Source organism: Carassius auratus, unplaced genomic scaffold (assembly GCF_003368295.1).
Source record: "Carassius auratus strain Wakin unplaced genomic scaffold, ASM336829v1 scaf_tig00032671, whole genome shotgun sequence".
In the NCBI taxonomy this organism is placed as follows: Eukaryota; Metazoa; Chordata; class Actinopteri; order Cypriniformes; family Cyprinidae; genus Carassius; species Carassius auratus.
The window spans coordinates 260,263-332,351 of NW_020526023.1; the positions used below are offsets into that span (position 1 = coordinate 260,263).

The 72,089-nt window shown below is 40.0% G+C and overlaps 2 protein-coding genes and 2 long non-coding RNA genes across 5 annotated transcripts; 1 reads left to right on the forward strand and 3 right to left on the reverse strand.

The window, feature by feature from the left end:
• The first annotated feature begins 6,726 nt into the window (after positions 1–6,726).
• On the forward strand, positions 6,727–26,112 carry LOC113080974 (trichohyalin-like). 2 transcript variants are annotated; one of them, XM_026253046.1, is made up of 7 exons: positions 6,727–6,888; positions 7,391–8,053; positions 9,135–9,230; positions 10,951–11,181; positions 11,266–11,288; positions 11,369–11,490; positions 23,827–26,112. In XM_026253046.1, exons 2-7 carry the CDS (start codon positions 7,658–7,660, stop codon positions 25,545–25,547), a joined length of 2,589 nt encoding a protein of 862 aa, XP_026108831.1. In that variant the 5' UTR covers positions 6,727–6,888; positions 7,391–7,657; the 3' UTR covers positions 25,548–26,112. The 2 variants fall into 2 exon arrangements, with proteins under 2 accessions (XP_026108831.1, XP_026108832.1); XM_026253047.1 differs by having other exon boundaries at positions 23,833–26,112.
• Positions 26,113–27,523: 1,411 nt separating this feature from the next.
• Positions 27,524–29,455, reverse strand: LOC113080985 (uncharacterized). Its single transcript, XR_003282055.1, has 3 exons — positions 29,272–29,455; positions 27,888–27,938; positions 27,524–27,807 (listed from the first exon to the last, which is right to left on the reverse strand). It is a non-coding gene; the product is annotated as an uncharacterized LOC113080985 (long non-coding RNA).
• Positions 29,456–31,650: 2,195 nt separating this feature from the next.
• Positions 31,651–35,336, reverse strand: LOC113080983 (uncharacterized). Its single transcript, XR_003282053.1, has 3 exons — positions 35,293–35,336; positions 31,993–32,151; positions 31,651–31,827 (listed from the first exon to the last, which is right to left on the reverse strand). It is a non-coding gene; the product is annotated as an uncharacterized LOC113080983 (long non-coding RNA).
• A 15,960-nt stretch (positions 35,337–51,296) lies between these two features.
• LOC113080979 (uncharacterized) lies at positions 51,297–57,202 on the reverse strand. Its single transcript, XM_026253053.1, has 9 exons — positions 56,876–57,202; positions 56,203–56,532; positions 55,806–56,105; positions 53,276–53,314; positions 53,109–53,189; positions 52,822–52,850; positions 52,230–52,304; positions 52,041–52,109; positions 51,297–51,883 (listed from the first exon to the last, which is right to left on the reverse strand). Exons 1-9 carry the CDS (start codon positions 56,934–56,936, stop codon positions 51,764–51,766), a joined length of 1,104 nt encoding a protein of 367 aa, XP_026108838.1. The 5' UTR covers positions 56,937–57,202; the 3' UTR covers positions 51,297–51,763.
• Positions 57,203–72,089: the final 14,887 nt, after the last annotated feature.

Consider the following 72,089-nt stretch of genomic DNA (forward strand, 5'->3'; position numbering starts at 1 on the left):
ACCATATGTTGTGACGGTTAGATGAACCGGGGATCCCTCGCTAATCATCCACCCTCCTTATCCCCTTCTGCCACGCGTGCTGCTTCTTGACATGGGTTTAACGACTTATAAAAAATATGTAATACACTTTTATATTAATGGTAAGGTACTTTATAATCAGAATTGATTGGCAAGCAGCTGCAGTTACTTATGTTTAATGCGGTATTGATTGCCATTGGTTTATGTTTTTAATAAAGAGTTAGATACAAAATATGCTGAGGAAGCAACGTAAAAAAGGGCACCAATCCTCTCGTCAGAGGAAGTTGAAGTTTTGCTGGACCTTGCCATGAGGTCAGATATTAAACCCTTATGGTCCACTATATTCTGCACGTTTATGGCCGCGTATCCCTTTCGCGATATGTACGCCTGATCAATCACTGATGGATTGGCGATAGGGATGCGTGAACTACTTAGCGATAAGAACGTTTTGGGGAACCGGGCCCTGTATTGTAAAAAGCGCTATACAAATAAACTTGAATTCAATTGAATTGAATTCCACCAACAACATCATCTGATTTACAGATGATATCACAGTGATTGGACTCGTCTCAGGAGGAGACGATGAATCAGACTACATAGATGATGAATCAGAAACTAGAGGAGCGGTGATGTGTAGATAACTTGTCCCTGCTGAACACATCTAAGACAAAATCCTCAGATCTCAACAGAGAGAACAACCGAGAGTGTTAAATTTCACCCTTGTTTAAACATACTGTGCAGATCAATGTGAAGACTATAAACGGTTTACTCCGATTGCTCAATGTGAATATCACGACTCGGTCACTTGTATTTATTTGTGAAATGATAGCCTACTGAACAGTTATGGTCTAATTTATTGTCTGTGGTTATATGTTTGCTTTTCTAACACCAGTCAGCAGCATTGTTCCTAATTTCTTAGTATGCAGAGAAATACAATGACAATAAAGGCATTCAATCCAATTCAATTCGTAGAGAAAATAAAATCGGTACATACATGAATAAACTTCAGTATACATTATTACATTATCCTGTCCAATAATCACAACACATTGTGTTACTTTCGATAAGATACAAAGTCTCATCTAAAAATCTTTAAAAAAAATGTCTATTTTATCAGGAAAATAATGTAATAAATGTTGTTTTGAATCTCTTCCATGTGGTGACAGCGGGAGAGCGGTGAATGCGATCACCCCTTTCTCTTTTATAGTAAAAAACAAACAAGCAAAAAAAAAAAAAAATAATAATAATAAAAAAAAAACACGCCCGCATACTTCCGAGTCCTTACATGTAATTCTTGATCGCTCTTATAATATCAGGTAAAAAGTAAAAAGTGGCAGAACGGTGAATTATTGAACTTATATACATTTTCATGGTATCATACAGGCAAATGAAGAAAAAAAGGCAGCTAAAAAAAAACAGTTCAATCAAGGTAAAGCTTTAATCATGCAAGGTTAAAGAGTGTATGACTTTGCAAGAATTTGACAAATTTCATAAATATCATCCAGTGTCTATTTCAGTGCGCAGCAGCTTTCCCCACATTGTCTTATGATCTTGTCATATAATTAAATGTCTTCTAATCCAAACTGTTGGATTTCTTATTAGAGTAATGAAATAAACATTTGACTTCTACTCAACCAACAGCAAATATCCTCGAATAATGAAGAACAGATGAAGAGGCGATGAATCAGAATCAGAATCAGAATGAGCTTTTTTGCCAGGTATGTTCACACATACGAGGAATTTGTTTTCGTGACAGAAGCTCCACAGTGCAACAGCGACAGAACAAAAAAACACAATAAAGGGGAAAAATAATAAATAAAAATAAATAAATAAATAGGTGGGTAAGGAATGACAATAAACAATTGCCACAATACCAAGTGTTGGACGAATATTAAAACCAGGAGAAAGAAGAACTGTTGCTTAATGTATGTGAAGGAAATAAAGATGAGCAAATAAATGTATCAGATGTGATGGTTACGGTCTATTTCTCAAACTACCCTTCTATCTGTCATCCTTCTATACAGTAATCAGCTTCTTTCTCGATGAGTTTGTGCTCAGAAAACTGCACAAATATTAGGAGAAAGAGTTTTCTTCTACTCTTCTTATCGCTCTGCATACAGCAGCATTACTGATGTGCTACTAGGCTACTACTCAAATGAAAAAATGCATGCGCGTATGGCAAATTAAATGTATAAATCAACATTTCTCTCCCGATGTAATGCAACTCTCTCAGCCTCCTCATCTACAGGACTCAGTATAAGAGGATATGCCGTGTTTGTCACTAGTGTCTTTTTGATGAAAATATATGCGATGAATGATACATGCACTACAACAACAACAAAAGGAAATTATTTTCTTAGTATTTTTCTCTTGTTGTTTCCAGTCAAAATATCAAAATATACTAAAATCAAGTATCTACATAAGAATAATATGACATTATTGTATTTAGTCATTTAAGTGTATATTTCTTATTTAGCAAATTATCTGAGGCTAGAAAAATAATCTCGTTTCAATTTGCATTAATATCATTTTTATCATTAAGTAAAATGCACTTAAGTTAGATTCCAAAATACTAAGAGTTTTTTTTTTTTTTTTTTTTTTTTTTTTTTTTTGCAGCCTGAATAAATTAATGGGTTTATTTAAACATCGCTTACGCTTAAAAAAAAAAAAAAAAAAAAGAAAAAAAAAAGAGGATGAGACCGAAATAAACCCGGAGGAAACCACAGGTTATGGTCTAGTTCCCTCGCCCCTGCTTTCTCGGCTTTGACAAACCTTCAATTCTGAAACTGAAAAAAAAAAAAAAAAAAAAAAAACGCAGGAGTTAGTTTTCACTTTACCTTTCTGAAACGGCTCTCTTATGTCTCACGTAATCTTAATCTTAGTCATCTTTGCAACAGCAGAGTGACACTAAGCATTAACTTTATCTCGAGCAAGTCATTTCGTGTCCACACAGTAAATCAATCTTCTTGTGCGAGACCGATTTACTCTGAAGAAGAGCATTTCGCTAAACATTTGCATGATAGATATTCATCATGTATTTATTTAATCTGTTAGTGATAGGCTATCTTAGTTTTAAATCTGTTATGAAAACAAAGAAAATTTTATAATTAGATTCAGACACTTTGTAAAACATATATATATCAGAGAAACTCCCTAATAGTAGGCTAGTTCCAAATGGCCGTAGCCTGTGTTTTTCTATTCAAACATCAGCGGTCGAGTAAGTGCATTAATTCAGCTTTATTTATTCAGATCACGATCGCAGATACAGTCGAGACCTCACGACAGAACACAGACCGGCTGAACGACGCTTTCACTGGATCGCTAAACTCCAGCTTGTTAGTGTTTACAGATCATCGTCGGCGGCGCTTCCGAAATGAAGAGTAATCACGTGTGAATGGTTGCTTAAGATAAGTAAGCACCAGGCAGAAAATGTGTCCTTGTAACAGCCAATCTCTGATTCGGGGATTTAAACTCCTGTCATCTGGCAACGCTCTCGTGTGAGCTCTCGCAGCAGAGGCGTATAGAGCAGACCGAGTCCGCAGTTACATGCTCCTTTTTTGATCGCTCGGCGCGTGTTCTTTTGGGAAAGTATGCCTGAACTTGAAATATTCGATATTTTCAAAGAGGAGACTTCTTTGAAAACATTAAAATATTCAGATCCCAGTTTGAACACTAAGTGTAAACGTTATAATAATAAATGCTCGTTTCCACGGAGCGGTACAGCAGCACAGTACAGTATAGTGAGATTCGGTAATGGTAACTGCCGTCAGGGCCGTTTGAAGGAATTTGGGGGCCCAAAACAAAATGGACATAGAGGCCCCCCGACCCCCCGCACGCACGCAAAGCCTACAGGAACCAACGCATTGTCATACAGTTTAAGTTCACCCACACTTTATATAAATAAAAAAGGTTTGCAGTGCAAATACTGCTTGAAAAAATAGTTTGGTGGGAATTCAGTAGTGATTTGCACTGTTTTTGTTTTCTAATAATATGACAGCACACACTTATCAGTTTAAACTCTGGGCTGTGCAGGACATCAGCTATAATTATAGAGCTTGTGGTACCTTGTGCTATATAGAGGAAACATCAGCACTGAGAAGTGATGCATCTGTTGATGTTGAGGATGAAGTTGATGGTGTAGCTGGGAAAATAACAGTCTGCTGTAGTATGCATGAGAGATATTTAACCATTGTTAGAAACATTTTTATACAGTGTTATTTATTAAAAAAAATATATATATAAATAATGTTTTTTTTCTCTCATGAATTGTTGGACATTTTCAAGAGATATTTAGAGATTTTTTTTTTTTAAATAACAAAAAAATAATAATAATAATCAAGAAAAATTCAGACCCTCAGTATGTTACTGAAACTCTTCTAGAGTGACGTTGCTCTTCTGAGCTAACCTGTCATCAGCAGTTTACAAGAAATATTCTCATAATTTTACATGATTATGTAGTTTAACCGTTTTTAATAATAATAATAATAATAATAATAATAATAATAATAAGTCATTCCAAAAGGTTAAATATTTTAATCCTGAGACTGAAATTGACCAGGTGCACATGTGATGGGCTTCAGAGAGGGCTTCAGTAACATGACCTTCAAAAGGGTCTTTCAGCTAATTAAAGTTGTCTGTGGATTTGCCCGATTCGATTTAAAAACAGGATATGATGTCACACCACAGGACATGGTTTTCAGTGACAAAATAGATCAAATAAGTTCCTACGATTTCAGAAATATATGGTTGATTTTTTTTTTCTTCTATAATATTTGTTTTTATGCTTTTCCTCTTTAATTTATAAAAGTTGTCATTTATTGAAGCATACTTGAGAGTCACACCATACAATTTTGGGATTTGGCTTATAAATGTAAAAGAAAATATATAAAAATAAATATACGGCAGCTTTTATAACAACAGGTCCATGTAGGACAAATAAATGTTTAACCATTTACTGCATTTTAAATAATGAATGACACTAATTATATTCGTTTTTATCTTGTGTGACAGTGTTAATGCCATGATAAACTTCCAACCTTTTCCCGCGGTTTCCTTCATTCTGTAGAAGTTCTTCCAGATGAGCGCTATGGCTGTGCTATAATTCTGTATGAACTTCAGAGAAGGATTTTATTTGTTTGCTAAAAGTCTCGAGTCTCTTAAGGCGCGCTTCTTATTTAAACAGGAAACAGGAAGTAGGTGAGAGCCAATGAGCTGCCGTGTTCATTTTCAAATGTTTAAGGAGTGTCAATATCTGACTAATGATCAAAACAAGCATCTGGACTTCCTGTACTGACACAATGGCAAGAATTATGGGGAAAGAAACAGAGAATACAATTTTACAGTCTCCAAAAACACGTCAGCACTAAAATAAATTACAACAAGAGGGAAACTGATAAATGGTCTCAGAATAGCGTTGTTAAACCCTCCCCCTCAATCTTATTGGCTGTTGTTTTTAAAGGAGCAGGAGCACCAGAAATATGAGTCTGCAGTTATTCATTAAATAGTAGCCTAAATACGTACTGAGGTAAAGTTAATCTTGTAAAATAGTCTTTTAAAACATTTATGTGAAAATAGTTTGCACTTAAACTTCGCCTCAGCATCAGACACGAGCGCAGAAAAGGTACAGGTGTTAGTGCATTTTGACAAGAATCAGGACAATTTAATACAAACGAATGTCTCATGACTCGATCAATCAGAGTTATTAAAATAATTCAAAATAATGTGTTCCTTATTTAACCAAAGCAGAAGGTTTTGTTGATGTTGTGAGAGCACACAAACACAAGTAAACTCTTTGCAATTCAGAATGATGTATAGCTTACTCTCACAAGCTCCTTCACACACACACACACACACACACACACACACACACACACACACACACACACACACTTCTTCAGTTAAACTCTCTGAGGATCTTAGCGATCAGTATCAGTTATCATTACTCCTGCAGATCTACATCTTGCTGCTTTCATCTTTCTTCATATTTCATCATTTCATCACATGAGTATGAGACTGTTGATCTCAATATATGATTGTGATTGATAGATAGTTGTTCTCCTCGTGTAAGTTGCTTTCGATAAACGTGTCTGACAAATTATTAAATGTAAACATTAATATATTGTGTTATTTTTAAATGAAGCGTTTTATTGTACTAAATTTGATATTTAATCTTGTAATAGCTGTTATTTCAGCTCTAAAGCAGCTGTACAGAAGATGTAGTGTCATTGTTGAACTCTGTAATTGAATACATTGTTGTTTCTTTTTCAGAATCAGTGGCTTCACTGACATCTAGAGGAGAAACAGACTCAAAACAATATTACAAAACATGATCGTGAACATAAGAGTATCAAGTAAACACACTAGATGGAACATCATTTTATATTCAGACTTACGCATTATAAATCCACTCTTTGTCAAATTTAAGAAGATTTAGAACTTACAAAAAAAAAAAAAAAAACACCCTTTAGAGTCTGGCTATAAATCAAAATCTACCAAGAGGTATGCCAATTTATTATTATTATTATTTATTTATTTATTTATTTTCCCAAGAAATTTGAGCAAATATTGCGTTAAGTAAATGTTGTTTTACCAAATCTGGTTTTAAATCTGCTTTTTAACCCGCCCATCTCGGATGATTGACAGCAGCCTGAACCAATCAACGTCTCCTGCGAAAGTGAAAGTAAAAACGGAGAGTTTAGAAAACAACAGCAAACAACGTCCAGATATCACACAGGGAAAAGTCACATTTATGATCATAGCAGCTGTTTTCTTACAGATGTGGATCTGAGAAGAAATGAATGAGTTCAGTACTTTTCTGAACTGTTACAACATGTATAATATTCGAGTTAAAAATGGCTCACTATTTGGCAGGTATTGCATTAAAATCAGCCTTTTTATTCATGCATTTATAACTGCTTATCAATGATTTATAATGCATTTGTGAGTTATTAGTCATTTATGAGCACCTTTATAAACCCTCTATAAAGGGAACCTTTATGTTAAGAATTACCAATAATGGAAACAAAAATATATGAAACCTTCTATGAAACAGACTGCCACAAAATGGAGATTCAATCTTTTTTTGCGTCTGTTTCTTATAGGGAATTGTTTGTCTTTCCATGAATGGGATATTATTATTATAATGTCATAAACGTCAAAATGAATGTAGTTTAACTCCCTCTTAAGACTGTTTCTCTGCTTTTGACTTGGTGTTTTTGTTCATTAGACGTGTGTATCTTATATGTGTGTTCTGTTCAACTCGTGATAATATCTGAACACGTTTGTTTCAGTGTCTATATTTTTAATTTCAAGGTCAAGTGAGCTTTATTGTTAAAAGTTGAACCTGAAGTGATCCTGATGTTGTTCTCCATAGACTCCTCCTCTCACAGCTCTTACCAGGAAGAGGCCGACGTGTCATCTTATCTCCTTTCTGAAAAACTGACTCTCTTCTCTACTGATAAAAGCAATAAGATTAATCCTAGAAGAATCAAGAGAAACTCTTTCAAAAAGGAATTGTGTTTAGTTTATTTCTGAACAGACAGACTGAAGATCTTTGTGATTCCAGTGATTCATTTTTCAAACGCACTTCATCCAGAAAGTGAAAGTAAAGGTTAGATTGTTGCAGCTCAAAGAGAAAACAATGGCTTCACAGTCTGAAGAAGATTATATCTGTCCTGTGTGCTGTGAGATCTTCAAGACTCCTGTGTTTCTGTCATGCAGTCACAGTGTCTGTAAAGAGTGTCTTCATCAGTTCTGGAGAACCAAAGGAACTCAGGAGTGTCCCGTCTGCAGAAGAAGATCTTCAAAAGATGATCCTCCAGTTAATCTAGTGTTAAAAAACCTGTGCGAGTCGTTCCTGAAGGAGAGGAATGAGGTTCGTTCATCAGGATCTGAGGAGATCTGCAGTTTACACAGTGAAAAACTCAAGCTCTTCTGTCAGGAGGACAAACAGCCGGTGTGTGTAGTGTGTGTTAACTCACAGAATCATGACAATCACAAATTCAGACCCATCGATGAAGTGGTTTCATCATATAAGGTAAGAGAAGTGAGTTTAAACTGTTGAAAAGCATTCTGAAGAGTTGATCTGATTGAGCAGTGCTGCAGTGATCAGGACTGCTTGTGTTTAGTCAAAAAGATGGACGACACACTTTCACTCGTCCTCTGAAGAACAGTAAAGCTGCCAGTGTTCGGATAGAGCTTGGACATATTGATCTGATTCGAGTCTGGAGTGGAGTCGCGTCCCATTATTATATTTGAAGTGATATTTTATTATTTAGCTTGTCTCACGTCACATTAGATCACATGGAGAGGGCGGGCTCTATGGCCTATACTGGGGTGATCGAAACATTTTGGCTTCACATTTCAAGACTTGTGCAGCACACTTGGTTTAGTCCAGCTTTCATATTTCTGGGTCCATGAAACTTTTTGGCATACAAACTAAAAACATAAGTTATGTAAAAATATAAATTATTTTTGCAGAACATTATTACCCAGATTGCACAGGTACGTCTCTAAGATGTCTGATAAGAGTGCTTGATCTGGGAAACATCTGACAAACGTCTCAGAAAAGCAGATTTACACACATTCTTAATCATAAACATATAATAGACATTTTCTAAACATCTATTTTACAACAGATAGGAAACGTCTTAGAGACATTGCAGATGAGCAACACTGTAAAAAATACATCTCGCAGATGTAAATGCAGACATTAAACATGTGTCAGGTGCTCTCAGGATAGTAAAGAATCATAAACACATCATAAACAAGTCATAAGTCACAAGATCATAAACTCAAAATGTAACATTATATCTGAAACATTGTAACATTGTGCATGTGTTGAATCTGTTAATGTTTATGTGCATGTTTGTGTTCATGTTCATGTGTATATGAAGTGTGCGTGGCTAAACAGCAATGTGGCTAAAATCACCACCTTATTTTGTACTGTATTAAAACAAATACTTGTTACTAAATTAATACTAAATTAATTTAGTATATGGTCACAAAACAGAAGAAATCAGTATACTTTTGCACTAAATTCATTATACAATATTATCACTGAATAGTCTTCTTTTTTACTGTAATCTGATGTTTTATGTCTTTTTGTTCAATTATAGGAGGAGCTCAATACAGCACTGAAAACATTACAAAGAAAACTGAAACACAATGAAACAATGAAAGGAGAGTTTGAGGAAACAGTTGAAATTATCAAGGTAAGGAGTCCAGAGTCCAGAGTCATTTACATTACAGCTGCAGGATCATTAGATACAGTTATGATATATTTAATAGAATAGACTCCGGGATTGTTTCTTAAAAGACACTAAGAATAATTAAAGTCCAAAACCTGAATTGAATGACCTATCAATCAGTCGGGATAAAGCGGTTCCATAAACAACAATTTAAGTTCACGAATAGGATCCAGTTCAATGAGTCAAGATCATTTGATGTTCAGGCGTATTAAGCAGCCCTTAATGTCAGTCATGGATCAAAGCTATTCACCACGACAAACAGCAAATACAGGTGCATTAGAATGTCGTGGAAAAGCTCATTTCTGTAATTCAACTCAAATTGTGAAACTTGTGTATTAAATAATTTCAATGCACACAAACATTCACTGCCAAAGAAGCTGGCTGTCACAGAGTGCTGTATCCAAGCATGTTAACAGAGAGTTGAGTGGAAGGGAAAAGTGTGGAAGAAAAAGATGCACAACCAACCAAGAGAACCTTATGAGGATTGTCAAGTAAAATTGATTCAAGAATTTGAGAGAACTTCACAAGGAATGGACTGAGGCTGGGGTCAAGACATCAAGAGCCACCACACACAGACGTGTCAAGAGATTTACTGAACCACAGACAACGTCAGAGGAGTCTTACCTGGGCTAAGGAGAAGAAGAACTGGACTGTTACCCAGTGGTCCAAAGTCCTCTTTTCAGATGAGAGCAAGTTTTGTATTTCATTTGGAAACCAAGGTCCTAGAGTCTGGAGGAAGGGTCTTAAACTACTTCAGTCTGTGTGCACTGGATTTATTTAATATTTGAGCTGAATTACTGAAATAGATGAACTTTTCCACACATTCTAGTTTATTGAGATGCACCTGTACAGCAGTTCTGTTTAATGCATTTGAGACGTTGTGTTTTCCTCACTGTATAACTGACACGTCACAGGTATATTTTTCATCTATAAATGTTAGAAAGTCATGCAGAGATATATATTTTGCTGTCAAGAGTGGACGAGGCTTACGTGAGTGAACGAGCGCTGCTGTGTGCTAAACTGTTGGAACGCAACAGAATAACAGTGTAATAATGCTGAATAAAATATGCATTCTGATAAAATATTTCTTATTTGACATTAAATGTGACACATGTAGAGTCTTAATCCTACATATAAATGTTTTTTTAATGATAGCAGTAACTGTGAATCAAATCTACTATCTCAAATGAGTTAATATTCCCAACTGAATACACATGTAGCACCATGTTAAAATATTTGCAAATATCTTAAAATAAAGTCATTAAATATTTGGCACTATAAACTGAATACAGTCGGTTTGTTTATTTTTTATTTAAGTTGAATTTTCTGTTTATATTAAATTTGGAGCGATTAAAAAAATACAAAAAATTAATAAATAAATATATATATATATATATATATATATGTGTGTGTGTGTGTGTTTGTGAGAGAGAGAGAGAACGCTGTACTATCAGTGTGTTTCTATTGGTCAGTGTTAGAGGAGCTCAGCTTAGCCTGCCTCTGCTTATTTGGTGAACTTGTTTTATGAAACAGTTCCCAGTTGATTATTTGTGTAAATGATGAGCAGAGACCTGCTTCTGGATCTGTTATATGTCAGTGTCTGAGTCTCTCTCAGATCTGAAAGATGTGATTGTGTTGGTGTGTGTTGATGGAGATGATTGAAGTGAATGTGGTTTGATTTCAGTCTCAAGCTGAGCACACAGAGCGTCAGATTAAACAGCAGTTTGAGAAGCTTCATCAGTTTCTCAGAGATGAAGAAGAAGCTACAATCACTGCACTGAGAGAGGAAGAGGAGCAGAAGAAGCAGATGATGAAGGAGAAGCTGGAGGAGATCAACAGACACATCTCAGCTCTTTCACACTCAATCAGAGACACGGAGGAGATGATGAACACTAGTGACGTCTGCTTTCTGAAGGTCTGATTTCAGATCATTGATTGATGATTGATTGATTTATGATTGAGTGAGTTGTTGATGATCAATGGTGTGTTTGTTCTGCAGAAGTTTCCAGTCTCGATGGAAAGGTGAGTGATCTGCTGCTGTCTCTGCTCTCTCTGCTTCTGATCCAGAGTCACTTCAGTTCTGATCCTGAATGTTCTTCCAGAGTCCAGATCTCATCACAGTCGGATCCACAGACTCCTCCTGGAGCTCTGATTCATGTGCCACGATACTTGGGAAACCTGTCCTTCAGAGTCTGGAAGAAGATGCAGGACATCGTCCAGAACAGTGAGTCTGACTGCAGATGAGCTGAGCTCACACACACAAATAAAAAAGAAAAATACTTTTATTTCTTACGGATTTTTCTATATTTAAAAAACAAACAAACAACAAAAAAAGAAAAAACAATAACTTTACAAAAACACAGTGAACTGACATGTAATGCTGAGGTCGGCAACCTTTTGTGCCTGAAGAGAGGGTCACATGCATGACGATTAAATGTCCGGTGTGTTTTATATTTAAGATGAAGTGAATACGTGACATTTTTAATTTTCTGATTATCTACTCTGCCAATACCCCCCCCCCCCCCCCACATCATACTAATTGTATAATAATATATATATTTTTATCTGAACATTTAAGAATGATTATGTACTGTATATATACAGCATGCATATCAAAACAAAAATGTTAAATGGATACTGTATCTATACAGTATATAATCTTTTTTAAATGTTCAGATACAAATATATATTTAATTATTATACTCTTAGTTTTCTGAAGAATGTTTTCATGAATTGACAGAGATCGGAGATCATGCTGCACACACACAGAAACATTCAGGAGCTCAGAAGCTTGTTGTGAGGAGTGGGACGGGGCCGAGGGCCGTGGAGTGATTGGAGATGAGCGACACCTGCTCGACCCACCAGGCCTGGTCCTCTCTCGTCTGTCACTGTCGTCGCTCCAGTTTTATATCCTTCCATCTCCTCCGTGGGACTCGAGACCGGTGGGTCGAGCAGGTGTCGCTCATCTCCAATCACTCCACCGGCCTCGCCCCGTTCCCACGGCCCTCGGCCCCACCCCACTCGTCACACTTGTCTGTCCACAACTTTTTCAATACTGAATCACTAGATTATATTTCTCAGCAACGAGGAATTAAATGCTGTTTTTGAAGTTACTCAACCCAGCTTCATTGTTTGTAGAGAGACACACGGGTAATTCACACACGCTAGCGATAGCCGTATTGATACTGATGCGAGTGTCAAAAGTATCGATATATGGAAGCAGATTAGTCTCAAATATAATTCATGCAAAAAACACGATTCACACATGCGTAGACAATTTCACATGCATGAAACCTAATTCACGTACACATAAAAAAAATTAATGTCCGTGAAAAAAAAAATATTCACAAAAAGCAATTCACAAGCGCAAAATAAAATTATATATTTATAAAATACATTTCACAAATGCAAAAAACAAATTGTAGATATACAACTGTGCACAAAAACCTTTGAATGTTTAAAATTTACGAGTGTCTGAATATACGAATAGTCATTTACTACTAATCCACTCGGATTTGTGTGTGTGTGTGTGTTTTTGAGACTTTCCTGGCAGAGCTCTCTTCCCACTTGGGTCTGTCGTACTCTTTAGCCAATCAGATGCGAGCTTACCATTCAACCAATCATATCATAAGCCACTGAGTGCATTCAAGGAGCACGATTCTGCGCACCTTTTGCACAATATGGATTAATTAGAACTGAAATTTAGCCTTTACATCAGTAATCCAGCATGGCGAATGAAGAACGGGAAGCACGGGTAAGAGTTTAGTTTATTTCATAAAAGTCTGAGTTTACACATTTTATCCTTTACACATTCAATCAAGACAGTTTTTCTAGTTAGAAAACTAGTTAGAAAAAAATACAGTTGTAACAGGACAGTTACAGTAATTATAAATTAAACTGCAATCAGGATAGTAAAAAGAAAGACCTGTAAAGACAAAAGTAACATTTTGAGAGTTGTGAAATTATAATTCTAAATAATCTTGTTTTATAAATTGATGTCTGTTAGGTCAGTGTGTACTTTCTTACAGTAATACATTTTAAAACATGTAGCCTAGTCATTGTTAACCACTACATTGAAGCAATGTAGTTCGGTCAAGATAAACAACATCAGATATTTAGAAACATTGTTTAATTTGTAAATATATTGTCTGTACATTGAAATACATCTTTCTCTTCTTATAATTTAGGAATATCTAAAGCAGTATATTCTTCAGCGACTTCATGATCGTTTAGTTCAGGGATTCCCAAAGTGTGGTGCGCGCACCAGGGGGTGCGTGAGAGGAAAAATGTAATGGTGGCCTGTTTTTTTTTTTTTTTATGGGATTTTTCCATACAATAAAAAAACATGAACAGTAAACATTTCCTTTGTAATCGCTTTTATTTTAAATGTTCTTCTTTTATGTACTGCAGGCTAATATGCGTGCCAACTCGTTTCATTCATTCCATAATATATATTACAAATATGCTTAACTGGCTGAAATCAGAGAAACTGTCAAGTCGGATATCTTATGATAAAGTTGTTAGTCTGGAGGAGAGGGGCCAAGAGAGAGTGAGGATTTGGAGGCAACAGAGGCGAAGAGAATAGAGAAAGAAAATGAGCAAATAAAAAATATTGAGGAAATCTCTCTCTCACTGCAGGCTGAGTGACTTTTGCGCTGCACTCGAAAAGTTCCAGATGCATCCTCTTTCATTTTATTTTATGTTTGAAACTATGCTCTTTGCAACTTAATTATGTTGCTGATCGTGTGTAGGTTATTTATTGTCGCACTTGAAAAGTTTCAGATTGATCCTCGTTTTTATTTATTTTATATATTTCGGAGCTTATTCTCTTTAATGATGTGGATCATTTGTAACTTCATTGCAATTTAATTCAATGTACTGTCGTTCTAATAAATCGCCAATAAATAACCTACACACGATCCACAACATAAAATCTCTGTTGCCTCAAAATCCTCACTCTCTCTTGGCCCCTCTCCTTCTGACTAACAACTTTATCATAAGATGTCCGACTTGACAGTTTCTCTGATTTCAGCCAGTTAAGCATATTTGTAATATATATTATGGAATGAATGAAACGAGTTGGCACGCATATTAGCCTGCAGTACATAAAAGAAGAACAGTGCGTTGAAGACAGCATCTGTTTTCTACGTTTCCATCGAAAACTAATAAATTATAGTTTTTTTTTTTTATTTAAAATAAAAGCGATTACAAAGGAAATGTTTACTGTTCAGGTTTTTTTATTGTATGGAAAAATCCCATAAAAAAAAAAAAAAAAAAAAAAAAAAACAGACCGCCATTACATTTTTCCTCTCACGCACCCCCTGGTGCGCGCACCACACTTTGGGAATCCCTGAACTAAACGATCATGAAGTCGCTGAAGAATATACTGCTTTAGATATTCCTAAATTATAAGAAGAGAAAGATGTATTTCAATGTACAGACAATATATTTACAAATTAAACAATGTTTCTAAATATCTGATGTTGTTTATCTTGACCGAACTACATTGCTTCAATGTAGTGGTTAACAATGACTAGGCTACATGTTTTAAAATGTATTACTGTAAGAAAGTACACACTGACCTAACAGACATCAATTTATAAAACAAGATTATTTAGAATTATAATTTCACAACTCTCAAAATGTTACTTTTGTCTTTACAGGTCTTTCTTTTTACTATCCTGATTGCAGTTTAATTTATAATTACTGTAACTGTCCTGTTACAACTGTATTTTTTTCTAACTAGTTTTCTAACTAGAAAAACTGTCTTGATTGAATGTGTAAAGGATAAAATGTGTAAACTCAGACTTTTATGAAATAAACTAAACTCTTACCCATGCTTCCCGTTCTTCATTCGCCATGCTGGATTACTGATGTAAAGGCTAAATTTCAGTTCTAATTAATCCATATTGTGCAAAAGGTGCGCAGAATCGTGCTCCTTGAATGCACTCAGTGGCTTATGATATGATTGGTTGAATGGTAAGCTCGCATCTGATTGGCTAAAGAGTAAGACAGACCCAAGTGGGAAGAGAGCTCTGCCAGGAAAGTCTCAAAAACACACACACACAAATCCGAGTGGATTAGTAGTAAATGACTATTCGTATATTCAGACACTCGTAAATTTTAGACATTCAAAGGTTTTTGAGCACAGTTGTATATCTACAAATTGTTTTTTGCATTTGTGAAACGTATTTTATAAATATATAATTTTATTTTGAGCATGTGAATTGCTTTTTGTGAATATATATTTTTTTCACGCACGTGAATTTATTTTGTGTGTACGTGAATTAGGTTTCATGCATGTGAAATTGTCTACGCATGTGTGAATCATGTTTTTTGCGTGAATTATATTTGAGACTAATCTGCTTCCATATCGATAATCAAATAAAAAAATATCAATACTAAGGTGTTTTTTTACCAGTGATTTTTATAATTTATATAATTTATTTTCAGACAGTTTCTAATTACATTCACATTGGTTGTCATAGTAACGACACTAATGTATGGAGATTCTGAAGGCAGTATTTGTAAATTGATTGTTAAGATATATATTTTGCACCATTCTCATCTGTAATGCCATTGTGTAGCCACTAGATGCCTGTATAGCCCACGCAAAATATATATAAACACAGGGCTCTCAAGTTTTGAAGACAGGCAAGAGTGACCCCCCCCCCCACCCCCAGCCGACAGGGGGTCAAAGGGAATGGGGGTGTTCCATTAATAATGAGGGGTAGACAGAGATTATGACTGGTGTTGTTTATTGTAAGCGTTTGTTGCCTTTCTGGACTCCTTTATCATTTGTGGTGTTGGCTCCCATTTGAAACAGTTTGGCTCAAGCCCAGCCATTTTCAGGGTCGTGATTGAGGACTGAGCTGTTTGTGTTGAGGTTTTGCTCAAACCAACCCTCTCTTCATCAGCATTCGAATGTGGAAGGACTAAAACCAAGGCTGCAATCTTTGATTGCCTCCAAAATTGGTTCAAGCCTTCACCTTTAAAAAAAGGAACCAAGGGCCTCTATTTCTCAAATGCTTTCCCTTCATCATAATTACTAATGAGCAAGTCATGTTGTGTGCTAAATATTTCTTACCTTGCTCTCTGTTGTGGATATTCTTCCCCAAAACTCCTCAATATCACAGGCTGTTGGTTCTGGGGCAAGGCTATGTCCATGAGTTGGTACTCCATAAACGTCTTGTTCCTGTGAACCCTTTGAACCCTATAAAAACCCTTTATTACCCCAAACTACATAAAAAAGCTTGATCAGTCACATAAAAGTAATCAGACTGCACCTACTTTATTTCTCATTGACGTGTGAACTTCCCCTTTAAACAGTGTCTTTGGCTACTGTTCTGCGGTGTGAAGCGACCCCAATAACAGGATACTCAGCCCCTGGCATCCACATTGTGAAAGTGAAGTGACATGTGGCCAACAACGGTGTCCCATACTCTGAATTTGTTGTCTGCATTAAACCCATCCAAGTGCACAAAGAGCAGTGAGCAGTGAACACGCACACACACGCACATACACACACACACACACACACACACACACACACACAGTAGCAGTTGGGTTTCAGATCTTGTTCAAGGGTCTCAGCTCAGTCGTGGTGTTGAGGGTGGAGTGAGTAGTTTTCAGACACAGCTTTCGAGTCAGAGAGATTTTGTAACCACAATCAAAACTGTACTGTTATTAATGAATTTGCATGTCATTCTTCAAAACATAAATAAAATAAAATAAATAAAACAAATAAATCCTCTAGAAAAATGTATTGATAGATATAATTTTATCTCTCGGTTGTCAGACAGCGGGATGAATGAAATGATAGACAACGGCTGTGCTATGATTTCAGTTATATATTAGCATGTAAAATAGAGTTAGAAGTGACAGAAGATATATTTTAACTGAAAGCACTGCTCCTCACAGCCGCTTGTGAGTCTCAAAAAATAATGTTTGTTCAAAAAAATTTAACGGTTTGTTCAAGAAGTGGCTAGATTTGAAGCTAGGTGCTTTTTAAAAAAAAAAAAAAAAACTGATTGGAACAGCAGAAACATAGCGTTTCCTTGGTTACCGCTGTAAACAAAGCAGCACTGTGCTTATAAACACTACTTTATACTTATTTTTCTGTTTTATTATGTTTGTTTGATAATTCGGGAGCTGCTGGGACAGTGGTGAAGATCTACCAGTCGATGGTGATCTATGAGCTGCTGACAGTATTTCTCACTAGGGCTGGACGATTAGCCAAAATTAATATCACAATATATGTCTATAGTTTCAGTCAATATCGATATGAACACTATTAAAAAAAAACTTGTAAAAACTGCCAAGAACGCCCACAACAGATGTCTGTACCTACAAACTTATGAAAAATGAATTTGCCAAGTCCATGACAACCTCATATAATATTTAAGAAAAAAAAAAAAAAAGAAAACAGCAAAAATAAATTAATGTTCACCTTTTATTTGTATTTAGCCTTCATACAAACAAGAAATGTGAAATCACTGTCAAATAATTGTATCATACTCACATAATTAATATTAATATCTTTAACTTCAAAGTTTTTGAACCATAAGATTTTTCAGGTTTTTTTAAGAATTATCTTCTGTTCATCCAGCGTGCATTTATTTGATCCAAAACACATCAAAATCAGTAACATTTTTAAAATATTTTTACTGTTTAAAATAAATAATTTATTCCTGTGATTTTAAAGCTATAGTTTCAGCATCATTATTCATCATCATTATCAGCATTTATCTGATATATAAATCTTTTGTAACATTATATTTTTTTTATCATCAATTTTGATCAATTTAAAGCATCATTGCTAAATAAAATGATTAATTTCTATAATTTCCTTAATTTTCTTAAAATAAATTATACTGACTCCAAGTTTTTGAATGGAATAGTGTATAATGTTAGACAATCTTTTTGTTTCAGATAAACGCTGATCTTTGGATCTTTCTATTCATTTATATCAAATAAATGCAGGCTTGGTGAGCATAATAATAATAAAAAACCCATTAAAATCGTACTGTTGAAAAACTGTTGACTGGTGGTGTGCAGCTCTATTTCTCACTGTACGTGAACACGACGTGTTTTCCTCTGTTTTCTCTGGTATCTCTGCGTTAAATGCTGAAGATGTGAACTCTCTCTTTTTAATGCTGATTGGCCATTAATGAATGATTTGTTAATTTACAATGTGAAATTAACTTTATACCAAAGTTTATTATGAATTTCATTACACTAAAAATATTCAGGGAAAATGGAGAAAAACATATAGACAGGAATGAATGCCTTTGTCCACTGACTGGTCAACCAAAGAGCAAACCTTCAGTTGTTTGAGTAACATAATAAAAGTCCTCTGCTGGTAGTGATTTAATGTTATTCTGTTGTCAAGTCAAGTCATCTTTTATTTATATAGCGCCTTTAACACTACAGATTGTGTCAAAGCAACTGAAGAGCATTATTTAGGAAACAGTGTGTCAATGATGCAGAAGGACAATAATACACACTCATTTCAGTTAAAGAAAGTTCATAGTTGAACTCAGTGATGTCATCATCCAGCTAGTGTCTGTGTGATCAGGTCGAGGATATCTCTGGATATTGAGTGGAACTGAGGACAATAATGTACAATTACAGTTTAGGCTTCATTGATTGAAAACAAGAAGTATTTCAATAAGTTTCTTCCAGAATCTGCAAATTTCTCAAGGACCTTTAGCAGTAAAAGATTGAAAAAGTTTTCAGATGTATTTTGACATTAATAAAAAGAGTAGCTTAAAACACATGTAAAAAAAAAAAAAAAATGATTTTGTCTGCTTCATCTGGATATAGAATCATTATTAGTGTAGATGGAAATAGGGGTCCACGCGCACCCCCCGGCTTTTTTTATGCCACCTGATTTTTTAAAATCCTTAAAGTGTCTATTTTCATAATCTGCCAGGTGCCAAGCTGAAATAATGTCCCAAAGGGTTCTTTTTTTAACCCTTTGCTGCACCCGACCGGAACCCGAAAAATCAAAAAGTGATATAGAAAGTGGCATAACATTAAAAGTAAACAACATACAGAGACAAATGAACACAATTTCCCATACAATTCTGACCCCAGGAATTTAATAGAATGGTTATATTTGACATTTGACATTTGACAAAAATAGCAAAAAATTGCCAAAGATGTGTACAGGATCAATTATTTTTCGTTTTCTCAAGCGCATAGGGTGATTTTTTTTTCCACAACATATTATTTTTTTATCATTCAAGTGTCTATTTTAAGATTAAATTGGGTACCAAGCTGAAATAATGTCCAAAATGCTTTATTTTTAACCCTTTGCACCAAACCCGAAAAATCTAAATATGATATAAAGTGGCATAACTTTTGATGTAAACAACTCACAGAGACAAATGGACACATTTTTCAATACAATTCTGACCCCAGAAATTGTTATTTGTCATGTTTTATAACATCTTGACCATCTGTGGTCAAAAAGAGAAAAATAAGTTCATTTGACAGTGTTTTTATTATACTTAGCAGCCTGAAATAGGGTTTATTTGAAACTTTTACTTCATCTATCCTGAACCTGAAGATATTTAAAATAGTTTTACTTTTGAAGTTAACATAACAAAGCAAATTATCTTAAATAAATTAAAAAATAAATAAATAAAAAATTAAAAAACTACAGAAAAAATCCAAAAAGTAGACTGTGCATAAACTGCAAGTTTTTAATTTTGGGGCTTTGCAGTTGGTGGTCGTCGGTTGGTACCTGCAGATCACCATCTCCCACTGCTCTCTCTTTTGGAAAAATTTCAGTAAGTATTTGAAACTATAATTAAGATATACCTTTGTAGTCATAACTTAGTGATTTTTCAACAGTTTTTACTATTATCACATGCTTTCGGAAATCGAATCTGTATTCTTGACTAGCAGTGTTGTTAGCTTAGTCGGGTGGGGGATATGAGATATGAGACTCTGTGAAGACATCAGTTCACCAGACCACATGAGTGATATTTGTGAACAGATTCCATTGAATTTAGAGGACTTGTCTTTGGATACAATTGGCTATCACCAATACTGCTATAAAAGCTTTACAGGGAAAATAAATTGTTTACAAGTGTCAAAGGCTTCTACATCTGGTGAATCATTATCATTGAAAAGTCTCCCTGTAACCGTCTTGCCAATTTCTCACTGCGGTATTCAGGATTAGGAAAACCTTGATTTTCCAATGTCTTCATGTACACGTTGCAGATGGATCTTAGCTGAACAACCTCTTTGCATTCAATCACATTCCTAAGAATGTAATCCTTTACCACAAAATATGACTTGTTATGTGCTGCTATCTTCTGGCCTGCAGGCTGTCAGTGTTGTCTGCTGCCTTTTCTACTCTCTCCCTTCCACGCTCATGGGTTTGGTACTCTGTGTTGAAGTTGTTTCTGCATGATGGATGATGGATGATACTTAGCTTCCATTACAAATAGGTCCTTGCCCTGCACCTTGCGATAAAGAGCCTCTTTCTTTAATTCCTGTGCCCTAGGTTCAATAACTTTCCAGCCTGGTTCCTTGTGTTTCCAACTCTGAAACTTTGTAAACTCTTCAGTCTTGGCCTTGAACTTGGTTTTTGCTTTGTCACAGAAAATGCACTGATTGGGAAACAAAAAGGAAAACCTTCTTGGAGCTCCTTCAGATTGAACTGACAGTGATTTGACATGGCGCAGAGTCCCTTTTCAATGATAATGATTCACCAGATGTAGAAGCCTTTGACACTTGTAAACAATATACACTCACCTAAAGGATTATTAGGAACACCTGTTCAATTTATCATTAATGCAATTATCTAATCAACCAATCACAAGGCAGTTGCTTCAATGCATTTAGGGGTGTGGTCCTGGTCAAGACAATCTCCTGAACTCCAAACTGAATGTCAGAATGGGAAAGAAAGGTGATTTAAGCAGTTTTGAGCGTGGCATGGTTGTTGGTGTTAGACGGGCCGGTCTGAGTATTTCACAATCTGCTCAGTTACTGGGATTTTCACGCACAACCATTTCTAGGGTTTACAGAGAATGGTGTGAAAAGGGAAAAACATCCAGTATGTGTCAGTCCTGTGGGAGAAAATGCCTTGTTAATGCTAGAGGTTAGAGGAGAATGGGCCGACTGATTCAAGCTGATAGAAGAGCAACTTTGACTGAAATAACCACTCGTTACAACCGAGGTATGCAGCAAAGCATTTGTGAAGCCACAACACACACAACCTTGAGGTGGATGGGCTACAACAGCAGAAGACCCCATCGGGTACCACTCATGTCCACTACAAATAGGAAAAAGAGGCTACCAATTTGCACGAGCTCACCAAAATTGGACAGTTGAAGACTGTAAAAATGTCGCCTGGTCTGATGAGTCTCGATTTCTGTTGAGACATTCAGATGTAGAGTCAGAATTTGGTGTAAACAGAATGAGAACATGGATCCATCATGCCTTGTTACCACTGTGCAGGCTGATGGTGGTGGTGTAATGGTGTGGGGGATGTTTTTTTGGCACACTTTAGGCCCCTTAGTGCCAGTTGGGCATCGTTTGAATGCCACGGCCCACCTGAGCATTGTTTCTGACCATGTACGTCCCTTTATGACCACCATGTACCCATCCTCTGATGGCTACTTCCAGCAGGATAATGCACCATTTCACAAAGCTCGAATCATTTCAAATTGGTTTCTTGAACATAACAATGAGTTCACTGTCCTAAAATGGCCCACACAGTCACCAGATCTCAACCCAATAGAGCATCTTTGGTATGTGGTGGAACGGGAGCTTTGTGCCCTGGATGTGCATCCCACAAATCTCCATCAACTGCAAGATGCTATCCTATCAATATGGGCCAACATTTCTAAAGAATGCTTTCAGCACCTTATTGAATCAATGCCACATAGAATTAAGGCAGTTCTGAAGGCGAAAGGGGGTCAAACACAGTGTTAGTATCGTGTTCCTAATAATCCTTTAGGATAGTGTATTTTCCCTGTAAAGCTTTTATAGCAGTATTGGTGATAGCCAATTGTATCCAAAGACAAGTCCTCTAATTTCAGTGGAATCTGTTCACAAATATCCCTCATGTGGTATGGTGAACTGACGTCTTCACAGAGTCTCATATCTCATATACTGTGTAGACCTGCATGTGTTGAGTGTTGTAAAATTACCATACTCAGAAAGAGTTGAGACATGTAAAATACGTGTTAGGGAACGAATCCTCTTTGTAGGCACTTCAGCTGTGTTACAATGTTTAATTTCCCCCTTGGTAAGTATGTATGAAGTATTGAGCTTGAAAAAAAAAAAAAAAAAAAAAAAAATACCTTTAGCTAGTAGATACCAACTAAGCTAACAACACTGCTAGTCAAGAATACAGATTAGATTTCCGAAAGCCTTTGATTATAGTAAAAACTGTTGAAAAATCACTAAGTTATGACTACAAAGGTATATCTTAATTATAGTTTCAAATACTTACTGAAATTTTTCCAAAAGAGAGAGCAGTGGGAGATGGTGATCTGCAGGTACCAACCGACGACCACCAACTGCAAAGCCCCAAAAATCTAAAACTTGCAGTTTATGCTCAGTCTACTTTTTGGACCTTTTTGGATTTTTTCTGTAGTTATTTATTTATTAAAATTTAAGTTAATTAGCTTTGTTTTGTTTACTTCAAAAGTAAAACTATTTTAAATATCTTCAGGTTCAGGATAGATGAAGTAAATGTTTCAAATAAACCCTATTTCAGGCTGCTAAGTATAATAAAAACACTGTCAAATGAACTTCTTTTCCTCTTTTTGACCACAGATGGTCAAGATGTTATAAAACATGAAAAATAACAATTTCTGGGGTCAGAATTGTATTGAAAAATGTGTCCATTTGTCTCTGTGAGTTGTTTACATCAAAAGTTATGCCACTTTATATCATATTTAGATTTTTCGGGTTTGGTGCAAAGGGTTAAAAATAAAGCATTTTGGACATTATTTCAGCTTGGTACCCAATTTAATCTTAAAATAGACACTTGAATGATAAAAAAATAATATGTTGTGGAATTAAAAAAAAAAAATCACCCTATGCGCTTGAGAAAACGAAAATAATTGATCCTCTACACATCTTTGGCAATTTTTTGCTATTTTTGTCCAGAAATAAGGTCAATATGTTGTCAAATGTCAAATATAACCATTCTATTAAATTCCTGGGGTCAGAATTGTATGGGAAATTGTGTTCATTTGTCTCTGTATGTTGTTTACTTCTAATGTTATGCCACTTTCTATATCATTTTTTGATTTTTCGGGTTCCGGTCGGGTGCAGCAAAGGGTTAAAAAAGAACCCTTTGGGACATTATTTCAGCTTGGCACCTGGCAGATTATGAAAATAGACACTTTAAGGATTTAAAAAATCAGGTGGCATAAAAAAACCTGGGGGGTGCGCGTGGACCCCTATTTCCATCTAGATTATATTGACTGTATGTTACTGTAACTGTATTATATTATTATAGTAATGTACTACATGTTTACTGCTGAGGTAAAATAAGTGATGGTGTGATCTGTTTTCTTTTGTCATACAGTGTCAGAAAGACGATTAGTGCTGCTGGGAAGAACTGGTGCTGGGAAGAGTGCAGCTGGAAACACAATACTTGGACAGAAAGAGTTTAAATCTGATCTTTGTATGGATTCAGTTACAAGTGAATGTTCAGAGAGACATGCCACAGTTTCAGGCAGATCTGTGTCTGTAGTTGATACTCCTGGATTATTTGACACACAGATGACACATGAGGAGATAATGATGGAGATAGCAAAAAGTGTGTATCTATCCAGTCCTGGACCACATGCCTTCCTCATTGTGTTTCCTGTGAATATGAGATTCACTGAACATGAGCAGCAGATTCCTCAGATCATTGAGATGATGTTTGGTCAGGAGGTTTTAAAATACTCCATCATTCTCTTCACTTATGGAGATCTGCTGAAACAAAAGAACATAGAGGAACACATTAATGAGAACATTAAATTTAGACATCTAGTCCAGCAGTGTGGAGGCAGATATCACGTCTTCAACAATGAAGATGAGAATAACAGAGAGCAAAACATTGATCTGCTGCAGAAGATTGACACAATGATAGAGCAGAATGATGGATACTACAGTAATCAGATGTATGAAGATGCTCACAGATTCAGACAATTAGAAGAAGAGAGGAGAAAGAGAGAGGAAGAGAAGAGAAAACAAGAAGTGGAGAAAAAAATACAAGAAGAGACTGAGAGATTGATGAACGAGCAATTGCAGAGAATGAGAGAAGAGATGGAAGCTAAACAGAGAGAGGAAGAAGAAAGAAAACTACAAGAGGAGAAACAAAGACAAGAGGAGAATGAGAGATTGATGAAGGAGCAATTGCAGAGAATGAGAGAAGAGATGGAAGCTAAACAGAGAGAGGAAGAGGAGATAAAACTACAAGAGGAGAAACAAAGACAAGAGGAGAATGAGAGATTGATGAAGGAGCAATTGCAGAGAATGAGAGAAGAGATGGAAGCTAAACAGAGAGAGGAAGAGGAGATAAAACTACAAGAGGAGAAACAAAGACAAGAGGAGACTGAGAGATTGATGAAAGAGAACGAGCAAAAAATCAGAGAAGAGATGGAAGCTAAACAGAGATCTGAACTAGAAAGAGTTAAAGTAGAAAGACAGAGGGAAGAGGAGGTGAGGAAACAACAAGAGGAGAAACAAAGACGAGAGGACATGGAGAGAGTAAGAAAGGAGATAGAGAAGAGAATCAGAGTAGAGATGGAAGTTAAAAAGAAAGAGGAAGAGCAGAGAAAACAACAAGAGGAGAAACAAAGACAAGAGGAAAGTGAGAGATTGATGAAAGAGAAAGAGCAGATAATCAGAAAAGAGATGGAAGCTAAACAGAGATCTGAACTAGAAAGAGTTAAAGTAGAAAGACAGAGGGAAGAGGAGGTGAGGAAACAACAAGAGGAGAAACAAAGACGAGAGGAGATGGAGAGAGTAAGAAAGGAGATAGAGAAGAAAGTCAGGGCAGATTTAGAGGAACAAATGAAAAAAGAAAATATGTCAAATACAAAAAGAGACCCTGGAATTGCAAAGTTTGTTAAGGAGTATGAGCAAGAGTTAAATCTTTCAGCTTCTGCAGTTAATAAAAGTAGTCATACTGGGTATGGAGCAATCATTGGTGATGTTATTGGTGGTGCTGTTGGATTATTGGCAGGTCCTGCTGGTGCAGCCGCTGGTGCAGCCGCTGGTGCAGCTACAGGTGCAGTAATGAATGCTTTCAGGTAGATGGTTGTGTCCTTAATATAAAACACATATACATTATGGGGAATTAGGGCATGCAGTGAAAATAATCCATATTTGATTTTTTTTTTTTTATAATATTTTAACTATAAGTCTGATTTAGTTGCTTAACATTATATGATTTAACATGAGATATATATTAATCATTCATTCTTAATGATATCCTATCCGTGATATATGTAATAAACTGGATCCAGATCTAAGGATCTTATTTGTACCACCCTATGAACCACCCTATTTGTGTAGCTTCAAGAGAGTAATCATAAAATTGTGTTATTTTCTGTCTATTACTTTCTGGTTTTTGTTCAGTCATTCATTTGTAATAATTTAATAACATTAATTTAAAAATAACATATCATTTATCATATACGAATGAAACTTTTAATAATTGTATTATATTACTCATATGTTAAGGAGAGAAGGTCTCTGTCCTGTGAATAAGATGTTGCAAAGCAGTATTTTTGATGTAATTAAATGCTGGTGATATGAACTCCATACAAAGCCTGAGTGAACATTGTGACACAAATAAGATTACTCAATAAACCCTGATTATTATTACCATCACTTTGTCTGCTGTTTCCTGATTTTCTCCTTCCCTTTGAGATGAAAGATGATACTGTAGTTAATAGGGGTTTCAGGTATTAGACAAAATGCTGTGTATAGGAAGTTTCTTAGCACGCTGCCTCTTACGTCCGATGTTACAAGAGCGCTGTCCCGAGTGAAGGTGCTGAATTAGTTGGCATCGATTGCTCAGGAACTGATTTTCCACTTCCACGCGAAGGTGCAATACAGCGTTAAGAAACACTTGCAATTGAAACATTCCTCAAATTATTACAGTAACATTTATTTTAACATAATTGAAGTTATCAGTAAAATATAGACTACTAATTAAATGATCAAATGGTCAGTAATATGTTCACACGATATGTTGTCATCCTCCTTATCCCGTTGTGCCGCTTCTTGACGTGGGTTCAACGGCTTCTAAAAATTATTTAATACACTTTTATATTATATTATATAGTACTTTACAATCAGAATTGATAGTTACTTCTGTTTAATGCGGTACTGATTGCCACTGAATTAAAAAAAATAAATAAATAAATAAATTTATGCATTTAGCAGACGCTTTTATCCAAAGCGACTTACAGTGCATTCAGGCTATAAACTTTTACATAATATGTATTCCCGGGGAATCGAACCCCCAACCTTGAGCTTGATAGCGCAGTGCTCTACCAATTGAGCTACAGGAACACACCATTGGTTATTGTTTTCATTAAAGCAACCTATGAACAGAGAGAGAGAGATACAGAATATGGTGGGGAAGCAACGTAAATAAAGGGCACCAATCTTTTCATCAGAGGAACTTGAAGTTTTGCTGGACCTTGCCACCAGGTCAGAGATCACACCCCTATGCACTCAAAAAAATTACTCTTTAAACTTACTTAAGTCAATTATGGACAGTGGTTCCACACAACCAAATTGTGTTTTGATAACATTAATGGAATTTTTTGAATCTATGCAAACTCCTTGTGTTGTGACAACACAATTGAATGAGGTAGAATCTATGTGAAATAGTAATGTCCAACCAACTCAATTTATTCACTTTGCTTCAACTTAAACCGGTTAAGTTAACTCAACATGTTTTGGTTTATTACAACCTAGCCAAATTTGTTTCACTCTATCAACATAAGGAGGTTTCTTTCAAATTACTCATTTCAATTATGGACAGTGGTTCCACACAATTAGTTCTAGTTACTTTAACACAATATTTTCTATTTAAAGTTACTCCCTTCAACAAAACATTTTTTGTGTGATTTGTCTTGTAATGAGTCAAAAGACAAGATGTCACAAATGATCAAAGTGTATTTGTTAAACAAGCAATAAATAATTACACACAGTAAAATACAGTTTAAACCACATTACAAAATTACACAAAATAGCAAATAAAATTCAAATTGGCATTCATGGGCAACCAATCAAACCTTATTCCAGGAACAGGAACTGGCTCCAGAAATAACTTCTTCAGTATTCCAAATGTGTACCTGAATTCAGGAGGGTTGCTCAAGTTCAGTCCATATATCAGTCCCAGCAACATGGTTTTGCAGACTGTAAACTGCTATAGGTCCTGAAGAACTGTATCCTTTAAAACTCCAACATCTGCTGGACTGTCTTCAATGACTGCAGCTTCAAATAGATTCCCACGAGTCTTCTGGATCACCTCCTGATTGCTGGCAACCTCTGTATCCTAGAAGTATTTAAAAGCATAGAGAACTCAAATTCTTTAACTTTAACAAATCATTTATTAACCTTGAAAAAAAAACTCACCATATACTCCATACTGCTAGGGTCTTCATTGGATACTTCAATTTCATTAGTCTGAAGATGAAAACAACAAAATTTAGCCTTTGTTTTTTTTTTTCTAAAATTACATGAAAAAAAGTCAGTCATTCATCTTCTTATGGGAAATCCAGGCAAGCAGTCAAGATGGGATTCTAACAAACATTACAGTGGAAAACGGTACACACATCTGGACCCTGTACGGTAAGCAACAGAACTGGAATGTTCCCAGACCCAGAAACATAGTAAGGACATTAGTAAAACAGTCATGTGACACCAGTGGTTCAACCATCATTTTACAAAGTAAACAAAAATACTTTTTTGTGCAAACAAAACCAAAACAGCGACTTTATTCAACAATTCTTCTCCAAATCGCATCTTCCACCATTATCAACAGCACGTAAAGAATTAATGCGCATGGTGCTGCTGACCTAGAACACGCATGCGCTGAGCCTTGATTACACGCAGAGGAAAGCAATGTTCATGCCTCTTGTTACTGTCCATAATGGCGGCATATGTTATTTGGAGAAGAATTGTTGAATAAAGTCACTATTTTTGTTTTCTTTGCACAAAACTTATTCTTGTACCTTTGTAAAAGTGTGGCTGAAGCATTGATGCCACATGGACTGTTTTACTGATGTCCTTACTATGACTCTGGGAACATTTCAGTTGCACTGCAGCCTTTATGGAGGTTCAGAAATCTCTCGCATTTTCATAAAAATATTAGGGATGCACCAATTGACCGGCCATAAATCGGAAACCGGACGGTTTTTGCTTAAAATATGCGATTGGTAATCGGCCGTTCTTTGGAATTTTTTTCGGCCGATTTTTCCGGAAGTGCGCCCGCGTGCTCCGACTACATTACTTCTGTGTGAAAGCGAACACGTCCCGGGATTGATTCCAGCATTGAACCCGGGTCAGGGACCTAGTAACATTCCTGGTGTCACGGAGTGACTTTGTAAGGGCGGAACTAAAAGTGACGGAGATTGGTTCCGCCCGGACCATAATCCTCAAACACCGGTTACTTCCGGGAACTCCGGGAAAGGAAATCAGGGTTTCATTGATCGCAGGTGGATAGATGAGCGGGGCGATCGCGGATTGGGCAGTGTGAAGAGAAGGAGGAGTATAAAGAGGGCCTCAGAAACTGCGGAGGGGGAGTTTTTTTATTCTAGTCGATACGGCGAGTGAGTTGGAGTGTTTGGGCAAGTGCAGCGGAAAGAAGGCAGAGGATATTGTTGGCTGGGCGAAGACGGAGACAAGGGTTTGGCAGAAACAGAAACCGGGCTGAGTATATTGGGATGTCTACCTAACTTAGAAATGCCCTATGAACATGTGTAACAAATTCTGAGTGGTTGAAAACAGGAAGACTCACCGGAAGTATCGCCGAAGGAGGCACTTTCGACAGGTCACGTGGCAGCAGGAGAAGTATCCAGGAGCTGGAAAGAAGAGGGAAAAGAGACCTCGTGTTAGTAACGGTGTGAGTACCCTAAACCATCGTACAGCAGCATAATCATCTAGAGTGAACTATCTGTGAGCCTTGTTGTGAGTTTGTGAGCGGCCCCACCGTGGAGGAGGATTGTGGGTGAGCCGGGACCAGTGAGCGAGAGAAGACGTTGGGGTGTCGTGGCGGCGACGTTTAAATCTGAATATTCGTTGCATCAGTGTCTCCACGATTTCCAGGACGAGTCTTTGGTCAGAAGGGGTTTTGACCCTAAATTCACCAAGAGTGTGTGGAGTGCAGTGGGTGAGTCTTTGTCCTTCGCTGTGAGTGTATACACTTGAAAATTTCAGTGTTGTGCTGTGTTTGTGTCGTCAACAACCACCTTTCAGGCCCGATGAAATCCTGCGAAGGAAGTGAGTACTGAGGCGGGCGAAGAAAACATCTCCAATTATATGCCGTCGACGACATCCTGACCCTTCTTCCCCACGTGACGGTGGCGGGAAACAATTTCAAGTAAGAACAGTGTGGATATAGTGGGAAGTATTAACTGTGAGGAGTAGGCTGCTGTAGGAGGAAATCAGCTGTGCGTGTATTATTACCTGCTGTGGAGTTCCTCAAAGGTTCGCCCCTGTCTAGATCTCTTGCCCTGTCGGTTGGAAGAAAGAAGAGGGAAGTGTTCGACCCACCCAGTGTAGCACACCCCGGGTGAAACAACTTACCTGTGTGTGACACCAGCGGAGGCCGTGTTCGGCCCAACGCAGCAGCAGCTTTCGATCCGCATCTCTATCAGCAGTTGGTTGAAGCCTCAGAAAAGGAACGCCTGACGTCTATTTCCTCAAAGGTCTGTGAGTTACATCACTTCCTGTTTCCCTGTATATTCACCGTAAGCTATTGCCCAAAGCTAAAGCCAGCATATTGTGTTGTATATTCGCCTGTATGCCCAAGTGAAGCCCCAGTTACATTTGATGTACTTACCTTATGCCCAAAGCTAAAGCCAGCATATTGTGTTGTACACTCGCCTGTATGCCCAAGTGAAGCCCCAGTTGTCTTTTTTACAGACTTACCTGTGCCCCGAGTGAAGAGCCAGCGGCCCCTCTGTCCACCGTCCGTGTCCAGTCCTGTTATACTTACCTGTATGTTCTTGTGCAGATCTAGCGGGTCCCTTTGAAGCGTCTACCTGCACGTCGACCCATCACTCAGGATACAGAAACCGCGGAAACCCCGCCCCCCCCCCGTACACTTACCAGTACGGTTTCAGTCGGATCCCGGCAGCCATTGTGCAGCTCCACCAGCATCTGGACGACCGGGAGTCCAACCCGTTGGGCCGCCTCGGAGTTCGCCACGAGTAGCAGCAGGTATCCATCGTGCATTTAAACTCTCAATACTTACCACTTGTATCTGTTACGTCCAGGAAAGGAGAGGGTCCTGGACAGTCGTCCTGCAAGCCAGAACAAAGGGGCACTTGTGAATAAGCTGATTGTCGTCACATAGCCAGAAGGAAAGAGGAGTGAAGGACTCACCTGAGATCTCCCGCGACGGAGTCTAAGAGACTCGAGACTGTTACTCTCCAATTGGAGAGTTGGATTTTAGCCTCCCTTCCTCCCTTCCCCATACCCTTTTTTTTAGTAATTTAATAAAGTTTGTTTTAATATTTACTTACCGTCTCTCGTGTGTCTGGTCATTGGGGTGTTCTTGGGACCTCCTCGAGGTGGAAACTCGGGGCGTGACTCGCGACATCTGTGGTCCGCTTCGACCTGTGACACTGGGTTCAATCCCGGGACAAGCGCTGTGTGAACAAAAGCCAGATCTAATGCCGTGTCTAAGTGATGACGCACGTTATCGTGCGACTCTTTTAGCAGCTGTTTTGAAGGAAGATCAACGTTCACTGAAAAAAAAAAAGTGCAAACTGTATGAAGCAGAGATCAGTTAGTTCCTCACTTTCCACGGTGACACCGGGATCGTTCGCCAGATTCAGTGAAAGTATTACCTGCCCAATGTTTTCGACTCGTACATTACACGTCACGCCCTGATGTCACGTGTCGTTACGGGACCTGTATTTGCCGGAATCGCAGTGTGAAAGGGGCTTTATTGAGCTTTTCCTCAATATTGGACTGTAGACTGTGGACTGTCCTTCCTTCTTGTTTGTTGCTTAAAGATTAAAAAAAAAAATTTCCAGTTTGCTTGTAAAAAAATCGGTATCGGCCATGAAAAATCATGATCGGGGCATCCCTAAAAAATATCATAATTTGTGCTCTGAAGATGAATGATGGTCTTACGGGTTTGAAACGACATGAGGGTGAGTAATGACATGTTTATTTTTGGGTGATCTAGCCATTTAAACACACCTGAACCAGCTAATCAAGGTTCTTGGGAATTTTAAAACAAAAAAGTCTTACCTGAAGTTACCTGAAGTACCTGAAGGCAGGTGTGTTAAAGCTGAACTCCACAGAACACTGGCTTTCTTAGATCAGGTCTGGACACCCCTGCCTTGCATTAAAATAAATCTATCAGTTTATAGTAATACCACATATTTTGTATTTATTGTATTAATAAACCTTATCTTATTATATCTGTCTTTTTTTGTCAATTTCCAGTGGCCAGTGAGAGAATAATGTTTTAATACAAGGTTGTGTTGAGTGCAGTTGTTCTTACCTGTGTAGTGGGCACCAAGAGGGTTTCATTATTTGTCCAAGGACTCTTCTTCAGTATGCAAACATCTTCGTAAGTTTTGCAGTCCGGATCAAGTTTGGCAAAGATTGTTGATTCTGATGGGCCTATGGTAATTCTGTATGTCTCAAATTCTGCACAAATCTGTAAACACATGAAGTGCAATGTGTTACAAAAAAAAAAAAAAAAAATTTGAACAGCAAAAACCAATTCAATGATCAAAATATTCAATGATTTATTTGTGTGAGTGATGAATAGTGTCATGTTTACCATTCCAAAAGGGAGGACCTGATTACATATCTGGAGCATTTGTATAATGTGAACAGCTCAGAGTAGTGTCCGGTTTAAAGTCATTGTATGACCACACCGCCATGTTCATAAACAAAGCTTCAGATACTTCCACTGTGCTAAGCCAGGGGCCTCCAAACTCTGTCGACATCTCATGGTTAGACATTTATTGATTATTTATCTTTTGCAATTAGTTAAAATATACATATTATAACAAATAAAGGTAATTACTTCCACTTTTGAAAGTCATTATGTATTACTAATACAATCAATTTATACAAATATATTTGCCACACAAAATGAGATAAGAGAGAAACTCCTATTCGCCATTTGATTAGTTATATGAGGAAGTAGCTGAATGACGAATCATTCTGTCTCTTAACATCTCTTATTGTAAGCCATATGTATAATATAAAGTAAAGGTAAGTGATAGGACGTTTTATTTTTGGATAAACATTTTATTAATAAATACAATCTCTCTTAAAATACCTTATTGGGTTATGATAATCAAAACAGTTTGGTTTGATCTAGCGCAGAACTAAAACTTTAATGAAATATTTCCCCCACTTATAAAATGATTTTATTATTAGCTAGCTCCACACTGGAGAGCTGCTTTATAACAGGAAATCAAGTTATAATTCTAGCGACACTGACTCTGTATTTTCATGTTTAATATTGAAAAGCTATCGATTGCATAAAGGACTGTTATATAAATAAACGTGACTGGACTTTTCTTTACTGGAGTGCCTGGAGAACCTCAGAGTTCGTGCAAACATCCACATCTCTGTGTTCTTAAGAGCTGCTTTTACATCACGGTCAGTTTTTTGTTGTGTTTATGCAGTTATTGAGAGGAAGGCGTGCAGTATATATTTACATATTCATCCAAGGTTCGGATCGGATCGGTTTGCCTCAAACCGAAGTGGCATCCACTAAATTCCAGGGGTTTCATTACCACGACGTAAAATGGGCGTTTCTGCAGGTCTTGGTAAAACGCCCTCTTTCATAAAAAAAGGTCACCGATCATGCGCAGAATGCGTTTTTTTTTTTTTTTTTTTTGCGCGGGCATTTTTTTATCCTAGGATCAACTCAGATGGATAATGAAGGATAAATAAAATTATACCTACGATGTAGAAAACAGTCATAAAGGTAGATATTACACTGTATTTAATATCTATTATGTTTTATTATCAGCTATTTTCGAAAACAAATAAACAACCAAAAATGTAAAACGTGCAGTAACGTTAGTACTCTACTTATGTTTAACTGTAAGTTTTAATACAAACCAAACATGGTTATTGAAGTTGATGCTAATCACAAAATTTTTAATCGTGTTTGATAAGCCACTCACATTCAGACAGGTACAACAGTGTTCCTGTTCACACATTTTAACCCTCAAACATTTTATTATGCTCTTGATTTATCTATTTCTTTCTCTGTAGTGTGAAAGTCCACTCTTCAGAAAAGTGATGGTTTGGGAGATAATACATCATAAGATCCTGTAAGCCCTGAACCAACCAGTCCTTCAAACATTATCAAACTAAAAATGTTCTTTCTGTGTAAATTCAATTAAGGATAGAATTATGAATAGTGACATGGGTTTTCTTTACAAGCAGTGGGCTTTGGAAAAGTACTGAGATGAATAAAATCTGAGGTTTAACTGCAGACTTGTCTTGTGTGATAGAAATCATGTAAAGTCAGTAAACGTATTGAAGTGAAATAGTTATAACATAACTGAATAGTATATTGTGGACATGAAATGATCAGGACAGGGATCTGAAGTTATAACTGTATTAATGTAATTTGACATGAAACACCTGAGATCAGGACAGGTATCTGAAGATATAACCGTATTAATGTAATTTGACATGAAACACCTGAGATCAGGACAGAGGTCTGAAGTTATAACTGTATTAATGTAATTTGACATGAAACACCTGAGATCAGGACAGGGATCTGAAGTTATAACTGTATTAATGTATTTTGACATGAAACACCTGAGATCAGGACAGGGATCTGAAGCCATAACTGTATTAATGTATTTTGACATGAAACACCTGAGATAAGGACAGGGGTCTGAAGTTATAACTGTATTAATGTAATTTGACATGAAACACCTGAGATCAGGACAGAGATCTGAAGTTATAACTGTATTAATGTAATTTGACATGAAACACCTGAGATCAGGACAGGGATCTGAAGTTATAACTGTATTAATGTAATTTTACATGAAACACCTGAGATCAGGACAGGGATCTGAAGTTATAACTGTATTAATTTACATTATACATGAAACACCTGAGATCAGGACAGGTATCTGTAATGTAATTTTAACTGTATGAATTTAATTTGACACGAAACACCCCTCGATCGCGTAAAGGTTACCTTTAGTTGTAACAGTATGAATATAATATGAAAAACACCCACGATCTCGCAGAAGTAACGCCATTTGAAGCAATTTTAGCGAACGGCTTTCCTTCCATCTGCGCATGGTCGTTGACCTATGCAAATTATCAAATAGGCCACGCCTGCCCGATGACGCAATATTTGTTACGCTGTTCTGAAATCCCTGGAAAAAAGTGCTAGCCAAACTGAAGTGCTATCTTCTTCTTTTGAATTGAATCAGGAGAGTGTATTACAATCTTGCGCTACAGCGCCACACTGGTCAAACTGCATTATTGCAGGCTTTCAAATTAGGCAGATACGAGATCAAACCACTAACGTTACTCAAAAACATTTGCCGACAATTTTATTTTTATCGTCGACGTTGTCGATTATGTTGAGTAATTGTTTCAGCCCTAGTGTATATATATACTAATGTAAATACATTACAGAGAGTCGTGTGCTTTCACATCTCCCAACCGCTCAAAATCATCTATTAACGGTGCAATAAACCGATTACACAATGCTAGACTGCAAAACAAAAGCACCCCAAAACAGAAACTCTAAGAGAAATTAAAAACTTTGACTTAACACAAGAAAAACTTTAGATTGTCTTACCTGACTGGTACCTCTTGCTCCCCTCCGCACCGTCATCAAATGCGTTGGAAATCGTCACTTCCGGTTTTTTTTGAATTATGAAATGAAACCCTTTACGTTAGTTTAACGATTTATAATTAAGTAAAATTTAAAATTAAACAGTTTAAGTTGATTAAACACAATACAATTGTGTCACGCTGCCAGTCTCTGTTTTCCTGGGTGTTCCCTAGTAAGCTCACTTCCCTTTAGGCACTTCACCATAGGCACTTTAATTCCTCTAGTCCGGTTCTGTCTTCACAGTAATTGCACTCCAATTAAATTGCACAGGTGTTGACAATCCTCTGTCATTAGTTTCCCTATATAGAGCTGTCTTTCTCTGTTGTCATTATGGAGTCCTTACCCTATGTGTCTCATGCTCTCGTTCCCCGAGTCTTCCTCTACCTTCTCGTTCTTCTGAGTTCCCCGTTTCATCCGGTTTCCTCTTTTGGTTTTGTTTGTCTCACATGACTGTTTATTTTGTATTTACCTTTTGTTACAATAAAGACTACCTGCAATTGGATCCTACCCTCGTTTTGTGTTTCCCCATAACACGTACCGTGACAGAAGGACTCCATCAAACAAGGATCCAGCGGTATGTCTGCTGCCATGTCTTCATCAGCCAGCAAGCGTAATGGTTTTGAGTGCTCTCGCCAAGTGGTGTTCCGGGGGACTAGGGGAGGTCGCTCCGGAGCAAGCGGTCGAGAGGAGGTCCGGCAGCGATCGCCACTGTGGCCTCCCATCGAACCGGGATTCGGATGGGGGCTGTCATTTCCCCAGTATGTCCCGAGAGGAGAGGGGAGATGCAGATCAGCTGAGCCAGCGCCGTGGTACCAGATGGCCGCCAGTCCTGTGCAGCGGCACCAAATGGCCGCCAACCAAGCGACGCTGCGTGGCATGGCCGACAGCTCAGCGCCACAGCACAGGATGGCCGCCAGCTCAGCGCCACAGCACAGGATGGCCGCCACCCCAGCCCCACAGCACAGGATGGCCGCCAGCCCAGCGCCACAGCCCAAGATGGCCGCCAACCCAGCGCCACAGCCCAAGATGGCCGCCAACCCAGCGCCACAGCCCAAGATGGCCGCCAGCCTAGCGCCACAGCCCAAGATGGCCGCCAGCCTAGCGCCACAGCCCAAGATGGCCGCCAGCCCAGCACCACAGCACAAGATGGCCGACTCAACGCCACCGACTCTCCATCGTAGAGGGCGGAGGAGGAGACAGGCAGCTACTGTTCCTCAGGACCCGGAGGACGTTCCCGAGCGGGCCGCTGCCGTCCAGGAGGACGTTCCCGATGCGGTGCACGCTGCTGTTCCGGAAGCCGAGGCCGTGGCCGTTCCCGATGCGGTGCCCGCTGCTGTTCCGGAGGCCGAGGCGGGGCCCGAGGCCGTTCCCGAGGCGGTGCCCGATGCTGTTCCGGAGGCCGATGCGGTGCCCGATGCTGTTCCGGAGGCGGTGCCCGATGCTGTTCCCGAGGCGGTGCCCGATGCTGTTCCCGAGGCGGTGCCCGAGGCTGTTCCCGAGGCGGTGCCCGTTCCCGAGGAGGTGCCCGAGGCGGTGCCCGATGCTGTTCCCGAGGCGGTGCCCGATGCAGTTCCCGAGGCGGAGCCCGATGCAGTTCCCGAGGCGGAGCCCGATGCAGTTCCCGAGGCGGAGCCCGATGCAGTTCCCGAGGCGGAGCCCGATGCAGTTCCCGAGGCGGAGCCCGATGCAGTTCCCGAGGCGGAGCCCGATGCAGTTCCCGAGGCGGAGCCCGATGCAGTTCCCGAGGCGGTGCCCGATGCAGTTCCCGAGGCGGTGCCCGATGCAGTTCCCGAGGCGGTGCCCGATGCAGTTCCCGAGGCGGTGCCCGATGCAGTTTCCGAGGCGGTGCTCGAGGTCGAGGCGGAGCCCGATGCAGTTTCCGAGGCGGAGCCCGATGCAGTTTCCGAGGCGGAGCCCGATGCAGTTTCCGAGGCGGAGCCCGATGCAGTTTCCGAGGCGGAGCCCGATGCAGTTTCCGAGGCGGAGCCCGATGCAGTTTCCGAGGCGGAGCCCGATGCAGTTTCCGAGGCGGAGCCCGATGCAGTTTCCGAGGCGGAGCCCGATGCAGTTTCCGAGGCGGGCCCGGGGGAGCCCGATGCAGTTTCCGAGGCGGAGCCCGATGCAGTTCCCGAGGCGGTGCTCGAGGCCGAGGCGGAGCCCGATGCAGTTCCCGAGGCGGAGCCCGATGCAGTTCCCGAGGCGGAGCCCGATGCAGTTCCCGAGGCGGAGCCCGATGCAGTTCCCGAGGCGGAGCCCGATGCAGTTCCCGAGGCGGAGCCCGATGCAGTTCCCGAGGCGGAGCCCGATGCAGTTCCCGAGGCGGAGCCCGATGCAGTTCCCGAGGCGGAGCCCGATGCAGTTTCCGAGGCGGAGCCCGATGCAGTTTCCGAGGCGGAGCCCGATGCAGTTTCCGAGGCGGAGCCCGATGCAGTTTCCGAGGCGGGGCCCGATGCAGTTCCGGAGACCGAGGCGGGGCCCGATGCAGTTCCGGAGACCGAGGCGGGGCCCGATGCAGTTCCGGAGACCGCTTCGCCCTGGGGGACTCCGACAGTGACCACGAGGACGTGGTGGTCATCCGCCCCGTCTCGGGAGACTCCGGTCGTAACCACGTGGTGGTCATCCGCTCCGCCCTGGGGACTTCGGCCGCGACCACGTGGAGGTGGTGGCTTTCCGCTCCGCCCTGGGGGACTTCGGCCGCGACCACGTGGAGGTGGTGGCCTTCCGCTCCGCCCTGGGGGGGCTTCTGCTTTGACCACATGGGTGTGATGGCCCTCTGTTCCGCCCGGGTGGGCATCACCTAATGTCCTCCTATTACCTATGTTTTTGTTTTCATTTGTTTTTCTATTTTCCTCCGTTGGACCTGGCCCTCCGTCCCTCCCCTCTTTCCTTCCGCCGGTCCACCACCCTCCTGGACTCCTTGTTTTGTGTTGCACCTTTCCTGACTCTACCTTTCCATTTCTCCTGGTTGCTCCTGTCCCTGTTTTCTGTCCCTCCGTCCCTCCCCCTGTTCCGCCGCCGCTCCACCTCCCTCCTGCCTCTTTTTCTGTTGGGGTTTTCCTGGGTTTAGGTGGAGCATCTGGTAGCTGCTCCGTAGGGGAGGGGGTAATGTCACGCTGCCAGTCTCTGTTTTCCTGGGTGTTCCCTAGTAAGCTCACTTCCCTTTAGGCACTTCACCATAGGCACTTTAATTCCTCTAGTCCGGTTCTGTCTTCACAGTAATTGCACTCCAATTAAATTGCACAGGTGTTGACAATCCTCTGTCATTAGTTTCCCTATATAGAGCTGTCTTTCTCTGTTGTCATTATGGAGTCCTTACCCTATGTGTCTCATGCTCTCGTTCCCCGAGTCTTCCTCTACCTTCTCGTTCTTCTGAGTTCCCCGTTTCATCCGGTTTCCTCTTTTGGTTTTGTTTGTCTCACATGACTGTTTATTTTGTATTTACCTTTTGTTACAATAAAGACTACCTGCAATTGGATCCTACCCTCGTTTTGTGTTTCCCCATAACACGTACCGTGACAAATTGTGTTTTGGCGGAAAACTAAATATATTTGTGTTGTTTTAACAAAACATATATGTGTAAAACGAACAGTGCCACAAATCCATTTTTTTGAGTGTATGTTAAGTGTTCTTTAAGCTAATTGCAGTACATTTTAATATTTATAATGTATCTTCAGTGTAATTTAATTGTACATTATTTAAAATACACTTTTATGCTTCTTGAAGTACAGCTAGAATATATTTTAAGCCCAACTTTTATATTCTTCAAGAACATTTTCAATTGATTTCAGCTCATTAGAAATGCGTTTGTTACAAAGCTATTTTTTTAAATAAGGGAATATTAAAAAGTACAAAAATCATTAAATTAACATGTGCACACTTTCACATGTAGAAAACGTTAATGTACTATGTCTTGTGTACATTACAACAATACATTGCATGACCAGGGACATTATTTCAATTAAATGTATTTTAAATACGTATTTAGTTACTTTAGTGTATTTTGTCATTTGTATTTTGCCGGTGTGGAAAAAATAAAATGTAGTTTGTAACAAAATATTTTGAGGGAGTGTATTTACAGTATTTCTAATACTTAAATACTTAAGAAAAATCACCATATGCTTATCACCATAGTAAATGATTTTGCCATATTTTCGGTCCGATGTTGGCAATGCAATGTTTAGGTTAGATGCACGAAAATCATGTGACACCCTGTAGACCGGGCTCCCTCCAAGAAGAGAATGAGTTTTGAACACAGGAGAAGAAGTGGCGCTGCTCCTCTTAAAAACAGCATTAAGGTAAAGTGTTTTGTGATGTGAAAAAATATACAGTCTACACACACATATTGCACACTGAACGGCATTATAGAGAAATTAATTGTGCCGTATTAAATCAATGCACTGTGTTGTCATTCATAAAAGGACATCATACATTATGAAACGGCGCCAGCACAACTGCCGTAACTCCACTGAACGCTCCATGCTAAGCAAGCTTTCACAATATAACATCCATCTGCAGTTTTTACACGTTTTTAAACGTAATACATATGAGATATATTGATATTCCGTCGGATTTTATATAAAATAACCATCAATCCTATTGTTTTTCATTAATTGTGCACGCAGCGCAATTCTAATTCGCAATATGATGTTTTATAACAAAGTTCGGGAGGAGAAGTCGCAGGTCATTAACCTGATTAACACAAGTGGAGACCAATCAGTAATCAACTCATGACGAGGCATAAATAACAGCAGAACCTACCTCTGTTCATTGACAGTTTTCAGCATCCCTCTTCCACCCCATTTCTCCTCACTTATAGATCCATCTACTCTTACCACAACCGGGGGGAGTACTCTGGGTTCGGCCACATCCCGAGCTCGGAGCCCTCCACCCGGACAGCACGCCAAATACGCATAACCTTACTGTATTAATATACATAGATGTGAACTCGTGAATCTACTATGGAAAAGGCATACGCGGTCAGGGCAGTTAGAGTCTTGAGTGTAAAACAAACCCACACATATTATGATTAATATGATTAATCATATATATTATGATCAAAATGGAATTTTGATTTTGTGATGAAAATTCTTGGTCTGTTATTTTTTCCCCCTGGAGTACTAGCTTATCCCCAACATTTTCTGCAGTAATACGTTAGTTCTCCACTGATCTGAGCTAATGAGCTGATTACCTAGTGAGGTAGGGGTCTCGGGAGAATAATATATACTACCACTCTCAAAACCTATTTTAGGCTTAAAGGCATTAATTTAATGTACATTCAGTAAAGCAATATGGTGTGCATTTTCCTGTAGTAATTATGAAGAAGTAATTGATTTAAAGTGAATAGATTTCATTCTGGCTAAATGTTTTATTAATAAAGCTTACTCTTTGGTGTGTAGTAATTTGAGTTATGGCTGTGTAAATTGCAACTGATAATCTAGCAATAATAAATGAGAATGGTTTAGTTTTCTCTTTTGTAGCATAGTTGTGTTATTGCTACTATTTCTGTTATTGACCTTTCAATAAAGTTTTGCTATTAAGGGCAGCCTACCACACCATTGATGTGAACTCAGCTATACATGCCATGTACGTCAGAGGGAGCTATTTCAGGCCCTGTTGAGATTTAGAGAAATGCCCATGCTTTTTTATTTTGCTTTTTTATTTTTATTTTGAATTTACACATTTCTCATATTTTTGTTATTGCTACTATTTGTGTTATTGACCTTTCAGTAATAAAAAAGACATATTAAGATTATTGTGAGAGTATTTTTGTATTTTCAAAATACTAATTACTTGTATTTTATTTAAATTCATTTTTCACATCAGTATTTTGTATTTTATTTTGTTACATTTCATGAGCCAGTATTTGTAGTTTGTAACAAAATAGTTTTTGACGTATTTGTGCCCACCTCTGCTACATTTAGTACAGGAGCAAATATAAACTCTTGACTAAAATAATTGAAATAAATTATAATAAATTCCAATAAATCAGTGCGATGCTATAACAGAACGACTTGAGTCAATGTGTAGATCATTTCTGTTATAACTGTATTATTTCTGTTATATCTGAATTACTGGAAAGTTCACTGTGAATATTCAGTCACTTAACATAAATTAATCACAATGCAGTTTTCTGCACACACACACACACACACACACACACACACACACACACATGTTTGTTTTTGTGTAAAGTGTGTTTATCCCATAGGTGTAATGGTTTTTATTCTGTACAAACTGTATATTCTATCTCCCTTCACCAACCCTACACCTAACCCTAACCCTCACAGGAAACTTTGTGCATTTTTTCTTTCTCAAAAAAACTCATTCTGTATGATTTATAAGCGTTTTGAAAAATGGGGACATGGGTTATGTCCTCATAAGTCACCCTCTCCTTGTAATACCTGTGTCATACCCATGTCATTATACAGAGTTGTGTCCTGATATGACACAAAAACAAGAACACACACACACACACATAAAGTTACTGAAAAATAATAAAGCGCAGAAGTGAATAAAGGGATTTTTTACAAACTCAAGTTAAACATGCAAATGGCTGAACTGAATAAAGACACAGATCATTGTAGAGGTCATCGTCTTCATCAAGCTTGACATGAGCGTCTGTATTATCCTCATACAGCTCTCTGTGTTACACTGAACATGAGGTTAAAGAGGCACAACATCTCTACAACACAAGTGCTGAGTCCCAGCAGTCTCTTTATTAGGAAATATCTCAGCAGATTCATTGATGATATGAGATCTAGACATACTCCTCACTATCTTCTTCAGTCGTCTCTCTGATCTGATCTCAATTAGACTTCTATTGCAACAGCAGCGGCTCCGAACACAACAACAAGAAAAACTCCAGGTGAATGATCAGTGATTTGTTCTCTGTTTAACAGTGACAGTACACTGAACTCTACATGTGTCGTCATCTGCTCAGAAGAGAAACTGGGATGATTTCTGTGGAAACATCACATGGAAGGTTGATCTTGTTTGAATTTGGTTCATAAACACACAGATAGCACACGTACGTCTGCAAGATGTCTGTTAAAGATCTCTTGATCTGGAAAGCATCTGCTTCTGACAGACGTCTTTCAGATGTCAGATTTACATACATTCCAAATCATAAACATCTTATAAACATCTAACAGACATCTATTTGACAAGTAAAAGGAAACGTCCTATAGACGTCTTGCAGATGTAAATGCACACGTCAAATAGACGTCTCCGAGATATACATGTGATGAACTATAAAGGATATGATGTTGAAATGCCTGCGAAAAGTACAGTTGAATAGCCTAATAAATTAACGTTTTTAAAAGTCAAATTGAAATGTATTTTAATTGTATTACAATATATAAGAACATACTTACTTTAAGTATGCTTATTACCGATACATAGTTGACAGAATTATATTAACAATACATTATCCATCCATCAATCCATAATGTCTTTATGTCTTTATGAGAGTGAATTAATATATTTTATGGAATTTATTAAAATGTAAAAATATTTTTTTTTGCAATATCTTCCTTTGAAAAGTATATATATATATATATATATATATATATATATATATATATATATATATATATATATATATATATATATATATATATATATACCTACAATTTATTTATTTTTCAATATGTGTCTATATGTATTTGCATATGCGTATTTATTTTATATTTTTTATATTCTTTGACTGTTGTTGTTGTCTCTGTGTACTGGAATCTTATGTCACTAAAACAAATACTTGGCAATTAAGCTCTTTCTGATTCTGATATAATTAAGATACATAAACCCACTAAACACAGCTTAATTTTACTACGTTCTTATACAAAGTAAAGATAAGATATATTTTAAGTAAGATTACAATAAGTATGTTATCTGTGAATACACTAAAATATCAAAAAAATTATAATTGTGTTTAAAGCTTTTTTTTAAGCATATATTGATTACCAAAATACTTTTAGTATACTTAAAAAACAAATATTAAAATGCAATTCCATACATTTTTAATACACTTCAAGTAATGAATGTTAGGAGCACACATGTAAAATGAGAATGTAATTGTTTCCAGCAAACTAAGGTTGTTTTAAAAGTGCTTTATAAATAAATTGAAAAACAAATGAATAATTGTACCAGAAATATTCTACATGGATTTCAAGAACATTTTTAATGAATGTACTTATTTTCCACCTGGGTTATGTGGGTATGTGTCAAAATCCACCTCATGTGTGTACAATTATTTATTTAATTTTTGTATTTTTTTTTTTTTTTTTTTTTTTTTTTGTGAATTAAGGGATAATTTATTTAATTATTTGTATTTATTTGTGAATGAGTGGGCGGAGTGTTGAGCGAGAGCGCGTGGCTGTTGTGTGAGGTACGAGTGGTCTTTACTTCTCTATCTTTGTTCCCCTTTTTTAGTTTGTTGGGTTTTCTTTGTTTATTGTTGGTGGTTTTCCAAAAAATAGAGAAGTGAGTGTGTGGGTGAGTGTTCTGTTCATCGTAAAAGCGTCATGTTATCTGAACTGGACGACTGAACTTTTAAAATGCAGCTGAAAAGACGTTTAGAGCAACATCCTTCAGATGAGAAAGCACAGAGCAAATTTAATTGTGATTTAAGTCAAACTGACACAGAAATGAGTGCAGTGTGACGTGCGGTTTTTACTCAAAGCAGATTCTCCAGTAGGAGCTATAGTGCAGATGAGATTACATCCTTTATAAAGGAAACAAAGAATCTGAGAAAAGTTTGCATTGAGCATAATTTTCTGATGTGATAATTCATTGATAAAGTCAGAATATCTAAGCATGAAGGGGTTTTTAGCAATCAAGAAGCATATTGTCTTAAGAAAATACTTGCTTAGCTCAATACTCAGTCGCAATCCAACATCAGTAATGAAAAATAATCAGCATGTCTACATGAGTTTTTGTCTGCTGAGCCTAATTTGGTTTTTGCCTTCATTATTTACGGGGGAAATAAGTATTGCTTCACTCAACATAAATGGGGCTAGAGAAGAGAAGAAGCATTTTCAACTTTTTGAATTAGTCAAACAGAAACGAGTCAATGTTTTATGTGTTCAGGAGACTCACAGCGATGAGTTGAATGTGTTTGATTGGGTCAGAGAGTTTGATTGAGTGTCTTTATTAAGTCATCTGAGTTCTGCTAGTCGACATGTTGCAGTTTTATTCTCTAAAGTTTTATTGCATGTTCATATCAAGTGGAAGAGATCATAAAAGGCAGACTTTTAAACAATAGAGCCCAGTTTGATTTTTGGTAACACTTTCTATGAAGCCCGTATTTATAATACATTATAAGAGTATTCTTAAGCCATCATAATGAATGCATATTGCATTATTAAAAATATTATAATGTATCAACTAATTAATAATCATAACAACAATTATAATACATCATAATGCTTATGTATATCCATTTATAAGTACAAGAGTATGATTATTTATAACACAAAGAACACTATGTTAAATCTTCTTCATTTTCAGTTTAATAGACTGTATCATATCTTGACATTGTTTATTTCAGATCTGCACAGTATCTTACTACAGCTTGTGAGTGGTTCGATGTTGAGTGATATTTGAGTGTTTCTGTGGAGCTGATGTTAATTAATTGAAGTGTATTGCTCTAATTCACGTATAAAATAGAGCAATCGTTTTTTATTGGAAACTATATTAGAGTGAGCTATTTATGGATGAGTCAGACCTGAGTGTCTTTTTTTTTATTATTTGCCTGAAGTACCACGAAAACTTAATTCCTATTAAGTGTGGCTGTTACTTTAGAAGAATTACAACAGGCACTTCAAAATATCTTATGTAATAAAGTTTCTGGTATCGATGGCCTCTGGCCTGCCAATTGAAGACTTTTGGGGCAGAACTGAGTTTGGATTTGTTAGAAGTAATGAAAGTTTGGTGAAAGGACAGTTAACTTTAAGTTGCAGGAGGGCAGTTCTTACATAACTGCCGAAGAAAGGTGATTTAAATGATTTAAACTAAAATTTGGAGGCCTGTTAGCTTATTGTGTACTGATTGTAAGATACTTTCCAGTGTTCTGGCTGAGTGAAGTCCTTAGTCATATTATGCACTCTGACCAAACGTACTGTGTTCCAGGAAGACGGATATATGATAATCTTCATCTGAGATATTTTAAACATTGGTAAATATTTTAAGCTGAATTTTGTGTCTATTGATCAACTTGAGTACACATATTTGTGGAACACATTATCATATTTGGTTTTGATAATGATTTTGTGTCCATGCCAAAAGTTTTGTATAATGAAGTTGAACGTGTTTTAAAAACGAATGGGGATTTATGTGCCCCTTTTAAGGTCTTCAGAGGTATCAGGCTGTGCTTTATCTGGCATGTTGAATACTTTGGCCATTGAACCACTCTTAATCAGAATAAGAGCAAAACTATGTGAACTATCTATTCCAAATTGTACAAATGTATTTGAACTGTCTGCATATGCTCTTACTGTTGTTTTAATTAATGGGCAAAGAGATGTGAATATGTTGTTAGATTTTGAATGTTTTTAAATAATTTTAAATGATTTTTCTTCTGCCACAAAATTAAATTGGTCCAAGAGTGAAGCAATATTGGTTGGAAACTGGCTTAATGTAGATCCAATGCTCCCAGAAGGGTTATTCTGGACTAAAAAAGGTTTTAAGTATTTGGGAGTGTTTTTAAGGATTTAAATATTTATGAAGAAACATTTTGAATGAATTATTGAAAAGGTCAAAAGTCGCCTTGTCAAATGGAAGTTTTTGCTCTAGGGACTAATATTGATCAACAACCTAATTGCATCTGACTTTGGCATCGATTAATTTGTGTGGATCCTCCACGAGATCTACTGTCAAGACTGCATTCAATTTTAATAGACCTATTTTGGGACAAGATGCTTTGGATACCTAAATCTGTTTTGTACCTACCCAAAGTGGAAGGAGGACATGGTTTAATGCATAGCAGAATAGCAGCCTTCAGCAGTCAATTTATTCAAAGGCTGTTGACTGGACCAGTGGACTCAAGCTGGAAGTTTGCTGACTGTGGTCTCGGAGGTCTAGACTTTAAGAGATCTTTATTTTGGTTAGATTCGCAAAAGATGGACTATATTACCCATTTTCCATCTGAATATATTTACGATTTGGTCTCTGTTTAAAGTGCAGAGTCTATAACTTCTTCAGGAACCTGATTTATGGTTCACGCATGGACATATGAAATTAGGGGATTTTCCCTTCTGTCAATGAGATACTTCTCAATGCGAGAGTTTTAACATTTGGACATTTGTTTAAACTGGCTGGATCCACCTTTGAGAATGTTGATGCTGTCACCAGGTGTCTGGGGGTAAAGTCAAAACACGTAATGGCCAAATTGTTTGAAAAGTGGACTTCAGCTCTTATACCTGAAGAAGTTAAATTGCCCCAAATTGTAATGATTCTTTTTCCAGATTTATACTTGTTAACTGATTTAAAAGAGTGTGAGACAGACAGTACTTGTATTTAACGTGGCCTAATTCTGTATCTGGAAAAACTGTTCATAAGAGTTGTGTGAAGTCACTCAAAAAGTTTTTTTTTTTTTTTTTTTTTTTTGCATAATAGAATTGATATTTGTAGGCACACTGTTCTCCATTTAGGAGACAACATTAAACCAGAAAGAAGAGCTTTGTACAAATCATCTTTGTCAAAGAAAGTAGGAGACCTACAATGGAGAATCCTTCATGGCGCTATAGCTGTGAATGCTCTTGTTTCAATTATAAACCCAGGTAGTAGTGATCAATGTCCTTCTTGTTTCCAGAGGGGGACTGTATTCCATACATTTTTTGTTTTCCAGTAGGCTCAATTCACTGTTTCAAGTTTTAACTGGTTTATTCAATGGTTTTGATAAGACCTTTTCACTGAAAGTGTTTATTTTCGGTTTTAAATATATTCGCAAACACAGATTCTGTTGCCAGTTGTTGAATTTTCTTCTAGGTCAGGCAAAAATGGCAATTTATGATACCAGAAAAATAAAGATTGAACAAGATTAAAGTAGTAATTTACAAATTGTGTTTATTAACTGTGACGTTTGTGTATCAGGAAACACAAGGAGAGGGTAAGATCCAATTGCATGTATGTTTAATAACAAAAAGGGTAATCCAAAAGCAAACAGACCAAAGTGACAAACAAAACAAAAGAGGGAACCGAATGAAACGGAACGGGAACTCGGAGGAACGAGAAGGTAAGGGGAAGTCTCGGGAGACGAGAACATAGGTACACGGAGGGTAAGGACTCCATACAAACAACAAGTAAAGACAGGTATTTATAGGGACACTAATGACAATAGATTGCATGCACCTGTGCGATTAACTGGAGTGCAATTACTGTGAAGACAGGACCAGACTAGAGGAACTATAGTGCCTATGGTGAAGTGCCTAAGGAGAAGTGAGCTTACTAGTGGACACCCAGGAAAACAGAGACTGACAGCGTGACATTACCCCCTCCCCTACGGAGCATCTGGCAGATGCTCCACCTGAAACCCAGGAAAACCCAACAGATAAAGAAGTAGGAGGGAGGTGGAGCGGCGGCGGACTAGGGGGAGGGACGGAGGGTGAGAAAACATAGTATAAAGAGACGGGAGAACCAGGTAGAATGGGACAACATAGACAGGAGAACCAGGTAGAATGGGGAGACAGAGACAAACAACCAGTTGGAATGGGGAGACAAAGACAGGACAACAAAGTAAAATGGAAAGACAGAGACAGGAGAACCAGGTAGAATGGAAAGACAGAGACAAGAGAAGTGTAACACAAAACAAGGAGTCCAGGAGGGTGGTGGACCGGCGGAGGATCAGGGGGAGGGACGGAGGGCCAGGTCCAAAGAAGGAGACAGACAGAAAAACACAAAAACATAGGTCTATAAAGGACATCATGTGATGCCCACCAGGGCGGAGCAGAGGACCATCACAACCATGTGGTCACGGCAGAAGCCCCCCCAGGACGGAGCAGAAGACCACCACATCCTTGTGGTCGATGCCAGAGTCCCCCAGGGTGGAGCGGAAGACCACCACATCCTCGTGGTCGATGCCAGAGTCCCCCAGGGCGGAGCGGAAGACCACCACATCCTTGTGGTCGAGGCCGGAGTCCCCCAGGGTGGAGCGGAAGACCACCACGTCCTCGTGGTCGATGCCAGAGTCCCCCAGGGTGGAGCGGAAGACCACCACATCCTTGTGGTCGAAGTCAGAGTCCCCCAGGCCAGAGCAGACGACCACCACGTCCTTGTGGTCGATGCCGGAGTCCCCCAGGGCGGAGCAGAAGACCCCCACAACCGTGTGGTCGATGCCGGACTCCCCCAGGGCAGAGCAGAAGACCACCACATCCGTGTGGTCAGACCAATGGGAGGACGAACCTCTGGTAATCCCATGGCGTTTCCACTGGACTCCAGAAGACCGGTGCCGACCCGACACTGCTCTTGAAGACCATTGGTGACCCGTATTTGTTCATGAAGATCCCTGGTGACTTGACTCAGTCCTCGAAGATCCCCGGTGACTTGACTCAGTCCTCGAAGATCACCGGTGGCTTGACTCAGTCCTCGAAGATCACCGGTGACTTGACTCTGTCCTCGAAGATCACCAGTGACTTGACTCTGTCCTTGAAGATCACCAGTGACTAGCCTTGTCTCTGGAAAGTCCATGGTACCTAGTCCTGACTCTGGAAGGTCATCAGTGACCAGCCCTGACTCTGGAGAGTTCACTGGAACCTGACTCGACTCTGGAGAGTTCACTGGAACCTGACTCGACTCTGGAGAGTTCACTGGAACCTGACTCGACTCTGGAGAGTTCACTGGAACCTGACTCGGCTCTGGAGAGTCCACTGGAACCTGACTTGATTCTGGACAGTCAACTGAAATTTGACTCGACTCTGGAAGGTCAACAGGAACTAGCCCTGACCCTGGAGGGTCAACGGTACCTTACCCTGACTCTGGAAGGTCGACGGTGACTAACCCTGACTCTGGAGGGTCCATGAACACCTGACTCGACTCTGGAGGGTCAACCGGAAACTGACTCAACTCTGGAAAGTCCACGGACACTTGACTCGACTCTGGAAGGTCAACAAGAGCCTGACTTGACTCTGGACAGTCAACTGGAACTTGACTTAAATCTGGAAGGTCAATAGGAACTAGCCCTGACTCTGGAGGGTCAACGGTAACTAACCCTGACTCTGGAAGGTCGACGGTGACTAACCCTGACTCTGGAGGGTCCATGAACACCTGACTCGACTCTGGAGGGTCAACCGGAAACTGACTCAACTCTGGAAAGTCCATGGGCACCTTACTCGACTCTGGATGGTCAACAGAAGCCTGACTTGCCTCTGGACAGTCAACTGGAATTTGACTCGACTCTGAAAGGTCAACTGGAACTAGCCCTGACTCTGGAGGGTCAACGGTAACTAACCCTGACTCTGGAAGGTCGACGGTGACTAACCCTGACTCTGGAGGGTCCATGAACACCTGACTCGACTCTGGAGGGTCAACCGGAAACTGACTCAACTCTGGAAAGTCCATGGGCACCTTACTCGACTCTGGATGGTCAACAGAAGCCTGACTTGCCTCTGGACAGTCAACTGGAATTTGACTCGACTCTGAAAGGTCAACTGGAACTAGCCCTGACTCTGGAGGGTCAACGGTAACTAACCCTGACTCTGGAAGGTCGACGGTGACTAACCCTGACTCTGGAGGGTCCATGAACACCTGACTCGACTCTGGAGGGTCAACCGGAAACTGACTCAACTCTGGAAAGTCCACGGGCACCTGACTCGACCCTGGAAGGTCAACAGGAGTCTGACTCAACTCAGGAAAGCCCACTGTAACTGCCTTCCTCTGCAGTGGCGCTGAGCTGGCGGCCATCTTGCACTGTGGCGCTGGACTGGTGGCCACCTTGTACTGTGGCGCTATGCTGGCGTCCATCCTGCCTCCTGGTGCTGGTTTGGCAGCCATCTTGTGCTGTGGCGCTGGACTGGCGGCCATCTTGTGCTTTGGCGCTGAGCTGGCGGCCATCCTGCACGGTGGCGCTGGACTGATGGCTACTTTGTGCTTTGGCGCTGTGCTGGCGTCCATCTTGCCCCTTGGCGTTGGGTTGGCAGCCATCTTGTGCTGTGGCTCTGGACTGGCGGCCATCTTGTGCGTTGGTGCTGAGCTGTCGGCCATCCTGCACTGTGGCGCTGGACTGGTGGCCACTTTGTGCTTTGGCGCTGTGCTGGTGGCCATTTTGCCTCAGCCATTTCTCTCCCGCTTGGGCCAGGAAATTGCTGGGGAGGAAATTGTAGCAGACATACCGCTGGATCTCGGTAGATGGAGTCCTTCTGTGACGTTTGTGTATCAGGAAACACAAGGAGAGGGTAAGATCGAATTGCATGTATGTTTAATAACAAAAAGGGTAATCCAAAAACAAACAGTCCAAAGTGACAAACAAAACAAAAAAGGGAACGGGATGAAACGGAACGGGAACTCGGTAAGGGGAAGTGTCGGGAGACGAGAACATAGGTACACAAAGGGTAAGGACTCCATACAAACAACAAGTAAAGACAGGTATTTATAGGGACACTAATGACAATAGATTTCCTGCACCTGTGCGATTAACTGGACTGCAATTACTGTAAAGACAGGACCAGACTAGAGGAATTATAGTGCCTATGGTGAAGTGCCTAAGGAGAAGTGAGCTCACTAGTGGACACCCAGGTAAACAGAGACTGACAGCGTGACATTAACCAGGTGAAATCTAGAATTTTCATTAAAATTACTGATATTTTGATATGTGTTTTTAAACAATTTAGTATAAATAAAAGGGCTTACTGTGAAGTTAGTGAAGTTTTTTTTTTTGTGCACTGTTAATTTGTTTTGGTTAGGATTTTGAATTTAGAATGTAGGGGCTGATTACGTAATGTGTTTTGAATTCAAATAAAGGTGTTTTGAAATTCTCTCTCTCTCAAGTACCTGCATTATTCTGCATATCAGTAGCTCAAGCATCTTTTATTTGCTCTAATATAACATTTCGGAATCAGCAATGAGAGTAATGAAACATCTTCCTCCGTTCTCAAAAGAGTGAAGAACTACATTCAATCTTCAGAGACTGAATGCAAGCTGAATAACTGTAATGGTATTTCTTTGCTGTTTTGGGGTTTTAATATTTCACAAGAAGAGGTAAATCTGGCTTTGACTTGATAACTTTTTCTTCATAAAACAGCCTATACACATGCTGGAAGCAAAGAGTAGCCTCTACTGCATTCAATATGAAAATCTGAAAAACATTTTTACAGGACTTTGAATTCAACAACTATCTGATAAAAGTTATGTTCGTTGACATACACATGTCTAATTCTTCCAAACAGCAGAGCCATGAATCTCAGCAGTCGTGGAAAACGTCTCGTCTGCTGCTGATATGAGGAGTTCATGCAGTGATCTGCTTTAATGAATGTCTATTTGTGAAGCTCTTTTTCTTGTAAAGTTCATCCTGTGCTTCATATTCTGTACATCTGATGGCAGCATAAGTCACTGTGTCATTATGATCCTGAAAGAACAGCACAGAGTCAGTATATGAACCGTCGACACATGTTATAAGAGCGTTATTTATCAGAGATTCAGATTCAGAGCTACATCTCAGCAGCGTATGGATGAGAGAAGCAGACAGTGATGAAGAACAAGGGAAAGAGCTGCTATCTACTCACTTTGAGTGATTTCACAGGCTTTTTACTGGTGGAGCAGACTTCAGAGTAAGTCACATCATCTGTCCGCTCCTACACATTTAACACAAAGAACAGACACATCTGTCACTGTAATAAATCAGATAACACTGAAGCGTTCAGTCAGTCACAGTATAGAGGAGGACTGAGTGTCTAATCCTTTATTTGACTCACATGCTCTGTCGTAGCAGCAGGAGTGTCCATGTTGATCGTCTCATACGTCTTTTTATCATCATTCTCATCTTTAACCTTCAGACAACAAACAGTTAAAAGTGCATGGATGACACTCTATTGAGCTTTAAAGACAGAAATCTGATCTAAATCACTGGCATTACTGAACTCATGTGGAAGATTTTTATTAGTAAGATTTTCATCAATCAAGAATAATCAATGTGAATCTAGCCATTTTTGTTACTAGTCGTTTCTCCATTATAATCCATAGAAAGGAATATGCCTACGTGCAGGAATGTTCAGAACTGATGAAAAACATATGGCCAGACATAAAGAAAGGGCCTTTCCTTATACCAAAACAAGTAGGGGCCTCCTCTCTCTAGGGAGGTATTAAAATTGCAAACATAAGGAAAAGTATGACTATTTGGAAACGCCCCATATAGTGTATATAAGGAGAAACCAAATATCATTCGAGAGATCTCCTTGCAAGGACCTCTCGGCTTTGTTTTGCTTAAAATAAAGTATTTTCTTCTGAGAGAAAAATCCCTGACTGAGTTCGATTCTTTGGAGAACCGGCAAAATACACCACACTCACCACCGCTTCACCAGTCCCTCTGTCACTATCTGAAAAAAAAACATCACTCCTCATGTAATATGAGTATCTATGATGAAAACATGCAAAACACTGAATGTTAACAGTGATAATAATGTTCAGATTCCACAAGAGGCGATATTTTGTTAAAACATTCAAATGAATTAAAATGAATGAATGAATCCACGTTTCTATAATAACACACAATCTGAACTTGACGTTCTTGTCTGCTGATCAAGTGAGGTCTGAACTGTTTTTAATTGTTAGAAAGGAGAGAATCGGAGAGTCACCAGCTCTTTTTCTCCAGATCAGCCCGAGAACAGCAGCCAGAAGAACAGCAATCACAGCGACAGACACAGAAATCACTGCGACTGAAGAAGAGACATAGTCAGAGACGGGACGAATGATCTCTAGACGATAAGTGTCTGACATATTTCATTAATGTTTTATGCATTACCTTTTGTAGAAGATGGTTCTGTCGTTGTATCAGCTCGAGCTGTAAAATATGAATGTTAGTTCAGATGCATCACATGAAAGAATGCAATCTTCAAAGTGCAATCCCCTAAACCATAACCCCCCCCATCCCTTAGTCACTTATATGATGCACATAATGACAAATGAGCCAGACGTAAACACTCTAAAGTAAGCACTTCAAGGTTTTTATAGCTCTATTTCTCATGTCTGTGTCATGTCAGTTTTCACTGAGGGTTTCAGAACAAAGTTTATGGTTTGGTAATCAGATTTCTGTTGGATATGAATCTGCAGTATGCTGTCGAAGACTAGTAAATAATATCACATCTCATTTTTCATGATCTCTGAACTCAGGTGACGCGGTCCTCTGTTCCAAAATAAAGCTTTAAGCCCAGTGAAGCCATGGTTTACAGTGAATTTATAACAGCTAAGGGGCGTTGATAAGATCAGTAAACACCCTTAGCTGTAATAAATTCACTGTAAACCACGGCTTCACGGTGCTTATTGCTTTTATAAAACGGTTATTACATATACGTAGCAAGGTTTCAAAAAATAAAACAGAGCAAATAAATTGTAATAATATTAATAAAAACAGTATTCTTTCCCCCAAACAATGTAGCTCCCACAGATCAGTGGTAGCTTCTCAGTTGTGGTTGTAACAGAGTGGTTGCCGAGCAACACACAGAAGTAAACAAAGGTGTATGTTTGTGTTGTAATTTACAACAGCTTTTGAACGTGGCTCAACCAATCAGAATCAAGGACTGGAACTATCTGTTTTATAATTTGTGTTTTTTCGTAGTGACTCTTAATTTTATAATGCGTATAGCTGCAAAAGTTGCACACGTAGGAGACTGAAGCCAGTGTTATCTTGACCTGCTTGATTTATGAATTGACAGACAAAGCATTATGAAATAGTTTGCGGCTGCTTCATCTTTCAACAAAAGCTTCATTGCAAACATTCTTCTCTCTTTCACTCTTTCTCTCTTTCACTCTTTCTCTCTTTATCTTTCTCTTTTTATCTCTTTTTCTCTTTGTATCTTTCACTCTTTCATTCTCTCGTTTTGCCAGTAAAGGGTTAGAAGACCAAAACTTTACTATGAGCTGTTTCACAAAGGAAGCAGAATAGGGAAGGAGAAAGGGTTATTCTGAACTCACAATACTCCATATGAGTCCAGTATGATCATTTTTTTAATGTATAAGCTAGTTTATCTAATGGCTTGGCCTGGTGTTCATTGGCACAGTCAGCTTGTAATTTTTACACAAGAAAATGATGAACGACCAATGAAATACACTGAAACATGATGAATGTGATTGTGATATTTTCCACACATTAGGCTAAATCTGAAACAGGGGTGTCCAGACTCTGTCCTGGAGATCCTGAGGAATAAATACAAGACTGTGACCAATCTCACGAATCAAGCAGGTCAAGATGACACTGGCTTCACTCTCCTAAGTGTCCAACCTTTGAATCTATATGCATTATAAAATTAAGAGTCACTATGAAAAAAATAAATTGGGACCGCGAAGACCTTCACAATTCACAGATCATGAGGAATAAGATGTGATATTATGTACAAGTTTTTGCCACAGTTCTGACTTTTTGAGAATGATGCCATTATAAGTGGATATTAGCACATAGCCTTCTTTACATAATAAATAATAGTTTAGCAACCAGATACTACATTGTGACTAACGATTCATTCATGGAAATGACTCGCAGTGAGAGCAGATCAATTTGGCTTTAAATCAGTTTGTTATTGGCTTGGCAATGAAAATAAATGTTGTTTGCAATGAATGGTACTATATATTATTTTTAATTTTTACATATATTTTTCCATTTTTAATCATTATTGAATATCATTAATTTACAGAATCTGGAGTGAGGGCAAGTAAAATACATGTTTATTGTGTTTTTAATGTTTGTTAACATTTTACTTTATTTACATTTTACAGTATTTCTGAATGTATTAATAACATGCAACCAATACCGACTTATCTGTGATTTCTTTCTCTCTCAACAATGCAAGTTTGATCTGGTGCGACTTGTTTTCCAAAAAAAAAAAAAAAAAAGCATAAAGCATTTTGTAAATACAATAAGACTGTTTAAACTAATAAAACAAGCATTTTATGTTAAACTCTCCCACCACATTAAGTAAAGTCTGAAACACTGTTATTATTATGAGGGTTCTTGGAAAATTAGTCTCCAGCTCCTAAAAGTAGATTATACTGTAGATTATGACAATAATATTTAGCTTTGATCATAACATGTTATTATTATTATTATATATATATATTTTTTTTGCTGTCAAGTCTCAGTTTGTTCATTATTCCCATCATCAGGTTCTGGACTGTTAAACTCGACTGCAGTTCATTAGTTTGCAGCAGTGTTTTGAGTTTCTTCTGTCAGACTGAAAGAAGCTTTTGTTCCTCGGTTTGTTCTGCTTCAGTGACACTAACAGTCCTTAATGATACTGACATTATGAGACTCTAAAACTGATGATGAGATGTTTTCTCACCTGAACTCTTGACAGTGTATGTGACTGAGGTCTTGACTTGATCTCTGTGAGTAACTTCACATCTCCACTCTCTGTTGTGATCTTCATTCAGGAGTGTTGTATTCAGAGAGATGATACAGTGATCTGATGAGGATGATATCTGATATCTGGAGTCTGATTTAACACCAGCCTGATTCACCCAGAACAGATCAATTCTCTCAGAACGGATCCAATCATCACAAGAGACTCGAGGATATGAATACAGCCGACAGAAGAGAGTCACAGAGAGACCTGAACTGATCTCAGTGTGTGAGGATGAGACTGAAACACAGAATAACACACACATCACACACTCTTCAGTCATCAGGAGAGATTAAGAATTTACCCTTTTTTAATTGAGCACATGATCATAAATTACCATGAAGAACATGCAGATAAACACGAGCATCAGGTTTTTGGTGTTTGTCTCTGTTCACACCAGTCCATTGTTGACATCTGTAAGATCCAGAATCTTCTGTTGAGATGTTCCTGATGTTCAGAGAGCAGTCAGACCCCAGACTCAGTCTCTCATGACTCTCTGTGTCTTTCTTCTTTCTCCCTAAAGTAATCATTTCAACTGCTGCTGAATGACTGAATCTGTTATAGTTCCATGTAGTTGATGTACAGTCATGAAGAGCATTATTACAGGGCAGACTGACATCTTCACCAGAACTGATGAACACATGAACATCATCCACTCTACTTACACCTGAAACACAAGAACATCTTATCATTATGATATTTATCAATAAATGAAAACATAAAACATACCAGAATAGAAAGCAGAATATTCAAATTATAGTTTTTTGTTTCCTTAACGTAATGCAAACAACACACTCTCAGAATAAATTCTCATCAGAGAGCTTTTCAAATCACAAACACACTCTCAATATGAAATTAACTCAGCATCAGAAGTTTGAGTGTGAAACAGTCTAATTTTAGTGTGTTCAGGAATAATCCAGTGTGTTCTATATGAACACAAGAATAAACTGATCATCGTTCTCAGTCTGATTCCACTGAGTGTCTCGAAGGGAAAACACAGATTTATTTACCTGTGAGAAGTGAAGAGAGAAAGATCAGTCCCAGCAGACACAGATGATTATTATCAGACATTCTCTCTGTCTCTCAGTCTTTCTCTTCAGTATATGATCTCAACTCTTTCTTTAAACACTATCAGCTCTTCCTGTGTTTGTTCACTTCCTCTGAACTGACCAACTGAGTGTTGAAATGCTGCTAAAGTTGCTAGTAACAGTATGCCAGTCGTAATGGAGAACTGAGATCAGCTCAGTTTAGTTGTTTCCATCTCAACAGGTCAAACTTTTCCTCCAAGAGCTGAGCGCTGACTGATGTTAGTGTTGTGTTGAGCTCTGCTCCTTCTGTGTTTCTTATGAAAAGTGTAAATCTAACCATTACCACTAACATGACACAACAGCGATGAGGTGTGAGAGCTGAATATTGTTAACCACACTGACTCATCTGACTCACACACATCTGCTCTGAACCAGATCTACAGCCTTTTCTGCGCATTCCTGTTAGTTTCACTTCTTTCTCTGAGTAGATTCCTGTGTCTTGCTAAATTCTAGGAATAAATTCATTAAAGTATAAGTGACGTTTATTCATGACGATTTTGAATTCTTTGAAAGGGAAGATCTGAGTATTCATTTTTCTGAAACTGATGTAGAAGCAGTTTTTATAGAAATTCCAAAATGTGGGTGTTTTGGGGATCAAACTGTAATTATTGGTTGCATTTATCGACCACCTGATAATGATATTGACATTTTAAATGAGGCTTTGTCCTCTATGCCGGAGATTATAAGTGTTAAGAATAGGACTTGCATTCTTCTTGGAGATTTCAACATTGATCTTTTGAAACATGAATCAAATTCCTCTATTGAGTTCTTAAATACAATTTATTCTTATTATTGCTATCCACTTATTGATAAACCAACAAGGATAACATGTTCATCGGCAACCTTAATTGACAATATACTAACTAATCATTTTGTAGATTCAATCACATCAGGTGTAATGCTTACTGATATTTCAGACCATCTTCCTGTATTTCTGTTTTTCACAAATTCTCAGCAAAAAAAAGTTAACCTATAGCATGAAACATCGTAGACTTACTTCTAAATCTGTTGAATCTTTTAAAAGTTCACTGGCTGAGATATCATGGAATCATGTCTTCGGACATCAGGATGCCGAAACAGCTTATCAGACATTCATGAATATATTTTCATCTTTGTTTAAAAATTTTTTTCCATTGGTACAAAGCAGAAGTAAAAACAGGAATATTTCTAAGCCATGGTTTACACCTGCATTAAGAAAATCTTCCATTACTAAAAATAAGTTATATAAAAAATCTCTCATTAGCCCCACACCGTTAAATATTGCATATTATAAAAAATATAAAAACAAATTTAGCAAAGTTCTAAAAGCTGCCAAGAAAAAATATTTTTCTGAAAAGTTGGGAAATTCATGTGAAATATAAAAAAAAAACTTGGAATGTTATTGTTACAAACACGCCAGGTTCCACCTCCACACAATCACGGCGCACACCCTCACCTGAATTCTAACCATCACCACCTGATCCTCATCACCTGCCAGCCATCACAGCACTATAAAAGCCACACACACGCACCCAGTCATTGTCCGGTCACGTTCGCGACAAGATCATTCATCTGCGCTAACTATAAAGACTAACTCCTCTTTATCTTCTCTCCAAGGATATATTCTAAGGATTACTTCGCCTTCATCTTCTCTCCAAGGATTATTCCCGAAGACTCCTCTAAACCCCAACGGTGCGTGTGTGTGTGTTCACCTCCTTCCCGGCACGGATCCCAACTCCCATCCACTCCTCACTACCTGCTCCTCTGCTTGTGTCTTACAATAAACATCTACTTCATCTGTTACTCCTCTGTCTCCGAGTGATCCGTAACAGATGACCGGACCCGCACCGAGAGACGCAAGCATGAGCCTCACGGACCCTTTCCAGGAACTGGTTGACGCACTCCGTCGGACACTCATGTCAGCACCCGCATCACCACCACCAGCGAGCACTTCCGCTAACCCCGTCATCTCTCCTTCACCTGCCGTGCACGCCAGTCCCATGGCCCGGCCAGCGCCCTACTCTGGTTCGGCGGAGGAATGCAGTGGTTTCCTGCTTCAGTGTTCACTGGTCCTGGAGATGCAACTGCTCTCACATCCAACAGACCGATCCAAGGTAGCCTTTATAATTTCCCAGTTACAAGGCAAGGCATTGCAGTGGGCAGACTCTCTCTGGACCCAGAATAATCCTGTAACCCATATATTAGAATAGTCATATACTAGCTTCATCGAACACTTCCGGGAAGTTTTCGGCAAACCTGCCTGGGACTCCTCAATAGGTGAGAGACTTTACAACTTAAAACAAGGGAAAATGTCTGTCAATGATTATGCCTTGCAGTTCAGAACTCTGGCGGCCTCCAGTGGCTGGAACGAACAGGCCCTGCTCACTACCTATCGTCAAGGACTGGATCCCAGAGTGCGGTTGCATCTCGCTGCATACGAGGATACCATCGGCCTCGAGCGATTCATCCAGCTGTCCATCCGCTTCGCCACTCGTATGCAGTTGTTCTTAGAAGAGCACCAGGGCCAGGCACATTCCTCCACACCGCTCTGCCGACCAGAGAACGTCAGCTCCCCAGAACCAGCCAGTGAACCCATGCTCGTGGATTCCTACCGCCTCACTATGGCGGAGCATCAAAGACGGCTGGCCCAGAATCTGTGTCTGTACTGTGCAGCTTTGGGGCATACCATAGCTGGATGCCCCGTTCGTCCTCCTCGTCCCATGGTGAGTGCCATCCTTCCCTCACGATATCAAATGAAACCACTCACCACTGTTGTGACACCTCTGCCGTCAGCTCAGGCTCCCTACCACGGCCACGCCGGCCGCTTACCAAATCCACACAATCACCGGCAGGCCGCTAAGCAAGAAATATGTACGCCACTGCGTGGGCTCTATCTCTCTTCAAACTGGACTCCTTCACCACGAGGACATCCATCTGCTGGTTCTGGAGGATTCCACCGCTGACGTCATCTTAGGGCGCCCATGGTTGGAGCAGCACAACCCGGTGATCTCCTGGAAGACCGGAGAAATCCTGAAGTGGGGCGAAGCCTGCTTTCAATCATGTATCTCCGGCTGTCCTGTTCCAGCGGAACGTCCCCCCGAACCACTACCAGTCTATTCCACATCCGTTGAAACCCCTGTCGAGAACCAGTCCATCTCCATACCCAAGTGCTACGCCCCCTTCAGCGATGTCTTCTGCCCTAAGCGGGCCTCCAAGCTGCCTCCACTCCGGCCGTGGGACTGTGCTATAGATCTGCTGCCGGGTGAACCAGTGCCAAAGGGACGGATTTATCCCTTATCCGTCCCCAAGGAGAAGGCCATGGAGGATTACATCAGGGAGGTGCTGGCGCAAGGATACATCCGCCCATCTACCTCCCCTGCTGCTTCCAGCTTCTTCTTCGTGGCCAAGAAGGATGGAGGGTTACGGCCATGTATCGATTACAGAGCCCTCAATAAGATAACTCAGAAGTTTCGTTATCCTCTTCCCCTCATCCCAGCGGCCCTGGAACATCTCCGTGGTGCCACTGTGTTTACCAAGTTGGACCTCTGCAGCGCGTATAACCTCATCCGGTTACGTGAGGGGGACGAGTGGAAGACCACCTTCATCACCCCTACTGGCCACTACAAATATTGCGTGATGCTGTATGGACTTGTAATCGCCCCCTCCGTATTCCAGGATTTCATACACGAGGTGCTCCGGGATTTCCTTCATCAGTTCATCCTAGTCTACATCGATGACATCCTGATATACTCCAGGAGCCAGGCAGAACATCAACGCCACATTGCGGAGGTCCTGCAACGCCTGAGGGACTACCAACTCTACCTAAAAGCAGAGAAGTGTACATTCCATCAACCCTCAGTGCAGTTCCTTGGATATACTATCGACTGCAGTGGCATCCGAATGGACGAGGGGAAAGTAAGTGCCGTCAGGGACTGGCCCATTCCTAGCACCATAAAGGAACTACAGCAATTCCTTGGCTTCGCCAACTTCTGTAGACGATTCATTCAGAATTTTAGTACTATCACCAGTCCGCTTACCAACCTCCTTCGCCAGAAGCCCAAGTCCCTGTCATGGACTCCTGCCGCCACCGAAGCCTTCCAGACCTTGAAGCAGGCCTTCACGACCGCCCCACTCCTTGTGCATCCAGACCCGGACTTACCATTCGTTGTGGAAGTGGACGCATCTACCACCGGAGTGGGGGCGGTCCTATCCCAGCAGCAGGGGACACCCAGCCGCCTCCATCCATGCGCCTTCTTCTCCAGGAAACTCAACCCGGCGGAGGTAAATTACGACATTGGCAATAGGGAGCTACTTGCCATCAAGCTTGCCCTGGAGGAGTGGAGACAGTGGCTGGAGGGAGCCAAACATCATTTTCAAGTACTCACAGACCACAAGAATCTGGAATACCTTAGAGCAGCCAAGAGACTCAATCCCAGACAAGCCCGCTGGGCGCTATTCTTCACCCGCTTCCAGTTTACCATCACCTACCGCCCTGGGGCGAAAAACATAAAGGCCGATGCTCTGTCCAGATGTTACGCACCCGAAGAAAAGTCGGAGAACCCCGAACCCATCCTTCCGGACAAGGCCATAGTCACCCCTATCACCTGGTTTGCAGAAACTCTCCCTCCAGCCGAGGGCCCCAACAACACTCCGCCGGGTTGCCCACCAGGTCTCCAATACATCCCTAGGACACAGCGCACTCCTCTCATCCACTCCACCCATACATCACCTGGCACTGGTCACCCGGGGGTCAATGGAACCCTCTCGTTGCTACGGGAACGCTTCTGGTGGCCCAACATGGCCTCGGATGTCAGAAGGTACGTGAGTGGATGTACCAGCTGCGCCATGTCAAAAAGTCCTCGCCATCTACCATCTGGCAAACTTCATCGTCTGCCCGTTCCCAACCGCCTGTGGTCACACCTAGGGGTGGATTTCATAACGGACCTTCCACCCTCTGATAACAATACCTGTATTCTGATAATTGTGGATAGATTTTCTAAAGCTTGTCGTCTTCTTCCTCTGAAGGGTCTCCCTACTGCCATGGAAACGGCGGAACTGATGTTTAACCATGTCTTCAGGTACTTCGGCATTCCAGAGGACATTGTGTCGGATCGGGGCCCCCAGTTCATCTCCCGGGTATGGAGAGCGTTTCACTCCGTCCTAGGTGTGGCCATCAGCCTGTCCTCCGGCTACCACCCGCAGTCCAATGGGCAGACGGAAAGAAAGGTCCAGGAGATCGGACGCTCCTCCGTACCTTCTGTCACGGCCACCAGAACTCCTGGAACCAATTCCTGGGGTGGGCCGAGTATGCACAGAACTCCCTCCATCAACCCACCACCGGACTCACACCCTTCCAGTGCGTACTCGGCTACCAACCACCTCTATTCCCCTGGTCTGGAGAGCCCTCAGATGTTCCCGCGGTCGACTATTGGTTCCGGGAGAGCGAGAGGGTCTGGGACGTGGCCCATCACCAACTGCAACGGGCGCTCCGTAGACGCAGGACGACAGCCGACCTTCGCCGTTCTGAGGCCCCCCAATACCAACCCGGTCAGAAGGTCTGGCTGTCTACCCGGGACATCCGCCTGCGTCTACCCTGCCGCAAGCTCAGTCCCAGATTCATTGGCCCATTCACCATCACCCAGCAGATCAATCAGGTCACATACAAACTCCAACTTCCCCCTGAGTACCGGATTCACCCAACCTTCCATGTCTCACTCCTTAAACCTCACCATCCTTCTGTTCTTCCCTCCACAGAACCTGGCGAGACGGAAGCCCCCCCTCCTCTCCTCCTAGATGACGGCGCAGCCTACTCGGTCAAGGACATCCTGGACTCCCGGCGGTGTGGTGGACAACTGGAATACTTAGTGGACTGGGAAGGAAACGGTCCAGAGGAATGCTCCTGGGTCCCACGCAATGACATCTTGGACCCCGCCTTGCTGGATACCTTCCACTCCATGCACCCCAACCGACCTGCTCCCAGTGGAAGAGGACGCCCACCACGTCGTCGGGGTCCCCGGCCCTCAGGAGCGGGCCCTGGGGAGGGGGCTACTGTTACAAACACGCCAGGTTCCACCTCCACACAATCACGGCGCACACCCTCACCTGAATTCTAACCATCACCACCTGATCCTCATCACCTGCCAGCCATCACAGCACTATAAAAGCCACAATCAACTGTGGGCAGCAGATGCAGGGAGGCAGACACACTCTTGCAGTTTAAATCTAGATTGAAGACCCATCTCTTTAACCTGGCATACACATAACATACTAATATGCTTTTAATATCCAAATCTGTTAAAAGATTTTTAGGCTGCATTAATTAGGTAAACCGGAACTGGAAACACTTCCCATAACACCCTATGTACTTGCTACATCATTAGAAGGATGGCATCTATGCTAATATTTGTCTGTTTCTCTCTTCTTCAGAGGTCACCGTGGCCACCAGATCCAGTCTGTATCCAGATCAGAGGGTCACTGCAGTCACCTGGATCCAGTACGTATCCAGACCAGATGGTGGATCAGCACCTAGAAAGGACCTCTACTGCCCTGAAAGACAGCAGAGACCAGGACAACTAGAGCCCCAGATACAGATCCCCTGTAAAGACCTTGTCTCAGATGACCACCAGGACAAGACCACAGGAAACAGATGATTCTTCTGCACAATCTGACTTTGCTGCAGCCTGGAATTGAACTACTGGTTTCATCTGGTCAGAGGAGAACTGACCCTCAACTGAGCTTAGTTTCTCCCAAGGTTATTTTCTCCATTCTGTCACCGATGGAGTTTCGGTTCCTTGCCGCTCTCGCCTCTGGCTTGCTTAGTTGGGGACACTTCATCTACAGCGATATCGTTGACTTGATTGCAAATAAATGCACAGACACTATTTAACTGAACAGAGATGACATAACTGAATTCAATGATGAACTGCCTTTAACTATCATTTTGCATTATTGACACACTGTTTTCCTAATGAATGTTGTTCAGTTGCTTTGACACAATGTATTTTGTTTAAAGCGCTATATAAATAAAGGTGATTTTGACTTTGACTTTGACTAGCTGTGTGCCATTCTGAAAAAAATCTTAAAAAATCTTCTTTTTCAAACTCCTTCTAGATTAATGGTTGGACTTTTAGCAAAACCATTTTTGTTTAACACATTGACAAATTTGATGGCATAAAAGCCAAAACGATTTTATCTCTGCAATGCTTTAGAATATTGACACCAAACTTTAGGCCCATCCCAGTCATGGGCACTTTAGAGCGTGTATGTCACAGGAAGTAACACTTTCCTATTCCTAAGTTCATTTACTTAGAAATTACATATAATTTGGTAGTAAAACTGAAATATTTGCACATTTTATTGGTGCAAAGATGTATAGCCGATTTATGAAGATGCGTGTATTTTTGTACAATCACTTAATTATAAGCACCAGAATTACTGAACACGGTTACAGGGACTACTAAACAGACATTCAGATGTGCATACACCTGCATTTTTACAGCACTGTGTGTTTTTCTGTCCTCTCAGGACTGATGTTTGTCTCTCGTCTCTGAGTTCTAGTATTTTCAGAAGTGTTTAGCTGCTGGCTCTGGGAACTCAGTTAGTTTGACTGCACTGGTTTAATGCACACAGATCTGAGATCAATCTCTAAACACAGTTTGAACGGATGCTGACTGAGCCTGGTATTTTAAATAAACTAGTTTTTCTCAATTTCTGTCACTGATAAAGTTCTGGTTCCTTTGCCTTGCTTAGTTGGAGACACTTGACTGATTACACAGACACTATTGAAGAGAGCTGAACTAGATGATGACATCACATTATCATCAATGAACTGACTTTAGCTAAAAATGACTGTTTAATGTTGTCTTCTTGCATTATCAACATGCTTTTCCTGGTTTACACTATTAAGTTGCTTTGACGATCAGTATTGTATGAAGTGTATTATTAAATAAAAAGTGAAAGTCATGCTCTTCTGTCATTTACTGGCTAAAACTCAAATTCTTTCCTTTTGTACAAATGTTTGCTGTAATTCATATACATGTTCACTGTTAGTTTCATTGGATGAGTGTATCTAAAGTGTTTATTTCATTGATTTTATGTGAAGCAGGGCTCCTCATCCACACATCTGTCTGAGAGTTTGAAGTAAACCCAAAGACCTTAATTAATTGATTCAGGTCCATTTAATTAGAGCTGTAAAGTGATTTTCCAGGAGCAGGGATGAAGAATCTGATGTAGCTAAAGCACAGATCACAAATTCATGTTTGCATGTATATATAGACCAGCGGATCCCAAAGCCCCTCCTGGAGCAGCACTACACAAGCTGAATGTCTCTACTAATGAGCTGATCACTGAATCAGGTTTGTTTGATTAGGGAGAGACACAATTTAGAGACTAATCTTTTGTGATCTTGTGTGCTTGTGTACTCGTTCTACATCATCATCAACCATCAAAGTTCAATTCCAGTACTGAACACAAGTACTGAGAGCACACGAGAGTACCCGGATGTGTTCTTGATAGAGGATACATCAGATGCACTTGTTGCTTGCTGGCTTTTCCTCTGCTGTTGCTGCTCTGATGGACTGATATAGAGGAGCAGAATATCAACCCTAACCTGACCGTCAGTCAGTCCCTAAATGAATCATGAGTTAGAGCTTAGGCTCCATGATGCTGTAAAACACATTACAGAGGAGAGTAATTTGCAGATGTTCATTGATTCTGTCCTTGTCCTGCACGTCTGTGATGGCTCTTTGGGAAAACTATGTAGTGCTGGTCAAACTCTTTGGAGAGTTAAGAGAAGACAATTCAAGATCTGCCATGGAGAAGGCCAGATGTAGGGTCATTTGTTCTGAAATTTGTGATTTTGTGGTGGAGTAATTGTAAGTTGAACACTGGAACTTAGGCTCTGAATGGAGGATTTAAGTTTTCTTGGTACTTTTCTATAGTTAAGTCTTTCTTAAAATACTTAAATTTTTTCCCAACTACTGTTTCAGCTACCCAAAATGCACAGTCAGAAACACAGAGCTGCCTTTGACATATAATTCACCGTAGCAAACCCTGTTGGATGCTTCAGAAACCTTGATTATTTCACAATCACCATGTTGAACTCTAACCATATACACAAAAGATTTATAATTGCTTCTACATGTACTAAGGATATGTATGAAACAGTAAAATAAATTGTGAGCTCTGTACTTTGGCCCCCCTTTTTTCATTTTATTTTAAGTTTTATTCATTAATAATACTTTCCCGGATGGCTCACAATCGGAAACAGCAGGAGTTGTCCTCGTTGGCTTCTCCAATTAAGGAGAAATCCAAGCCACCAACCACGGGCGATATTGTGGACAAGATGGCAAACACTGTTGTGCACTCCGAGGACATTTTCAGAACCGAGTTGACGGCGATGCGGAAAGAGTTCGCTTCTCACATATCAGTTGTTCAGTCACTATGCTCTAAACTGGATCTCCTTACAGGGAAGATGAGAGAACAAAAGAAAGTTTCCTTAGATCCCATTCATCCACAAAAATGGAAGCTTTAGCATAAGTTCTGCCAGGAAGACTCAATTGTTAGCGTCACCTATTACCTTTTCAATTGTCCAATCACGTTCTAATAATAGAAGTATAAAAGAACCTGTGCTTACACTTGTCTGAGTTTGCAGATGCTGAACGCTTCACTCAGTTGCTCGCGTTCAGTTGCCGACCTAAAAATGTCTCAAAACTCGCAATATATTTGCGAATACTCCGACTCTGACAATGAAATCGTTCGCCATCTCCTGTTACCGCTCGCCGAAGTTCGCGTTTACAGTGCCGCACTTCACCATGGGCTCAGTGGTCTTCGGAAAATATATTCAAAGCTCTCGAAAACGCCGGAATACCAATAAGCCAAGGTCTCTCAAGAGAAGATTTACCTATAACGGCTATAACACGCTAGGCTATCCCCCGGTTCCTACCCAAACAACTCCAAAACCTTCAACATCGACAACTCAGACAAAACAGACCGGAAGGAAAAGAACGGCTAAATCATCTTCACCCGTTCCCGCAAAAAGAACATCACAACCTGCCAGAGCACCTTCTCCACCTCAATCCATCGAATCCACCGATACGAATTTCCATCTCATCTCTGCTGTTCAAAATCTCTCCAAAACAGTCAAAGAACTACAATCAAAAATGACTAACCTCGAACATTCTTTTACCAGTTCCCACTCAAGTACAGATCCGGCAATACACTCCTCAGCTATTCCACAGTCTCGTCCTCCTCCTTCTGGAATTAGTAACTATCAGAGCATGCCATCGACTTCAGCTTCCTCGCCACCTTCTCAGCTCACTATCTAGACGCCTTTTCAAAATGTCTCAGCTTCACCGGCTTCCTCAAACTTCAACCTTTCCACAGCAACTCCAGCACAAGCATTCGGTAGGCGTTTTGTTCCACCAGCCGCCGCAACAGTGTCTAACCATTTAAGAAGCAATATCATCCAAGGTAAGGACATCAATCTTGCTACCTTACTGCTTCCTTCGCCTGCTGCCGACAGGAAAATGGTTGACTGTGGTGACGTGGCAGTACTTCTTAAAACGTCCGATCCCTGTTTACAACGAAATCTCTCGTTTGGCGAATTCGTCATTGCATTCAGTATTTACAGAGACATTCTCTGTCAAACCTACCCCGAGAGAAGGGAAGAGCTAGATCTTTATCTATCAATGATGGCGGACTTCAGTCAAAGATACGTGGGAACTCTATTTTACGAGTACCACAAGTCCTTCTCAGCGAAATCTGCCTCCTTTATCTCACTTTTTAATTCAAGACTAGACTGGTCAGTTACCGACACCGAACTGCTCGTCCGCCATTTGGAGGCCAAAAAAGCTTAACTTGCGCCATTTGCAGCGCTCACGGTCACAAGGCTTCATTTTGCCCTAAAGCGTTTGCTAGTAACGATCCAGCTGCTGTCCACGGTCCTGAAAATGTAAGCCTCTCTTCAAACTCCAGAGGTTGCTCTACTACGGCAGAATTCAATAACGTACCTCTTTGTTTTCAATTTATTGAGGCCATTTGTTCTTTTCCTAATTGCAAATTTGCTCATATTTGTAGTGTTTGCAAGGATCCACACCCGAAATCTGTTTGTCCACGCCGGTACAAACCTGCACCCCGAGGGAAAGCCCTAATTCAGAATATTTTTTGAATAAACACCCATCTACTCCTATTAATATTCCCAACCTTTCAAGCTACCTCTCTTCTCACCCCGATCCGGTATTTGTTGATTATTTAATCACCGGTTTGTCCCAAGGGTTTCGGGTGGGTATCCTCTCTCCTCTTTCTGCCTCTTTTGTTGCAAAAAATTTGCAATCTGCTAGACACGAACCTGATGTGGTTTCAGTTCTTTTAGATAAAGAGGTTAATAAAGGATATGTTATCGGCCCCTTCACTTCTCCTCCTTTTTCTCCTTTTCGGATTAATGCCATCGGCATCGCAACTCGCAAATATTCCGGTAAAAAACGTCTAATCTTTGATATGTCTTCTCCACATTCCTCCAACATAGCTAGCGTTAACGAAAACATTCCCCTAACACCTTTTTTATCTTCATTACGCTACGGTGGATAACGCAATACAGTTAATTAAATTAGCTGGTCCTGGCGCTTGGTTAGCCAAAGCTGACATTACCGACGCTTTTAAAATTATGCCAATTCACCCATCTGATTGGCCATATTTTGGAGTGAAATGGAACTCAAAATTCTACTTCGCTGTGAGGCTCACGTTCGGTTGTAGAATTAGCCCGCATATTTTCAACAGTCTCTCAGAAGCTCTTTGTTGGATTCTACTGAACGTCTCTAAGCTTCCTTTCGTTTTGCATTTACTAGACGATTTTTTGCTAGTCGACTTTCCATCTTCACAATCTTCCATCCTTAGCATTCTTAAACAAATATTTAGCGGCGTCGGCGTTCCACTCTCTGCCGAAAAAACATTAGGCCCTTCTACTTCCTTAGAATCCTTAGGCATTTCCCTTGACACAGTCAAAATGCAAGCTTCCTTGCCACAAGAGAAACTCCTAAGGATCAGGTCGTTTCTGGAATCTTTTTCCTCTCTACGCTGCGTCACGAAACGAGACATGCTCTCTCTGCTCGGTCACCTCAATTTCGCTATGAGCATCATACCACAAGGCAGAACATTTATTTCTCGGCTGTTAACTATGGTCCATTCCGTCCAAAAATTAAGCGATCCGATCCAGTTAGATGACGGATGTCTCTCCGATATAAAATTTTGGACTCAGTTGCTTAATGATTGGAACGGTATTTCTTTCTTTTACAATGACACCTTTGAATCCTCCACAGACCTTCATTTATTTACCGATGCTGCCCCATCTATCGGCTTCGGTGGGTTTTTTCGAGGGCAATGGTTCGCAGAGAAGTGGCCAAACAAATTCCCTAAGAAAGAATCAGGTTCTGTGTCTTCTGCGCTCTACGAGATTTATCCTCTAGTAGTTGCTAGTGTAATCTGGGGTTCAGCGTGGTCAAGGAAACGCATTTTGCTGTTTTGCGATAACGAAGCCACTGTTGCCATAATCAATAAAGGCAGGTCATCTTGCCAAACGATCATGCCTTTTTTGAGACGTTTAATCTGGCAATCAGTCACTTTCAATTTTATTATTAAAGCTGCTCATATACCAGGGCACTGCAACGTTATTGCTGACGCGCTCTCCCACTTTCGTTTTCAGACGTTCAGACGGCTTTGCCCTTCAGCCAATACAGAACCAACACCTTGCCCTCCCCTATCAGCAACTATGTTAAATTAGACGATTTGCAAAGATCAGCTAGGCATTATATGTCTAAAGGAGTTGCTCCTTCAACTTTCAAAGCTTACACTTCAGCTTGGTCTTCTTTTCTAATGTTTTGCTATTCCTTCCAGATACCTTTATTTCCTATTCTTGTTACCACGGTTTGCTCGTTCCTTGTTTTTAATTTTGAAAATCGCAATTTAAAAATTTCCTCAATTCGCAGATTGCTCGCTGGGATTCAATTTTATGCTAAATATTTTAATCCCGATTTTCCAAGTCTCTTCACTGATTCTTCCGTTCGATTACTGCTCAAAGGCTTCGCTAAATCCTCTACGAATTCCCCCGACAAAAGGTTGCCTTTCTCTCTGCCTCTGCTGCAAAGATTAATCCTTTCCCTACGCAATGGCCTTTTTTCCATATACTCTAATATTCTGCTAGAAGCAGTGTTCTTAACTGCTTTCTATGGATTTATGCGCCCAGGCGAATTCACTTCAGCATCTAAACGTTTTGATCCTGTCCGTGGTCTCTGTATCTCTGACTTACACTTCTCTCCTAACTTCTTTACACTTTTTCTTAAACACTCTAAAAATGACTCTTCTGGTTCTGGTGTTTCCATAACAATATCCAAAATAAGCAATAATTTCTGTCCCTTCTCATCTATGATTAGATTCCTCAAAATTCGCCCTAGATCCTCAGATCACTCACCCCTATTCTCACTCTCTAACGTAGCTCCTATTTCTAAATCCTGGTTCAGATCTCATCTAGTTTCCGTCCTTAAAAACTGTAGCCTATCCCCTTCCCTGTATACTGGACACTCATTTAGGATAGGAGCAGCTACTACAGCAGCCGAACGCGGCGTTCCTACAGCAGCTATTAAGATCCTGGGAAGATGGTCTTCCTCCGCTTTCGAGTCTCAAATAAAACCTGACCTTAAGACCATCCTCGAAGCTCAGCAAGCTCTGCAATAATAATTCAGGTAAATTCCTATGCAACTACTGGTGGTGGTGCCATGCTCTATCTATCTGTCATAGTACAGTTTTCATAATTCATGCCATGTATTAGTTGCGTTGTTCTGCGTCACCTCGTCTATGTGTGGCTCAGCGTGGCCTTGTCTATGTGTGGCTCAGCGTGGCCTTGTCTTTGTGTGGCTCAGCGTGGCCTCGTCTATGTGTGGCTCAGCGTGGCCTAGTCTATGTGTGGCTCAGCGTGGCCTTGTCTTTGTGTGGCTCAGCGTGGCCTAATCTATGTGTGGCTCAGCGTGGCCTTGTCTTTGTGTGGCTCAGCGTGGCCTAATCTATGTGTGGCTCAGCGTGGCCTTGTCTTTGTGTGGCTCAGCGTGGCCTAGTCTATGTGTGGCTCAGCGTAGTCTATGAGTGGCTCAGCGTGGCCTTGTCTAGTGTGGCTCAGCGTGGCCTTGTCTATATGTGGCTCAGCGTGGCCTATTCTATGTGTGGCTCGTCACATGTTATTTAAATAAATAAATAAATAAATAAATAAATAAATTAAAGCTGCAAGCAGCGATGAACGGGCCCTCGCACACGGGCTCACCGGCAGCGAGTGGCTTTAGTAAATAGGTAAACGGTGAGAAACATGCATTTAAACTCATAAATATAAGTGGAATGTATCAAAGTTTACTCCATATTTGTGCCAGTCTTTGTATTGCCAGCAGGTGGTGCTCTCATTATAATGGACTATTGGCCTTCAGATGTGTTCAGGGCAGGACTCTTATCGAACATGTGAAGTTTGGGGAAGATCGAACAAATTATGCCTGAGTTACAACAACTTCTCTTGCTGTGGCGAGACATCAAAAGTTGTCATGACGCCATGGACATGCCCTTTAACAAAAACTCAAGATCTCCACAAGTTAACATTGCACAGGCCTTTAGATTAGACTGACCACAAAAAAGACACTGATGTCATAAAATTTCTAGAAATAGTCTGTCACAGTGTAAAATATGTCACTTCCTGTTGCCAATAGGTGGCGCTATGACTATAACTGAATATGGGCATGTAGATCTGTTCAGGTCAAGAGTCTTATCCAACATGTGAAGTTTGGGGCAGATTGGACATTGTAAGTCTGAGTAACAGCAACTTCCTTTTTCATGGCGAAACATCGAATTTTGTCAGGCCGCCATGGACACGCCCTTTAACGAAACCTCAAAATCTTTGCAATTTAACATCGCAAACGCCTTTAGATTTAACTGACCAAGTTTGGTGTTGATCTGAATATATCTCTAGGAGTAGTTTGTTAAAGTACAACCCCTGAAAATGGCAAAAACAATGCCAATTTTGCAGAGAAAATTCTAAATAACCGACTTCCTGATGGGATTCGGATTTCGTAACATGGGACTTTTTTGTAGGTATTGGTGTGTTACATGTGTTTACCGATTTTTGTACATG

Excerpts from the sequence above, each read along its gene's own strand:
- LOC113080979 (XM_026253053.1), bottom strand. The coding sequence starts at position 56,936 with ATGTCTGATAATAATCATCTGTGTCTGCTGGGACTGATCTTTCTCTCT. Across the intron at positions 52,305-52,821 it reads GAGGGACTGGTGAAGCGGTG|GTTAAAGATGAGAATGATGA; the intron begins GTGAGTGTGGTG and ends TGTTGTCTGAAG. Across the intron at positions 51,884-52,040 it reads AGCCTGTGAAATCACTCAAA|GATCATAATGACACAGTGAC; the intron begins GTGAGTAGATAG and ends CTGTTCTTTCAG.
- LOC113080974 (XM_026253046.1), top strand. The coding sequence starts at position 7,658 with ATGGCTTCACAGTCTGAAGAAGATTATATCTGTCCTGTGTGCTGTGAG. Across the intron at positions 8,054-9,134 it reads AAGTGGTTTCATCATATAAG|GAGGAGCTCAATACAGCACT; the intron begins GTAAGAGAAGTG and ends GTTCAATTATAG. Across the intron at positions 9,231-10,950 it reads AAACAGTTGAAATTATCAAG|TCTCAAGCTGAGCACACAGA; the intron begins GTAAGGAGTCCA and ends GTTTGATTTCAG.